The sequence below is a fragment of the Haliotis cracherodii genome, unplaced genomic scaffold, assembly GCF_022045235.1.
Source record: "Haliotis cracherodii isolate W230 unplaced genomic scaffold, xgHalCrac1.p SCAF_11, whole genome shotgun sequence".
Lineage (NCBI taxonomy): Eukaryota > Metazoa > Mollusca > Gastropoda > Lepetellida > Haliotidae > Haliotis > Haliotis cracherodii.
Genome location: NW_027266266.1, coordinates 16,684,542 through 16,745,648, shown reverse-complemented (window position 1 = coordinate 16,745,648; position 61,107 = coordinate 16,684,542). Strand labels below are relative to the sequence as shown.

Here is a 61,107-nt window from a genome sequence, read left to right as displayed (position 1 = left end):
AAATAACCATATATATTTTTTAGTTTGAATAATAGTGTTTTTGATTTTATGACAAATTCATCCTGTAAAATACAACAATTTAATATGGCTTTTAATTTTGGGTCAGAGATATTCTGTGCTACTTTGAAACTTTAAGTGAACACAGGATAATCTATATTCATGATTCCCAACTTTATGTATAACGTTTCAGTATATTAGGGTTACACAGTGGCAATGCCTAACACTGATGCCAGTGTGGATGACTACATCAGTATGCATGTGGCAAACATTCATAGATATGGTTATCATTATGCAGTGAACAAATTCTGTTGACTCAGTTTGCTACAATTTCAGTTATGAGCAATGTGTGTTTATTGAAAACTTTACAGAACTGATGCCAGCTTGCTGTTGATAGGTGCAACCTGTATGTGTTTGCAACCCATGTCTTTGTCCCATCAGTGAAGTAGAGATGAACAAACAGTTTGCCTGTGGGAAGATGTCCCTGAATGTGTATATATAACTGTTATTTACTGTGTACTGTACAAAATTGCTGTCAGGCCTGGCTTCAGGTCGGGTCATCTTTCAAACTGATACGACATTGTAGAGAAATAAAGTATAATATTGTTTTGTTATATGAATGTGTGATTTTTTATGTTACTCATCTTGTCAGTTGTAGCCGTGTGTCATTTGGGGATAAAACAAGGACGAGCCGGCTTGGGAGTCCATATAATGTTGGTCAGGCTCGCTGACTTGGTTGAAGCATGTCATCGATCCCAATTGCGTGGATCGATGCTTATGATATCAATCACTGGATTGTCTGGTCCAGACTCAAATATTTACAGACTGTGGTCATTTAGCTGGAATATTGCTGAGTGTGGCGTAAAACAACAAACCAACCAACCAGATAATGTGTGTCTATTAAACTCGAACATGGTATCTCGTTGGGCTAGCACCATGAAACTGGTACAAGAAGACAAACACATGTGCATGCACATTTCTATTGGAAGAACGTAATCTCTTCATGTGATTGCTCCTTTTGACCTCCCCAATAAACATGAGCTGATGCCATAGGTCCTGTTATTTATCCATTTCCATTAACTGTTACACCTCTTCAAAACTGCTGAGCATATCAATATCCGACATCTCTTCTTCAAAACTACTGAGCATATCAATATCCGACATCTCTTCTAAAAACTAACGAGCATATCAATATCCGACATCTTTTCTTCAAAACTACTGAGCATGACAATATCCGACATCTCTTCTTCAAAACTATTGATCATGACAATATTCTACATCTGTTCTTCAAAACTACCGAGCATGTCAATATCCGACATCTCTTCTTCAAAACTACTGAGCATATCAATATCCGACATCTCTTCTTCAAAACTACTGAGCATATCAATATCTGACATCTCTTCTTCAAAACTACTGAGCATGTCAGTATTCTACATCTCTTCAAAACTGCTGAGCATATCAATATCCTATATCTCTTCTTCAAAACTACCGAGCATACCAATATCCTACATCTCTTCTAAAAACTAACGAGCATATCAATATCCAACATCTTTCTTCAAAACTACTGAGCATATCAATATCCGACATCTCTTCTTCAAAACTACTGAGCACGACAATATTCTACATCTGTTCTTCAAAACTACCGAGCATGTCAATATTCTACATCTCTTCTTCAAAACTACTGAGCATATCAATATCCAACATCTCTTCTTCAAAACTACCGAGCATATCAATATCCGACATCTCTTCTAAAAACTACTGAGCATGACAATATTCTACATCTCTTCTTCAAAACTACTGAGCATGTCAATATCCGACATCTCTTCTTCAAAACTACTGAGCATATCAATATCCGACATCTCTTCTTCAAAACTACTGAGCATGTCAGTATTTTACATCTCTTCTTCTAAACTAATGAGCGTGTAAGTATTCTACATCTCTTCTTCAAAACTACTGAGCATGACAATATCCTACATCTCTTCTTCAAAACTACTGAGCATATTAATATCCGACATCTCTTCTTCAAAACTATTGCGCATATCAATATCCGACATCTCTTCTAAAAACTACTGAGCATATCAATATCCGACGTCTCTTCTTCAAAACTACTGAGCATATCAATATCCGACATCTCTTCTTCAAAACTACTGATCATGACAAGATTCTACCTATCTTCTTCAAAACTATTGTGCATGTCAATATCCGACATCTCTTCTTCAAAACTACTGAGCACATCAATATCCGACATCTCTTCTTCAAAACTACTGATCATATCAATATCCAACATCTCTTCTTCAAAACTACTGATCATGACAATATTCTACATCTCTTCTCTTCAAAACTACTGAGCATATCAATATCCGACATCTCATCTTCAAAACTACTGAGCAAATCAATATCCGACATCTCTTCTTCAAAACTACTGATCATGACAATATTCTACATCTCTTCTTCAAAACTACTGAGCATATCGGTATCCGACATTTCTTCTTCAAAACTACTGATCATGACAATATTCTACATCTCTTCTTCAAAACTACTGAGCATGTCAATATCCGACATCTCTTCTTCAAAACTACTGAGCATGTCAGTATTCTACATCTCTTCAAAACTGCTGAGCATATCAATATCCTATATCTCTTCTTCAAAACTACTGAGCATACCAATATCCTACATCTCTTCTAAAAACTAACGAGCATATCAATATCCAACATCTCTTCTTCAAAACTACTGAGCATGACAATATCCGACATCTCTTCTTCAAAACTACCGAGCATGACAATATTCTACATCTGTTCTTCAAAACTACCGAGCATGTCAATATTCTACATCTCTTCTTCAAAACTACTGAGCATATCAATATCCGACATCTCTTCTTCAAAACTACCGAGCATGTCAATATCCGACATCTCTTCTTCAAAACTACTGAGCATGTCAATATCCGACATCTCTTCTTCAAAACTACCGAGCATATCAATATCCGACATCTCTTCTTCAAAACTACTGAGCATGTCAATATCCGACATCTCTTCTAAAAACTAACGAGCATATCAATATCCAACATCTTTTCTTCAAAACTACTGAGCATGACAATATCCGACATCTATTCTTCAAAACTACTGAGCATGTCAATATCCGACATCTCTTCTAAAAACTAACGAGCATATCAATATCCGACATCTTTTTTTCAAAACTACTGAGCATATCAATACCCTACATCTCTTCTAAAAACTAACGAGCATATCAATATCCAACATCTCTTCTTCAAAACTACTGAGCATGACAATATCCGACATCTTTTCTTCAAAATTACTGAGCATGACAATATTCTACATCTGTTCTTCAAAACTACCGAGCATGTCAATATCCGACATCTCTTCTTCAAAACTACTAAGCATGTCAATATCCGACATCTCTTCTTCACAAATTCCGAGCATGTCAATATCCGACATCTCTTCTTCAAAACTACTGAGCATGTCAATATCCGACATCTCTTCTTCAAAACTACCGAGCATATCAATATCCGACATCTCTTCTTCAAAACTACTGAGCATATCAATATCCGACATCTCTTCTTCAAAACTACTGAGCATGTCAATATCCGACATCTCTTCTTCAAAACTAACGTGCATGACAATATCCGACATCTCTTCTTCAAAACTACCGACCATATCAATATCCTAGATCTCCTCTTCATAACTACTGAGCATGTCATCATACTACAACTTTTCTTCAAAACTACACAAAAAATCCGACATATAAATTGGATATATGTTATTGGAAAATGTTGGTGGCCTGATATTCGACAAACGGTGCGTCAAAACGAAGCTATTGACGATTTGAAAGTCTCAAACGGCATTGTGTTCACACTTGCTCCAAAATGTCATGGAGGAAAACAATAAAGCAAAATGCACGTGCAAGTTATGGCATATCCTTCACCACGGCATCTGACTTGGTTGCAGTTCAGGGACATTGGACAGCAAATCGCTACATGAATCAAATTCTTCAACCTCACCTTCTTCCAATCATTGCTGCAAGAGGGAACTCCAACGCAAAAACGGTAGAACAGGGCCGATAGCGCTGTCCTTTGAGATTTCCCTCTACCACTATCAAACGGGTCTCTGTCTTGCTGTAATCCCACCCCATACCATAACGCTGCCGCCCCCGAACCGATCTTCTTCCATGACACAATGATTGACGAAACGTTCACCTCGACGTCGGTACACTCGAATCCGCCCATCGCTGTGGCTGAGGTGAAATAGAACTTGTCCCCACTGCATGGCCGTCGAACGGAGACGCTGTCTGCACCACTACAGATGTGCTTGACGGTGGTTTCCTGTCAAAATGGGACGTCTGGCGGGTCTTCTGTTGACAATTCCTGCACATCTGAGGAGTCGACGTACGGTTTGTAATGATATTCGTCGAAGGCCAGGGATGCTTCTGGCAGTCACTGTTGCTGGCTGGAATCGATTTCGTAAGTGTGTTGTTCGAATCCAGTTGTCTTGTCGATTATTTGTTACGCGTGGCCTGTAACTCCGAGGATGGTCTCTGACTGCATTCGTCTGTTGCCAACGTTGACATAAACACCAACTGTCTGTGGACGTTAAATTGTCTTGCAATATAACGTTGACTCGATCCTGCTTCAAGTCGCGGCATGCGACTTCCAAAACACACACACACACACACACACACACACACACACACACACACACACACACGAAGATTTGGGTTAGAATAGGTCTTCAGCCACCCATGCTTTTTTATTAGAGGCGACTAAAGGGATCAGGTCAAGCTCGTTGACTTGGTTGATGAATGTCATCGCATTTCAATTGCGTGGATCGATGCTCATGATGTGATTCACTGGAGTGTCTGGTCCAGACTTGATTATTTACAGACCGCCGTCATATAGCTGGAATATTGCGGAGTGCGGCGTTAGTCAAGAAGCGAACAAAGCATAATATCAGACAGATTACAACTAAAAAAGCTTCCTTTCCAGTATAAAGGCAGTTACATCGATACTACTTATTAATCAAAAACAAATATGTCATAATTGTGTATTTTTATTTTCATTTTTTTTTAATTCTCGCGATAGTTAACCACGATTTACTTAACCATTCAAGAATTACTAGTCTTGCCGAATAAACAATAACAATTTGAGACACGTCTGAAGAGAGCTCGCATTTGATCTTTAACGCGCCAGTTTTGACCTTTCGGCCAACCTCGCCCCTTTCGTGTTCAGAGTACAGTTATGACCTGATAGCTGGTCAGCGAGCGGTGCACTTCATTCGATTTTGTGCTGCACGTGCGTTTCGTTAAGGTTCGTAGCTGTGTTTTTGTAGGATACTGTTAGCACGTTAAGCACACGTACAGGAATCTAGGACAAATGTTTGTAAACAACCATGGGCAAATGAGCCAATTTCTCTAGTGTTTTTCAACGAAGATGCTGTTCACAACAGAAGCTATACGACTGGCTGAGCAGTGAGCACTACAATCATCAAGTCGAAAAGAAAGGAGTGAGTGAGTATGTTTTTTTTCACCGCTTTTAGCAATATTCCAGCAATATCACGCCGGGGGACACCATAAATGGGCCTCACACAGTGTACCCATGCTGGGAGTCGAACCCGGGTCTTCGGCGTGACGAGCGAACACTTTGATCACAAGGCTACCCCACCGCCCCTAAAAGAAAAGAGGATGAAAGTCCGTCCATGTCGCGTCATCTATTTCCAAAGTGATAAATTATCTCCAAGGACCCACTCTCATCCGGACATATAGCCACTTAACAGCAAATAACTCGTATCACCACACGTTGATACTGCTGGGGATGGATACTTGTTAGTCGTTAGTCAATACTTCAAATAATACTAGCTCAAGATAGCAAATGATTTATTGAACTTAGCCGAGTCTATAGCAGATTTGTATGTATATGCCGTGCGGAGTGTCGTTTTCAAAAGTAAAAGATTATCCGGCAGGACTCTCTCTTATCCGGAAGTTTACTCACTTAGCAGGGGATAACTCTCATCAGCTGATGAAGAAATAGAGAATACTACACTCATTCTCGTTAGATACCATTTTTACGAAACGAGTGGACTTTCTATGGTATCTGACCGAGCGAAAGCGAGGTCAGATACCATAGAAAGTTCACGAGTTTCGTAAAAATGGTATCTAACGAGAATGAGTGTGGTATTTTATTTATTACCCACGTTAAATATATATTAAAGCGTAAATACATAACAACTTGCGTTCGTTGACAGACCAAACTGAAACCGGTTGCAAAATTTGGTTGCGCATGAATATTGGTATATGACCAAATATGGGCATTGTTGACATGTTTATGCATACGTATTAACAACATGCGCCTGCTGATCTGTTTGCAAACAAACCAGCACCGACGCTCAAGATCCTTTTGGAAGAAAGTCTTCAACTTATGGTAATTCAAGCGCCATGTTGTTAGTACGCAGGACACCGATAAGAAAATTTGAAATGTCACATTAGCGCCGCCCTTTGAATATCGGACCAACAGTCACACGCATCACACTGCCGGGGCCCCGTCTGTGCAATCAAAATGGTTCGGTTTCCTTGATCTATCAGCTGAATTTATATCATGTCCGTACCATTTTGGAAGAGGGAAATCAGACTGTTCGCCAAAGACATTCATGTTAACTGTACCACCCTTTACTGAAGACGTGGAAATCAACAAACTCAAATCTGCTTGCATGTCAGTGACAGCTTCGAACGATCGAAGGGCAAGGTCGCCACCGGAATAAGAAAAGACAACCGCGATCCACTCACAGCGTTTTACGCTAGAGATAGGGAATGTTACTGTTCACATTTGGGATGTTTGGGGCCACAAAATCAGAAGTCAGGCACACTTCCACGGAGTTTTCGAATGATTTGTATCGGAACTGTGAACTTTAAGTGATCTGGTCGTGCTGTCGTGTTCGTTCATTCATGAACAACACTTCCCGAAACAGCGCCACAACATACGCTTCAAAGGGGACACCGATGGCACAACCGGATCATCCCAAGTAAGTCTAGATATCTGTCCAGATAGTTTAAACAGACTTCATTTCACCACGCTTATCCTTTTACGTTAAATCAAATTGAAAGTTGCGAAAATGGTCGGGTGCGTCACGCTCAAGGGACGCGCTCGATCGGCAGTCGTACATTGTAAATCGATTTATAGATCTAGCTCAATTATATGTCTGTAGGAGCTCTATGCATAACTTATATAGAATGCAAACCGAATTTGATGCGTGTGACTATCTTGTTTGGTTTAATAAAGTGTTTGTAAATATCTCTCGTTCTCATGAATTTCTTCAGTTCTGCCTTGTAATCGCAAAATGAATGACGTCTCGCGATTTTTTATGAATGAAAAAAGTAGTCCCGGTGTGACAGAGGTCACGGTTATCCAATCAAAACGAATAAAACAAGGTCAACCTTGTACGACACACGTGTGACGTACGGATTTAGTATCTTACCACCTGTATCTTCTCCACGTGGGTAATAAAGTTACTGACGTGCCTGCCTCCTGCAGTCGGCTGCTACATATTGAGATAGACTGCATTTAGCCATCAATGTACAGGTAAATGGCTATATGTGGGTTGTGGAAATATAAGTATTTGTAAACATTCAAAAGTGTGTGAGTTTTTGGGCTGGGATGAGTCCAAATTTAATACCCGGGTATCCACCCCTCTTACCCGACCCAGGTACCCGCTGAAGGTCTCAAGAGATGGGTACAAAATTGTTTGTTAAAACGTATGAAGAAATGGTCACCGACCGGTTGTCGCCATTTTTTCATGTTACTTCTGACATATTCCGTGTACAAAGTCGACTGTACCAATAACTTTATTTTTTGTGAAACTATATGCAAACTATATAATTTCTTGATCATTATAAAAAGGCTTAAAAGTGTTTTCTCAGAGACTTTTCAAACGATGAACTTTTCTGATTAATGTTACTTTTTGTGTGCATGTTCCAGTTTAGTTTGTGAATTCAAACAGTTTGTTCATTTATGCATGCAGAATACATATGTGTTGTGGTAAACTGGAAAAAATTTAAGCATGACCTGCACTGCCATAATATTTGGAGGCTCCAGCAAATTGACAGTCCCTTCTCGGGGGTGGGGGGGGGGGGGGAGTTCAAATTTACTACCCGGGTACTTGACTCCCTATTACCTGACCCAACCTGGATACCTGCTGTAGGATCTGGGGTAGAATAGGTCTTCAGAAACCCATGCTTGCCGTAAAAGGTGACTATGCTTGTCATAAGAGGCGACTAATGAGATCGGGTGGTCAGGCTCACTGACTTGGCTGATGCATGTCTTCGATCCCAAATGCGTGGACCGATGCTCATGTTGTAAATCACTGGATGGTCTGGTCCAGATTTGATTACTTACAGACCGCAGTCATATAGCTGGAATATTGTTGAGTGCGGTGTTAGACAACAAACATTGTCCGATTGGGAAAAGTTTCACGGTAGCCCTTGCAAAATATATTTAGATATACTTTTAAAACGATCTGGTCATGCATACACAGAAGTTGACTGAAGTTTTGTCTTTATTCAAACCTATAAAGGTCAGAAGGAATGGGTGCATAGTCAGAAAGAAATGTGAACTTTAGTGATTTGTAGTGTAACCATAGAGTCTAAATAATTTTTGTCACAACAAAATATATCAGGTGACAAACCATGGGTCGGGGTAGTCCTGTAGGTTCCTGGGTCCTTCTCAGCACCCACCCGACCTGGGTACCCGTTCCAGTCCTAGTCCCTTCAGATTATATAATATTGAGTAGAGTGGCAGGGCATGATACACAGGTATTAGAGTGCATTTCTCCAGACCATGTGCGGATCCCAGGTAAGAACAAAACACAGTACATCATGCAGATGTAACCATTTGTTTCAGTCTGCCTGATTTACTCTGTTTGAGGGGGCACGGGTGGCCCAGTTGTCTGAGGCGCTGTGATTTGCTGTGCAGAGTTGCGTCCCTTGGGCACGCCGGAAACCTATGATTGTGGGTTCGAATCCCGGTTCGCCCCAATTATGTTTCTAGGTTTGTCAGCACCATACCCATGCTCGTGGGTTTCACCGAAGTGGTAAACGTTTGAGACCTGCATCACTTCGGGCTTTCCTCCCACATTAAGCTGACATGCCGTGATATAACTGGAATACTGTTAAAAGCGGCGTCAAACCCAACTCACTCACTCACTACTCTGTTTGGTACTAACTGTTTGATTTGCATTCTGGAAGGTGGCAAATAAGTAAGAAAAACTTACAACTTTATGGATGACAACTTCTGGTTTATTGCACAAATAGCAAGCAATGACAGAACTGAAAGTGCATCATCGTGTTGTTTAATTTATATTTTCGCATGAATTAGTCACGTGAGACCGCCCGCATGTCTCTTCAAAAGTTGTATTTGAGCATGGTGATTATATGGTTTGTTTTTTAATTTCCTCACAAGAGTCAGTTTTGTTCATCATTTTTGGATAAATATTTCTGTCTTCTAATGAAACTGAGTAAAAGTAAAACGAGATGCTATCATGTGTACGCTATAACAGGGAGTTCCCTTGGGCACGCCAGAAACCTATGACTGTGGGTTCGAATCCCGGTTCGCCCCAATTATGTTTCTAGGTTTGTCAGCACCATACCCGTGCTCGTGGGTTTCACCGAAGTGGTAAACATTTGAGACCTGCATCACTTCGGGCTTTCCTCCCACATTAAGCTGACACGCAGTGATATAACTGGAATACTGTTAAAAGCGATGTTAAACCCAACTCACTCACTATAACAGGGAGTCGGCGATAACTGATCACTTGCCAGTTCTGGTACATGAATAATTTATATACAACCACCGAACCGTAAATTGGTTTGATTAGATTGTAGGCACTTTCAGTTGTAGGAACATTGAGAAAATACATTATTACCAATTTTATTAAAAAAAATATTTGTACTTTGCACAAAAGGAAAAAAATATGTTAACTGTAATCTTGCTTGTACCTTAATGTTTGTACACAAAGGCCTGAGGCATAGTACTGAAAAATATTGATTGAGAACAATGATTTATTGACTGGGACTGAAAATCCATCAGAAGCATTGAATTCTTCATCATCTATTATGAGCAGTGCATGTTCATATAACCATGAAATGAATTTTTGGAACAAATAATAGGCATATGATTTATTCGCAACACATGGTTGAGCTTAGTGTGGCATACTAAAATAACAGTGTCATTGTTCTGCTCACCTGATCTGAAGGATAGCCCTGAAAACAAGTCACGAAGCCAATAAAACTGAAACTTCACATGCTTGTTCCCACCAGTGATGACCTCTTGTTATTGTGGCAGTTTACACTTATCAGAGGGGTACACAAAGTATGTGATCTTGACTACCAGTTTTCGGACTTCCATTTTTCTGGAAGCCTCGGTGGCTGAGTGGGTTAGATCGCTGACTTTGTGTGCTGGCGATCAGGTGCCTCACTCTGGCAGTGTGGGTTTGAATCCTCGGACGGGATTCAACCCCAAAAGTACTGGAATTTGTATTTTACTAAGAAAGTGTAATCCCAAATATAACATTTGTTACATTTGACCACTTTCTAAAAAGCTTGGTGTATTCACAAAATCTTAATTAGTTCAAGAGTTTTGAATCTGTTTTTTAATATGGCAACCGTATTGAAACACCTTTTTTTGCCACTGCCCGGCCTTTTTTGCTTAAAATGTACTGTAATGCTCCTCAAGTCTCTCAAAATTAAGGACCCTTGAAGATCCGGGGTAGAAAAGGTCTACCTAGCAACCCATGCTTGCTGTAAAAGGTGACTATGCTTGTCATAACAGGCGACTAATGAGATCGGGTGGTCGAGCTTGCTGACTTGGTTGATGCATGTCATCATATCCCAATTTCATGGATCGATGCTCATGATGTGGGTGCTGTTTGTTTGGTCCAGACTTGATTATTTACAGACCGCCATCATATAGCTGGAATATTGCTGAGTTCGGCGTTAAACAACAAACAAACAAATAAAACAGCAAACGAAAACTAGCAGACCTTAGACTTCAAATTCTATGATGATAGTAGTTGAGAGAATAATATCGTTTGATTTCTTCTTTGCTTTTGTAAATGAGCAGTGTTGTGTAATCACCATGACAGCTGTTAAAGTCCTGAACATTTTCTCGTCATGAGTCGGCAGTGTTTTGATTGTTTCTCAAGGTAACCAACAACAAAGACACTGCCAAACAGGTTTGGCAGATTTAATAATTGTTTGATGAACGTATGTAAATAAACACATACCACACTTGACACACACCGCGATATAGCTGGAATAATGTTAAAAGCGGCGTTAAACCCAAATCACCCACCCCACCCACACTTGACACAGTAGTATCCCAAAGTCAGACGACATGTACGAGGATTTAGGTGAGGCTGAATGCTCTGGTAATTGTTACCTGTTTACCTAAGTGGAACAGCCCTACAGAAATGACAGAGGACCAAACTATTATTGCTTCAGGTGCTATCCAACCTCATCCAAAAATTCCAGGAGTCTGCCCAGTGCACAACTTCTCCTTCAGACACAGCAGTCTCCCTCAGACTCTCTGTACACCTTCCTCCTGGGTCACAGGGAGAGCAGCACCGAACTCTATCTGGCTCAGCTTCAAGCTCCTTCTGACTTCTCAATCCCTTGTACCAGTTCTACAAATCTAAAAAGACTTAGATGCTGATGTGGGAGACTGCGGTTTACATGACAGTAAGCCCAAATCATTTCATTATTCGCAATTCATGCAAATATAGAGGCAGCTGTGGCATCTATGAACACTGTGAAAATTGTGCTCCATGAAATTATTTTTGAGTGGCTAGCAATAGACTTAACTGCATCTGGAAGGTTTTGTGGCACCCTTTGATAAGATTCGGTACCACAGATCAATGAGGTCACCCATGTGTGGCATATGGACCTGTGTACAACACACAGAGCACACATCAAGTTGAGAAACGTTGGTCCCGGGTGAACATGTTTGGCAGTTTGACTACTGAGTCAGTTTCTTGAATGAGGTGAGAGGTTGATTTATGCCTATATTGCAACAATATTACAAACATGTAATTAACTGTCACAATGCTATTGTGATGATTTATACCTATATTGCAACAGTATTACAAACATGTAAATAACTATCTTAATACTATTGTGATGATTTATTCCTTTATTGCAACAATATTACAATCATGTAAATAACTATCTTAATACTATTGTGATGATTTATTCCTTTATTGCAACAATATTACAAACATGTAAATAACTGTCACAATGCTTATTGTGATGATTTATATCTAAATTGCAACAATATTACAAACATGTGAATAACTCTTAATACTATTGTGATGATTTATTCCTTTATTGCAACAATATTACAAACATGTAAATAACTATCTTAATACTATTGTGATGATTTATTCCTTTATTGCAACAATATTACAAACATGTAAATAACTGTCACAATGCTTATTGTGATGATTTATACCTAAATTGCAACAGTATTACAAACATGTTAATAACCGTGACAATGCTATTGCAATGATTATACCTACATTGACAAAGTAGACACAATTTATGGATAATAACTTCCTTAATACTGTAAAGGTGACGTTTCGGTCTAGATCCTTATACCGTTGTCAAGCAAGTCTTCACCCACCTCAACAATTATCCACCAAATCTCGTCGACAAAGTCATCTCCTCTGTACTCCATCCCACACACAGATCTGCGACCCCAAAACCCGAATCAGCGCCTTTCCGCATCGCCCTCCCATTCATAGGAAAAGCCTTCTACATCATCAACCGCCTCCTCAAACAGCAAGCCAATACTGACACCCACTTTACCAGCTCCACCTCCCTCAATACACTCCTAAGGGCCAATGGCAATATTTTTCAGGCTTGCTTGACAACGGTATAAGGATCTATAGCGAAACTTCTCCTTTACAGTTGATCGATGCTCATGATGTCAATCACTGGATTGTCTGGTCCAGACTGGATTATTTTACAGACCACCATCTTATAGCTGGAATATTGCTGAGTTCGGCGTTAAACAACAAATAAGCAAACAAAAACTAACATAGGACTCTTGATTATGATGCTAGTAATGCTGTCTACCCTATCAGGCGAACATGTGTTGCATGTTGATGAAAACATTGTACAATACCTGTTGCCAGTAGGTGATTTATGTTCTTTGTCATGAATAACAAAATTTCCTATTTGCATCTGTTTCAGATAACTTCGACTTCAATCATAAAAGTGGCACGGACATGACACCACATTTGTACGTACTCTGACCCGAAGTCTGGATGGCGAAAGTACCTCCTCTCAACATTCTTGTCGTGGTATGGGGCTTCTTAGAAATCTTACTATTTGGAGGTATGGTCTTTTTGTTTTGTGTAAAAAGTCATCATGTATTGTGTGTGAGTCTGTGTTAGTGTCAGGGGGCACGGGTGGCCCAGTCGTCTAAGGCGCCGCGATTCGCTGTGCAGAGTTGCGTCCACTGGACACGCCAGAAACCTATGATTACAAGTTTGAATCCTGGTTCACCCCGATTATGTTTCTAGGTTTGTCAGCACCATACCCGTGCTCGTGGGTTTCACAGAAGTGGTAAACGTCTAAGACCTGCATCACTTCGGGCTTTCCTCCCACATTAAGCTGACACGCCGTGATAAAACTGGAATACTGTTAAAAGCGACGTTAAACCCAACTCACTCACTCACTCACTGTGTTAGTGTCAAATTTGTACTCGGTGAAGGAAATCATTAGTTATCTGAATCAAATGATGTTGGTATGTCATGTTTTTTTCCTTCCGCAACTGATTTGTTTCAGTGTGCTGGCTGACCCTTAATTTACTCTATTTACTTTACAGTAAGGGGAGGACAGTTGCTGAAATTGGCCGAAAGGTGGCATAAGTCAGATATTGTCCTGTGTGTTGGCCCCAAACAATTGTACAGCTGATATTGTCCTGGGCCTGTTGGTCCAGGCTGGTATACAGCTGATATTGTCCTGGGTCTGTTGGTCCAGGCTGGTATACAGCCGATATTGTCCTGGGTCTGTTGGTCCAGGCTGGTATACAGCCGATATTGTCCTGGGTCTGTTGGTCCAGGCTGGTATACAGCCGATATTGTCCTGGGTCTGTTGGTCCAGGCTGGTATACAGCCGATATTGTCCTGGGTCTGTTGGTCCAGGCTGGTATTTAGCTGTTATTGCCCTGGGTCTGTTGGTCCAGGCTGGTATTCTGCTGATGTTGTCCTGGGTCTGTTGGTCCAGGCTGGTATTCAGCTGTTATTGCTCTGGGTCTGTTGGCCCAGGATGGTATTCAGCTGTTATTGCTCTGGGTCTGTTGGCCCGGGCTGGTATTCAGCTGTTATTGCCCTGTGTATGTTGGTCCAGGCTGGTATTCAGCTGTTATTGCCATGGGTCTGTTGGTCCAGGCTAGTATTTAGCTGTTATGACCTGGGTCTGTTGGTCCAGGCTGGTATTTAGCTGTTATTGCCCTGTGTATGTTGGTCTAGGCTTGTATTCAGCTGTTATTGCCCAGGGTCTGTCAGCCCAGGCTGGTATTCAGCTGTCATTGCCCTGGGTCTGTTGGTCCAGTCTGTTATTTAGCTGTTACTGCCCTGTGTATTTTGGCCCAGGCTGGTATTCTGCTGATATTGTTCTGGGCCTGTCAGCCCAGGCTGGTATTCAGCTGTTATTGCCCTGGGTCTGTTGGTCCAGGCTGGTATTCTGCTGATATTGTCCTGGGCCTGTCAGACCAGGCTGGTATTTAGCTGTTATTGCACTGGGTCTGTTGGTCCAGGCTGGTATTTAGCTGTTATTGCCCTGGGTCTGTTGGTCCAGGCTGGTATTCAGCTGTTATTGCCCTGGGTCTGTTGGTCCAGGCTAGTATTTAGCTGTTATGACCTGGGTCTGTTGGTCCAGGCTGGTATTTAGCTGTTATTGCCCTGTGTATGTTGGTCTAGGCTTGTATTCAGCTGTTATTGCCCAGGGTCTGTCAGCCCAGGCTGGTATTCAGCTGTCATTGCCCTGGGTCTGTTGGTCCAGACTGGTATTTAGCTGTTATTGCCCTATGTATTTTGGCCCAGGCTGGTATTCTGCTGATATTGTTCTGGGCCTGTCAGCCCAGGCTGGTGTTCAGCTGTTATTGCCCTATGTATTTTGGCCCAGGCTGGTATTCTGCTGATATTGTCCTGGGCCTGTCAGACCAGGCTGGTATTTAGCTGTTATTGCACTGGGTCTGTTGGTCCAGGCTGGTATTTAGCTGTTATTGCCCTGGGTCTGTTGGTCCAGGCTGGTATTCAGCTGTTATTGCCCTGGGTCTGTTGGTCCAGGCTAGTATTTAGCTGTTATGACCTGGGTCTGTTGGTCCAGGCTGGTATTTAGCTGTTATTGCCCTGTGTATGTTGGTCTAGGCTTGTATTCAGCTGTTATTGCCCAGGGTCTGTCAGCCCAGGCTGGTATTCAGCTGTCATTGCCCTGGGTCTGTTGGTCCAGACTGGTATTTAGCTGTTATTGCCCTATGTATTTTGGCCCAGGCTGGTATTCTGCTGATATTGTTCTGGGCCTGTCAGCCCAGGCTGGTGTTCAGCTGTTATTGCCCTATGTATTTTGGCCCAGGCTGGTATTCTGCTGATATTGTCCTGGGCCTGTCAGACCAGGCTGGTATTTAGCTGTTATTGCACTGGGTCTGTTGGTCCAGGCTGGTATTTAGCTGTTATTGCCCTGGGTCTGTTGGTCCAGGCTGGTATTCAGCTGTTATTGCCCTGGGTCTGTTGGTCCAGGCTAGTATTTAGCTGTTATGACCTGGGTCTGTTGGTCCAGGCTGGTATTTAGCTGTTATTGCCCTGTGTATGTTGGTCTAGGCTTGTATTCAGCTGTTATTGCCCAGGGTCTGTCAGCCCAGGCTGGTATTCAGCTGTCATTGCCCTGGGTCTGTTGGTCCAGACTGGTATTTAGCTGTTATTGCCCTATGTATTTTGGCCCAGGCTGGTATTCTGCTGATATTGTTCTGGGCCTGTCAGCCCAAGCTGGTGTTCAGCTGTTATTGCCCTATGTATTTTGGCCCAGGCTGGTATTCTGCTGATATTGTCCTGGGCCTGTCAGACCAGGCTGGTATTTAGCTGTTATTGCACTGGGTCTGTTGGTCCAGGCTGGTATTTAGCTGTTATTGCCCTGGGTCTGTTGGTCCAGGCTGGTATTCAGCTGTTATTGCCCTGGGTCTGTTGGTCCAGGCTGGTATTCAGCTGTTATTGCCCTGGGTCTGTTGGCCCAGACTGGTATTCAGCTGATATTGCCCTGGGTCTGTTGGCCCAGACTGGTAGATAGCTGATATTGCCCTGGTTCTGTTGGCCTAGACTGGTAGACAGCTGATATTGTCCGGGGTCTGTTGGCCCAGACTGGGTAGACATCTGATATTGTCCTGGGTCTGTTGGCCCTTGGCAGGCGTACCTTTGATGGCCCAGGCTCATATGCAGCTGATATTGTTCTGGGCCTGTCAGCCCAGGCTGGTATTCAGCTGTTATTGCCCTGGGTCTGTTGGTCCAGGCTGGTTTTCAGCTGTTATTGCCCTGTGATGTTGGCCCAGGCTGGTATTCAGCTGATATAGTTCTGGGCCTGTCAGCCCAGGCTGGTATTCAACTGTTATTGCCCTGTGATGTTGGCCCAGGCTGGTATTTAGCTGTTATTGCCCTGGGTCTGTTGGCCCAGACTGGTATTCAGCTGATATTGCCCTGGGTCTGTTGGCCTAGACTGGTAGACAGCTGATATAGTTCTGGGCCTGTCAGCCCAGGCTGGTATTCAACTGTTATTGCCCTGTGATGTTGGTCCAGACTGGTATGCAGCTGATATTGTCCTGGGTCTGTTGGCCCTTGGCAGGCGTACCGTTGATGGCCCAGGCTGGTATGCAGCTGATATTGTCCTGGGTCTGTTGGCCCAGGGTGGTGTCCAGCTGATATTGTCCTGGGTCTGTTGGCCCTTGGCAGGCGTACCGTTGATGGCCCAGGCTGGTATGCAGCTGATATTGTCCTGGGTCTGTTGGCCCAGGGTGGTGTCCAGCTGATATTGTCCTGGGTCTGTTGGCCCAGGGTGGTGTCCAGCTGATATTGTCAGGGGTCTGTTGGCCCTTGGCAGGCGTACTGTTGATGGCCCAGGCTGGTATACAGCTGATATTGTCCTGGGTCTGTTGGCCCTTGGCAGGCGTACCGTTGATGGCCCAGGCTCATATGCAGCTGACTGGCATACAGCTGATATTGGTCTGATCAGGTAACCATTATGTAACGTTTGGTACATCTCTGATATTGTCCTGTGTGTGGTGACCCCAGGCCTGGTAATGATGTCTGTCATATTGTCATGAATGTGGTGACCCCATGGCTGGTATAAAGCTGAAAATGTCTTGAAAGTGGTGCCCCCTAAGGTGGTATGTCTCTGACATTGTCCTGTGTTGACCCCAGAGCTGGTACACCTCATAATAATCATCCTGAAAGTGGTGACCCCTGGGCCAGTACATATACCCCGTATGTCACTCATTTTGTCAGTGGATGACCCTAGATTGTGCATTGTACAGTTGACCAATGTTGTCCCATAAAGATTGACCTCACAGACTTAGGATATTTCAAGGTAGGGATTTATCTAGGATTCTTAATGAAGTGTCCATGGCAGGAAAATTGTGAAAAAAATTATTTTGTTCAAAATTGGGTTTTCGCTCTTCACACTGAAGACTCGGGTTTGATTCCCGACATGGGTACAATGTGTGGAGCCCTTTTCTGGTGTCCCCCGCTGTGATATTGCTAGAATATTGTTAAAACTGGCGTAAAACCATACTCACTCACTCACTCAGTAACTAGACCTGGTCACAGTGGTGATTCAAACATCTTTGTCTCAGTGTCCTACGTCATGTGCATGTGTGCACACATGTATGTCTCTCTATTTGTATTTATGCCCTGCTCCAACTCTGGATAGAGCACGGGGCGTAGGGGTAGCCTAGTGGTTAAAGCTTTGGCTCGTCACGTCAAAGGCCTGGGTTCGATTCCCCATATGGGTACAATGTGTGAAGCCCATTTTCTGGTGTCCCCCCGCCGTGATATTGCTGGATATTATTGTCCCCACGGTCAGTCAGTCAGTCACTCACTCACTCACTGGATAGATCAAATGTCTAAAGACAATTTGTTTAAGAGAAAATAATCCCATGATTGATAATGATTTAAGAATAGAATAGGTACTAGTTTATTATGTCAGACTGTGTGCTCTTGAAAAAGCAGCAAATAGTTTTTACATCTTTCTTTTCAGAAATAGATGGGACAATGTCGGCTCTTTGTCGAGCTCCACATAACTGTATATTTATGTAATATAACACACCTACACGATAAAGCGCAAAGAACAATGAAGAACGAAGCATGGTTTATTTCATGATAAAACATTGTTCTGCCATGACGTCATTTCTGGAGATATGAATATGTCCTCGCAACTTGATGACGTCATATATTGGACGAAGATATTTTAGAGAGGGAAGTGTCCAGTGAGTTGTTCCCCATAGCTGGGGTACGGAGACAAACGCAGTGGCCGAACGATCGCATCCAAATATGGGAGAGATATGACAATCGGTATTAAGAGAAAGGATACAGATTATCAGTGTGAAGATTGTGAGATTTTGCAGGAAATACCAAACTTAACCCACCTGTTTGTAAAATGGACTTGTCCGACATTGTGGTTGGATTCAATTCAGGCAGTCATCATTATTATAATTGGGGTAAACATTTTTAAAGCTTGTACATTTTTTCAACATCCCTACAGGGAATCGCGCCCCTCATGGTTTATTCTCCCTGAATTCTTTTATTGTACTATAAACAACAACCACTCATCATTTATTTGTTAAATATATCACAATGATAAATGACTGTTCATCTGCTTGCATACCAATAGGCAGGAAAGGTTCAAAACCGATCAGTGTAACATGTTGTGCATAATTAATAATGTAACCTTTTCATCATGTGTGTGAGTGTGTGACAAATTTCTATAAATCTACTGACTGAAAGGAGACATCACAAATACATAAACTAATGGATGTTAATAATGAACAAAGGCAATATGTGATTCCTATTATAACTTCCTATGTGGTATTTTGGTGAGCTTCTGTGACATGTGAAGCTATTCAATGGGGCAAAACAGGGATAGAGGCAAATTAGAAGTCTCCTGAAACAGCAGTTTACGCAGAATTCATTTTTAAAAAGGATGACTGAGGAGAGGTATTTAGAAGTGAGGCATTTACTAAGTAAGGATAAAATATATGGATGAACAACTTTTTTATTACAATTAGGAGCGACGTTTTGGTGTAGGTTGCAACACCATTACAGAGTATGGTTGACAAGTCTATGTACAGGATAGGAGGCAGTGTTTAAACAGTTGAGTAGGTTTAAGATACAGTTACCCTGCTGGAGTGAAGAAGCGTGTTATGTACACAGAAGGATAAAACATATTGCAGCCTTGTCAACCCCTCATCATGACAAAGTGGGCGATTTGGCTTCAAAATGGGGTAGATTTGCCTCCAAAGGGGGAGATTTTTGAAATAGTGAAGATAAGATAATTTCCAACTTTCATTTTCATTAATGTTCTTAAGAAAACCAAATATTTTAAAACAAAAAATAATTAATAAGTTTCTTATACGTACAGCCTGCTTAATTTCCGTTTACATTTTCCACCTCCAAGAATAAACCTAGCACATTCTACCCATATCACTTTCGTTCAAAGATCATCTCAGGTAAACGCAAACAGATATTGAAATTTAATGATCGGTAGCTTGACAAGGTGACGCTGTGTTCAATCCGACCAAGTGTCAGGCTTCGTTCTTTGTTTTTACTCATGGGAGGGGCAGTTGGGTAGCCTAGTGGTTAAAGCATTCGCTCGTCATTCCGAAGACCCGGGTTCTGTTCCCGACATGGGTACAATGTGAAGTCCATTTCTGGTGTCCCCTGCTGTGATATTGCTGGAATATTGCTATAAAGTGGTGTAAAACCATACTCACTCACTCACTTACTCACGGGACAATGGAGGCGAATTTTTGAAATAATGAAGAATTCTGTTTGGCTGGTGAAATAGTCCATCATGCGGGAGACTGGGCGATTGCTTGAGTCTCCCGCAAAATGAGGAAGGGTTGACAGGTTTGATATTGGCCGGTGAAGCCTGTAATATATACAAACTGTGAAGCCAGTAATATAAGCAGCAAAAGGATTATGACTGATTGGGGTCTTTGATGAGTAAGTGGTATTCTGGTGGTATGTAGCACCCTTGGTTGATTGATGGTTGTCATGGATATGGTCTGATAGAGCTGATTTACGTCATTTTTGGTGACTGAACTTTGATGTTCCTTAATTCGGGTTTTGAGGGTCCTAGATGTTTCGCCAATATAAGCTTGTCCACAATTGCACAGAATGTTGTACACTGCTCCTGATGTTTTCAGCTTGTGGCTGGATGGTGGTTTTCCTGTGGCTTTAATTGTATTCTGAATGCTGTGACTTCTCTTGAAATCTACATCAATGTTGGGACCAGTGAAGATTCCGGAGTAGAATAGGTCTTCAGCGAGCCATACTTGCCGTAAAAGGCGACTTTGCTTGTTGTAAAAGGTGACTAACGGGATCGGGTGGTCAGGCTCGCTGACCTAGTTGATACATGTCATCGATCCCAATTACGTGGATTGATGCTCATGATGTCAATCACGGGATTGTCTGGTCCAGACTCGATTATTTTACAGACTGCCGTCATATAGCTGGAATATTGCTGAGTGCGGCGTTAAACAACAAACAAACAAACAAAACAAAAACATCAATGTTGGCCTGTTTCTTTAAGAGTATCTGGATTTTGTGGCTAACTGTTGCCGAAGGAGTGGAGGCTGATCACAAAGGTTGCAGATGTTGACGGCGAGATTTCTGAGTTCTCTTGGTGATGTTCTGTATTGTCTGTTGTACTAGCTGTTCAGGGTAGTGGTTGTACTGTGTGAACACTTGTTTGAGGTGGCTAAGTTCAGTGGTAAGATGTTGTTTCGTAGAACAGATGTGGTGAGCTCGTCTTGTAAGGGTTGAGATGATTCCTTTCTTGACTTGAGGTGGATGGTTGGAGGCATAGTGATGATACTGATCTGTGTGAGTTGGTTTCTGGTACACAGTGGTCAGGAGTTTGTTTTTGTGGTCGTTCTGTACAAGTACATCAAGGAAGGGTAGTTGACGATTGGATTCTTCCTCCATGGTGAACTGCATTTGTGGGTTTTGGGAGTTCAGGTAGTCCAGTAGAGTTCTGGGGTCATTGTTGGGATATAGGATAACAAAGGTGTCATCTACTTTGTGGAACAAGCAGAGGGGCGTTATGGGGGATGTTTCTAGGGCTTTTACTTCTAGGTGGGTCATAAATATCTCGGTGATCAAGGGTGATAGTTGGGATCCCAGAGGGAGGCCATGGGTTTGCTGCTATCTCTCCAGTGAAGTATGTTGAGCTGATACAGGAGTGTATGAGCCGGATGATGCTGTCAGTTGTTTATGGTTGGGTAGATTTCATAGATGCGGGTCCTGATGATGTCAGTGGCCTCGTCCGGGGGTACATTAGTGAACAGGTCGACAACGTCATAGCTGATTAAGGTGCCTGGTTGGGGGATGTCGTGGATCTTCTTGCAGAATTCAGACGAATCTGCCACAAACGACTTGGCAGTCATCCCAAGAGGTGCGAGGAGGCGGGCTAAGTACTGGTCCGTACTGTAGTGGACAGTGTCTCTAGAGCAGACTAGGTCTAGGGGTCTTTATGAGTTTTTATGTTTGCCCGGACATAAGGTGGCTTGGGGTGATGGGTGATGATTTTTCTATGGAGGCTGGGGCCGATTTCAAAATCGGCATTAGTCTGGACTAGGACAAACAGCCACACGCTGAGACTCAGACATGCACGCAACTACGCTCGCACTCAACCACGAACACACGCAACCACTCACGCACACAACCATGCAACCTTGCACGAAACCATGCATGCAACCACACATTCACGCATGCATGTTGCTATTTAAATGCAATAACCTAACTTGACTTGTCTTCACTTTACGTCACAGACCAAGTTTGATCAAACCAGCCTTAGATTCTACAGTGACTTCCAACAAAACATTATGATGCTGAACGAAATCTTGAGTTAGTTTGACAGTTCCAATGTGATGACAAACTACACATGTCAAATCATGTCTTTCTTGTCTTACTCAGGTGTGATATTTGGCTGGCACTCAGTGGTGTATGTGTACAAGGATGAAGGCTACTTCGCGGACCGATGCGACGTCAACAACATCACTGGTACACAACACATCAGCAACATCTCCAGTACATATTTTACCAGCAACACCAGTGGTATACATTATGTCAGCAGTGCTGCTACACCCCGCACAGCCTTGGCCAATTCCACCAGTACGCCACACAGTCTCTGGAGCAATGCTACAGGTAACAGAGGCCTCATCCTCTTCAGTCAGGGGCAGTTTTTATTATGTATTTAGTGAAGAAAATTGTGTTTATCCCAAAATATTAAATCGAGTGAGATATTGCTTTATGCTGGACTACTTTCAGTCTATTTCAATGACACTATGATCTTCAGATTATGATCATAAAAATCATGCAAAGAAAATAAATTGATCATAAAAAGAATACATATTTTTTTAACATGTGTATGTCATCTTGTGACCTTCAGAGTTGACATTTTTGCTCATGGCTTCATGGCTTATGAAAATATTAGGTCACTCAATAAGATAAAAATGTTTGATGAGAAAAGACCAATTTTCTCTTCTCTTGTCATTTAAAACCTCACATGCATTTATTTCCCAGGGGGATTATTAATTTGTGGCTTTGTCTGGTAAAAAATATCTTGTGAATATTAGTTCTATGAATGTTAGTCTTGTCAGATTTTAAAGTAAGAGTTATCTTTCCTTGACTTAAGGCTGACCAAGTCGGATTCCCTGATGATTTCAAAAATGTTTTGTACACCACGGATATAAGCTGGAAAAATATACTACTCAAAACAAGTAAAAGAACACCCACAGTTAGAAGGCTGTGTCTTCCAAAACCCAGCAGCCATGGCAGATTAACTCTAGTCATATGAAACAAATGGGTGCTCTTGAATGTTTTTTGAGTAGTAAACATTTTTTGGGGGGTTGTTTAACGCAGCACTCAGCAATATTCCAGCTATATGATGGCAGTGTATACATATAAAGTAATGAAGTCAACACTATCACTGAAACAGAAAAAAAATAAAAATAAATAAAAATAAAAATAATAATTATAATAATAATAGGCCATTTATATTGCGCATATTTCCACCCCACACAGGGGCATGATCAAAGTGCTTTTATTACCCTGGTCACTGGATCAGTGTGCACTCAACAATCATTCTCAGCTCCGTGGGGAGTATACAACCCAAGCACATTTCGAACAAAGTCACTTGCCCAAGGAGACACCACATGTGTTACATGTGCTTTAGTGTGGGGCAGGACCGAAGCCCTAGAAACTCTCTGGAGCCAAGCTGCCGAAACACGGTCATCCATCCAAAAACTCTCCGTGACCGACATTGCTTAACTTCACCTGATTTGTGACCTGTGCGCTGTGCATAGGACCACATACCAACAACAAAATAATTTCCATGTTTTCATATTATTTTTTATTCTTGCTCAGATGTTTGCTTCCTCTTCTGTGTGACTTGGCTGTTGATGTATTGATGTATTTACAGCATCCTCCACTAAGGCCCCGGCCACCGAGTTGTCATGTGACGATCAGCTGAAGCTGTCGGCTTCAGGCAAGGGCAAGACCTGCGCCCCCCAGGATGAACAGTTCAGCCTCATCTTCTCCCTGTCCACGCTCATTACCGGACTCATGTGTGTTGTCAATGGATACCTGTATGACCGCTTTGGAACCAAATTCTGCAGATACATTTGCATGTAAGCTGATTTAGACACAGAAAGATGGTGTTCCTTTACTAACTACACTAGTAGCTTAACCTTTAGCCTGCTGAACTGCTTTCACACTTCTTACCCCGGCTGGGGCGGTCGGGTAGCCTAGTGGTTTAAGCGTTTGCTCGTCACGCCGAAGACCCGGGTTCGATTCCAGACATGGGTAAAATGTGTGAAGCCCATTTCTGGTGTCCCCCACCGTGATATTGCTGGAATATTGCTAAAAGCGGCATAAAACCCTACTCACTCACTCTCACTCTTACCCCTGCTTGCTGGATTTATTTTAGCATAAGGTGCTCTGAAGAGGGTGGGTGATTTCAAACAGTTGGTGCTTCATAAGCCAAGGGCCAATTGAAGAAATATTTTGCACATTTGTTCCTGATAAAAAACAACAGATTACTATATAAAAATATCCTGATGTTTTCAATCATACCAAGGTTAAGAACAAAGTGAACACAAAATTTGATTATTTTTTTTTACTTACCTGAATTGCGTTATTGAAGGTTGTTTGCATTTCATGAAAGGAACCTTTTTATATCGTAACATTTGTGCAAATTTTGCCTTCTTGGTAAATGGATATGGCAAGTTTTATTTTGGGGTGTCGTTATGCTGTTCGAATGGGTTTGACATCAGATGCGCGGGAAGTGACACCTTTGTCGCATGGGTTCGACGTTAGCTTTGAGAGCTTTAACAGAGCAGATTCGGGAGGCTTATTCCTTGAAAAAGGGTGTGCATATCACTAAGGCTAGGTCGTGTAACTCGGGTACTTTGGTCGCATGGGTCCTGAGAAGGACCTAGGTACCCACTGGACTACCCGGACCCGTGGTTAGTCACGTGATGTATTGTATATAACAATAACAATAAAAGGCCAAGGTTTAAGTACTAGGTGATAATGGTCATTTTCTATCTGACTATGTATACGTTCCTTCTGATTTTCATATGTTTGAGTAAAGATAAAGCTTCAGTCAACTTCATAGTACCGGTATGTATGTTCACAACTTTTTATTCTTGTGTTATGGGTTTTCCAGGCCCTGAGAATTATTTCTCATTACGTGTCTGATAACGATCCAAATACCGTATTTGACGTAATAAGCGCCCTGCTCTAATAAGCGCCCACGGGGATATTTGCTAATATATTGGCTATCCTTAGCACCCTTCCGATTGATCAGTGTACACAAGACTTATTTCTTCGTGTATAATATGTGTGTTATATGAATCCTATGGGAAATTAAATTCTGGAAAAATATATCACTAAAACAATGTATCTGTCAGTGGTTAATCTAGAGACCTTATTTGACCTTTCTTGTCAACATGTTTCACTCATCAAATTTATCAAAGTTGATATTTTTTTATTGATGCAGCCACGAGTGAAAATTTCAACTTAGCAAATAATGAAATGACATGGTTAACATTTGAAAATAAAAAGACAAATGTTCTATTTATCATGTATTTTCTTGCATATTTTCATAATTTTCCTCTTACAACCACTGAGGCCGTTCGGGTGACCTGGTGGTGTAAGCGTTCACTCGTCCCACCACAGACCTGGGTTTAATTCCCCACATGGGTACAATGCGTGAAGACATTTCTCATATCCCCTGCTGTGATATTGCTGGAATATTGTTAAAAGCGCCGTAAAACAATACACACTCTAAAAAATACTGTTATGTAAGCATTCCCATGACTGAAAAGAAATATCTATGTTGTTTTCTTTCAACAATCACTTCTACACATTTCCTCAATGTCAATCAGTGGTAGTATTCACAAACATGTCAAACATGGAGTAGAGTGATGTGACTTGAGTCATTTGTATACCAACACATGTCATTGCTGACTAAAACAGCAATAAGCACGACCCCAGATATTGGTCGTATACATTTAATGGTGAAATGCTGTGTATACAACAAAACTGTGATGTACTGACGATGTTGGGAGATAAACATTGACAGTGTCATGACCTTTCTTTTCTAAAGTATAAACATAACGGTTAGTCATAACGAAGGAATCACTTATTTACATTTTAATGAGTGAGAGTTATTATTCCTTAACATTGCAGGGATAGCAGTTATCTATAGTCCTGTTATTGTTTGACAGGCATTACGTAGAAGTTGACGGGTGAAAAAGTAAAGATAATTTATGAACACACACACACACACACACACACACACACACACACACACACACACACACACACACACACACACACACACAAACACAAACTCACTCTCTCTCTATCTCTCTCTCTCTCTCTCTCTCATATACTTCATCTTACAAATACATTAAGAGTTTCCTATATTCCTCAACACATTGGTATACTTCATCTTGCAAATATAACGATGATAATCCTATATTCCTCAACACATTCATATACTTCATCTTACACATACATAAAAGAATTTCTTATATTCCTCAACAAATTGATATACTTCATCTCACAAATATATAGACGATTTTCCTGTATTAGTCAACACATTGATATACTTCATCTTACAAATACATAAAGATTTTCCTTATTCCCCCTTAACATAACCATATAATCTCTCTCTCTCTCTCTCTCTATGCAAAATTTTGGACACATTAAACCCAATTTCACCTCAACTGCAAGGCAGTACAACACTGTGGCAAACTTTGCAGCATATCTAGATCATTAAAAAAATACACAATAAATACAACATTTGTTTTTTCTTGTAAAAACATTTTTTTATCCCATCGTGTGACTTGTGTCACTCAGGACAATATCAATTTTGTCACTCCACCCAAAGTGTTCATTATGGAGGAATGTAGTGTGTGCACAAGCTTCTTCAGTATTGACGATGACCTTGCTACTCAGTGAGACAGGTGACATGGTTTCCAACCACATTAAATATTCATTATGTATTTCAAGGTTAGATCATATTGAATGAAACATCGTTTTTGTCTTAAGTTTGTTCAGTATTCGGTTTGTTTCAACCAATACTTTTTACTTTTCCAGTTCATGCTACATCATAGGGTTTGTGTGCCAGGTTCTAGCATCTCCAGGTGAGTTGAACTAAAAATGATGATGATGTTAATGATGATGAGTTGAACTAAAAATGATGATGATGATGATGATGAGGACGACGACTTATTCAGTATTAGCTACATGGATGGATCTCACTCTCACCTTAGTCTAACCTCCAAGTATTCAATATGGAGACATGATAATTTTCCTTGGATTCACGGAATTCCAGGATTTTTTACTCTCAGAATGATGTAAATAGCTCTTATTTTAATCCTTATTTTTAAAATGTTCTTATCCCCCCCCTACATTGACAAGTTCCTCTTCCAAAAACAAGTTTTGCTTTTCTCATGTCTGGATAGTTGTCCCACCCCACCCCAACCACCCACTTATGCTTTGTATCCCAAAGAAGTCCTAAAGTGCTGTCGGGAATGCTGGAAAAATGCTACTTGCTTCAATAAATGCAAGATCATAAGGCTATGAAAATAGCATATATCAAAATAACGCAAATGTACCTAATCTATCCTGTCCTAACTGACACTGTGATATGCCTAAGAGGTACTTTTACAAGTACAATGATGACAAACTAAATATTTGTGTGTTGCCATGCATATATGAAACAACCTGTAGTCAGAGCTAATTACCTAAAACCTGTCCCGAGGTGATGATGTCAAACCGTCCCGTGCATTCTAACAGGTGCACATGAGTTGGGGTGGTCTAAAAATATTGCTGTTATTGTACTTTAATGAGATATGCATTGATGGGGGCAGCAATCTACACACACCTGTCTCTCCAGGCCCATCAGAACACGTTCGTTTACACAAAATATTGAAAATTTATTTATCGCCATTTTTGGTACCTCTGACACCAGACCTACTTCATGCTCCACATGTCAATAATATAGGGAAATAGCAAAGCCCATTCCATGTATGGAGTGGTGTTATGCTCATGCTTCTTGTTTTGTTATTGGTAGTATTTAGCCAATTACCAAATGTTATGCATAATATAAAAATTGGGTTTTTGTCAAGTTACGATCATGCTGCACAACATTAATATTGAGAAATTATTTGGAATAGTTCTAGACGATATTGTATACGAAAAGAGTCGTATTTTGGTTCCACTCGAGAACTTTTGAGAAATGATTTTAATTGCATGTGTGACGGTCAGCACTCATCTTCCCGAGGCAAGAGAGTTAACTGACTATAAAAGTCCAGTTTCCATACTTGCCGAACCAGGCTGGTATTATGGAGTTACATTTTGGCTGGACTAACGAGTCTATGCATAGTCCAATCAAAATCGCGCACCGAACTCGAAATCCGGTTTGTTAACTGTCGTTCAGATTTCGGTCGATTGCAGGATTTGCAAAGCATGTGTACCGCCAACTTGTTGTCAGCAAATATTTTCCAAATTTTTTCATGTTTATAAACAAGGTGCTCACGTGATTTGATGCAGTTCAAGATGTAAGACACGTTTTATCACAATATAGATATTGATTATCAATCAGTTCGTCCTGACCAGGCGCCACCATTTTGTGTGAAGCAAACGCAAGTGATACGAGAGGTGGAATCTGATTGGTCCATAGGAGAGGCTTAGAAGGGACATAGCTGGTAATAGCCACTGGTGGTGCTACGACCGAGCCCAGTAATTCCAGCCTAGTTCGGGAAGGGTGGAAACTGGACTTTTAAAGTCAGTTAACTCTCTTGCCTCGGGAAGATGGTCACCACTGTGACCACAGTGTTACTAAACATGTATACTAAATCGTCATGAAAATTATTCATATGCATATTCCACCTATTTGGTTACTAAAAGGTAGGGCTGAGGATACATGCTGTACCCGGGGTACATCCTCCAGTGCTATGCTGGGTATTTCATCCTGACTCTCTCCTACAGAAAACCCCATCATGCTGTACCCAGGGTACATCCTCCAGTGCTATGCTGGGTATTTCATCCTGACTCTCTCCTACAGAGAACCCCATCATGCTGTACCCAGGGTACATCCTCCAGTGCTATGCTGGGTATTTCATCCTGACTCTCTCTCCCTCAGAGAACCCCATCATGCTGTACCCAGGGTACATCCTCCAGTGCTATGCTGGGTATTTCATCCTGACTCTCTCCTACAGAGAACCCCATCATGCTGTACCCAGGGTACATCCTCCAGTGCTATGCTGGGTATTTCATCCTGACTCTCTCTCCCTCAGAGAACCCCATCATGCTGTACCCAAGGTACATCCTCCAGTGCTATGCTGAGTATTTCATCCCGACTCTCTCCCACAGAGAACCCCATCATGCTGTACCCAGGGTACATCCTCCAGTGCTATGCAGGGTATTTCATCCAGACTCTCTCTCCCACAGAGAACCCCATCATACTGTACCCAGGGTACATCCTCCAGTGCTATGCAGGGTATTTCATCCAGACTCTCTCTCCCTCAGAGAACCCCATCATGCTGTACCCAGAGTACATCCTCCAGTGCTATGCAGGGTATTTCATCCCGACTCTCTCTCCCACAGAGAACCCCATCATACTGTACCCAGGGTACATCCTCCAGTTGTATGCAGGGTATTTCATCCCGAATCTCTCCCTCAGAGAACCCCATCATGCTGTACCCAGAGTACACCCTCCAGTGCTATGCTGGGTATTTCATCCTGACTCTCTCTCCCACAGAGAACCCCATCATGCTGTACCCAGGGTACATCCTCCAGTGCTATGCTGGGTATTTCATCCCGACTCTCTCCCACAGAGAACCCCATCATGCTGTACCCAGGGTACATCCTCCAGTGCTATGCAGGGTATTTCATCCAGACTCTCTCTCCCACGGAGAACCCCATCATGCTGTACCCAGAGTACACCCTCCAGTGCTATGCTGGGTATTTCATCCTGACTCTCTCTCCACAGAGAACCCCATCATGCTGACTCAGGGTACATCCTTCAGTGCTATGCTGGGTATTTCATCCTGACTCTCTCTCCACAGAGAACCCCATCATGCTGTACCCAGGGTACATCCTCCAGTGCTATGCTGGGTATTTCATCCTGACTTTCTCCCACAGAGAACCCCATCATGCTGTACCCAGGGTACATCCTCCAGTGCTATGCTGGGTATTTCATCCTCGTGACCAACATGCAGCTGGGTGGACTAGTTCCGCATCTCCGCTCAACTCTCATCAGCATGTGTTCGGGATCCTTCGACAGCAGCGCTGCAATTTTCCTCCTGTTCAAGGTAACTTTGTCACCAAGTAATTCATCTACTCTTTGCACTGTGCCTTCTTGCCGTAGCTGTGATTAATTAGAGAATAACTTACAAGCTACAAGGAATTGCAGATTATGGGACATACAATCCATAATTTCTTGTAGCTCGAGTGGGTTATTTTTATCATTTCCCAAGTACGTTCTATGTGGTCATCACTTTTGAGGTGTCAGTTTTCATCAGCGATAAGAGAGATGACCCCACACCCTTGTATCCATCCACATGTGAAAAGTCAACTTTTATGAACAATATCCCACTGGCTGATTATTTTGTATAAGGCTGATGAGAAAATAGTCCTCAAAATAATGTAATCAAACATACACAAAATACAGAACTTATGTCTAAGCTCTGTGTCAACACAAAGAAATTGATTATCAGAGTAATGGACTTGAATAAATACAATTTTATTCTTCATCTGAAAGTGACCTAACGCGACCTTATTTGGACATCTGATCAGTGACAGCGGGCATGTTTGCATTGGAACATTGCCAGGTAGATATCGTGGAAATATTATTTTAAGAATGTTGTTATATTTTGAATTGATGCAATACTGTTTTGACAACATGAAATGTTTTGTCCAAAGTGAAAAGTCACAAAAACAGTGTATTGGTTGTAGCAGCTGGAATTTCTTTGCCAAGGTGATGAATTCAAGTTACCGTGGAATATTTAATGTTGAGAATTCTCACTGATATAACTTAATGATATTTAAGTGTTTTTGTTTTGATCGTTCCATAGCCTTTGGTGAAACCAACGAGCACAAATTTGGTGCTGACAAACCTAGAAACAGAATCAGGGCGAACCGGGATTCAAACCCATAGTCATAGGTTTGTGGTGTGCCAAAGGGACATAACTCTGCACAGCGAATCACGGTGGCTTAGACGACTGGGCCACCCGTGCCCCCTCAAGTGACCTGTAGCACACTTGAAATATAAAACATACATGTATTCTATCCTTTATTTCTATTTCAGGTGGCGCATGAACATGGAATAAAGATCAACTACTGTTTCATTTTTCAAGTCTGTCTATTCGTCATGGTCCTCATCAGCACTGCTGTAGTCCACAGGAAGAGCCACTTCCCTTGGCCGCTACCTCCAAATTATAAATTCCGCTTTACTCTGAGCAAGTACTTGAGGAATAAGAAAGACAGTCACCATGACAACGATGCCAACGTAATTTGGAGGTCAAATGACAATGGAAGCATGATGATTGTTAAAAACCCTGAAATGAATTCCACAAGTGAAAACAAAGAGTTTTTGAACGATGAGAAGCTTATAGACAGTGAGAACAACATAAATGGTTTAACTGCCTCTGTGGCAGAAAGAACAAGAACTCCGACTATGTTGGAGGTGATGAAAACCCCACTGTTTATGTGTAACTTGATGTGGATGTGTTTCCAGAGGCTGCGAAGCTGGTTCTTCGTGGGCATGTTCAATGTCTGGATAACGAGACTGGCATGTGGAGATAAGGCTGTCGGTAGGTGGGGGTTCCTACTTCTTGGAGGAGTCACAGATTGGGGACCCAGGGTAGAGTGTTTAATGTCTGGATGACGAGACTGGCATGTGGAGATAAGGCTGTCAGTAGGTGGGGGTTCCTACTTCTTGGAGGAGTCACAGATTGGGGACCCAGGGTAGAGTGTTCAATGTCTGGATGACGAGACTGGCATGTGGAGATAAGGCTGTCGGTAGGTGGGGGTTCTTACTTCTTGGAGGAGTCACAGATTGGGGACCCAGGGTAGAGTGTTCAATGTCTGGATAACGAGACTGGCATGTGGAGATAAGGCTGTCGGTAGGTGGGGGTTCCTACTTCTTGGAGGAGTCACAGATTGGGGACCCAGGGTAGAATGTTTAATGTCTGGATGACGAGACTGGCATGTGGAGATAAGGCTGTCAGTAGGTGGGGGTTCCTACCTCTTGGAGGAGTCACAGATTGGGGACCCAGGGTAGAGTGTTTAATATCTGGATGACAAGACTGTCATGTGGAGATAAGGCTGTCGGTAGGTGGGGGTTCCTACTTCTTGGAGGAGGTCACAGATTGGGGACCCAGGGTAGAGTGTTTAATATCTGGATGACGAGACTGGCATGTGGAGATAAGGCTGTCAGTAGGTGGGGGTTCCTACTTGTTGAAGGAGATCACACCTTGGGGACCCAGGGTAGTGTGTTTAATATCTGGATGACAAGACTGTCATGTGGAGATAAGGCTGTCGGTAGGTGGGGGTTCCTACTTCATGGAGGAGGTCACACCTTGGGGACCCAGGGTAGTGTGTTTAATGTCTGGATGACAAGACTGGCATGTGGAGATAAGGCTGTCGGTAGATGGGGGTTCCTACTTCTTGGAAGAGTCACAGATTGGGGACCCAGGGTAGAGTGTTCAATGTCTGGATGACGAGACTGTCATGTGGAGATAAGGCTGTCGGTAGGTGGGGGTACCTTCTTCTTGGAGGAGTCACAGATTGGGGACCCAGGGTAGAGTGTTTAATGTCTGGATGACGAGACTGGCATGTGGAGATAAGGCTGTCGGTAGGTGGGGGTACCTACTTCTTGGAGGAGTCACAGATTGGGGACCCAGGGTAGAGTGTTTAATGTCTGGATGACGAGACTGGCATGTGGAGATAAGGCTGTCGGTAGGTGGGGGTTCCTACTTCTTGGAGGAGTCACAGATTGGGGACCCAGGGTAGAGTGTTTAATGTCTGGATGACGAGACTGGCATGTGGAGATAAGGCTGTCTGTAGGTGGGGGTTCCTACTTCATGGAGGAGGTCACACCTTGGGGACCCAGGGTAGAGTGTTCTTGGTGGCATGTTCAATGTCTGGATGATGAAACTGGCATGTAGAGAAAGGCTGTGGAAGGCTGTCATTTTGGTAGGAGGTCACTCTTCGGGGCCCGGGGGTAGAATAGGTGACAAACTAGATTTGTTTATTTGTTTGTTGTTAAACGCCACACTCAGCAATATTCCAGCTATATAATCGAGGCTTGTAAATAATCGAGTCTGGACCAGACAATCCAGTGACTGACATCAATAGCATCAGGGGTGTTAGTGAGCCCACCTCACATTTTGCCTTGTCATTTGAATGTTTCTTGTTTATGATGAAGAAATATATTTACCGTCAAATGTCTCATGTAGCATTGAGTGTAACATTTTGACTGTAATTTCAGTGAGCCATTACACATCATTTTTTGCCATGGTGCAATTCATCGGCATCTTTACCAGCCCAATGAGCGGTCGGCTGATGGACAGACGGATCCCAGCAGCCAAGGTCTACCACAACATCAGACTGGGTAAGTACTTGGTAAGATAGTCCAAGCCAGGGCCCATTCCACAGAGCAATATGTTTGTTTGTTTGTTTAACCCGGCACTCAGCAATATTACAGCTATATGACAGCGGTCTGTAAATAATCGAGTTTGGACCAGACAATCCATATCATGAGCATCGATCCATGCATTTGGGATCGATGACATGTTTCAACCAAGTCAGCAAGCTTGATCACCCGATCCCGTTAGTCGCCTTTTATGACAAGCATTGTCGCCTTTTACGACAAGCATGGGTTGCTGAAGACCCGGATCTTCACGGGTCAGATCAATATGTCTCCTATCACTGATGCAACTCATTCATATAACTTCCAATAGTTGTAGGGGTGGTTGGGTAGCCTTGTGATTAAAGTGTTCACTTGTCACGTCGAGGATCTGAGTTCGATTCCCGATCACACCTTAGGAACCCCTGCTTGTCGTAAGAGGTGACTAACGGGATCGGATGGTCAGGCTTGCAGACTTGGTTGAAGCATGTCATCGATCCCAAATGCGTGGATCGATGCTCATGAGTTGCATCAGTGGTAGGAGACATATTGCAATATGGGTACAATATGTGAAGCCCATTTTTGGTGTCCACCGCCATAATATTGCTGGAATATGGCAAAAAGTGGTCCGAAACAATACTCACTCACTACAATAGTTGTAGCGCTAAGTTTAATCTATGACCTGGGTGCCCTTGTACAAAACAACCATAGCACTACGACTTAGTGCTACAATCGCTGTTTACAACAGCCACCAGATTTTCTGCCACTTCACCTGGGTTCTGTTCCACAAAGAGAGGCTAAGAGTGTCATAAATCTGTATTAGTGACCGAGAGTTATGATCATGGTTGTGTTAGATCTCTTTGTGAAACCGGCCCTACGTTCGTTCCTCTGCCACTCAATCTGGGACCCCCATACCCACTGCAGAAATATTTATTGCTATATTTTCTAGTGGTCTGTATGTTATATGGTCACTGAGTTATCCCCCATTGCATTCCACATGCTATTACTTCAGGTTTCGTTCGAAGTGCAGGGTTTGTGATTTCTTCACCACAAAGAAATCTGGACATAAAGATAAAAAAAGGTTATTATTGGTCCTGACGAGTCCTTGGGGGCTCCTGAAGAGTTGTTAGATCTCTTTGTGAAACTGGCCCTTCTCAATTTGGGACCCCCATACCCAGTGCATGGTCACTGAGATATCCTGCATTGCATTCCACATGCTATTATTTCAGGTTTCATTTGAAGCGCAAGGTTTGTGTGTATACTTGAATTCCATAATTCTGTATTGTGTGTATAAACTGTATTCCGACCCAGGAAGATCCAGGATAGAATAGGTCTTCAGCAACCCATGCTTGTCGTAAAAAGTGACTATGCTTGTCGTAAGTGGCAAAGAACAGGATTGGGTGTTCAGTCTCACTGACTTGGTTGATGTATGTCATTGTATCCTAATCGCGTGAGTTGATGCTCATGATATCAATCACTGGATTGTCTGGTCCAGATTTAATTATTTACAGACTGCTGTCATATAGCTGGTATATTGTTGAGTACAGTGTTAAACAATTTAGAAACAAACAAACAAATATGTATATTCTTATTTTATTGTGATGTAATTGTGTGACATAGGGGTTAGATAGTTTGGGGATAACGTTTGCGAGAGGAAATACGTTCTTGAGGTCAGAGTCCATTGTGATTGTAACTAGAAGCAGAAGAAATCTACAGACATGTATACTGTATTCAAGGGGTAATTTCTTCACCACAAAGTAATCTCGACATTAAAGATGAAAAAGGTTATTATTGGTCCTGATGAATCTTTGGGGGCTCCTGAAGAAAGTAATGATGTTGTATATGAAGAGGCAAATAATGCAGCCATGTATATCAAAATGCTTGCATTTCAATGACAAGGATGCATAAGAGACAGACACAGGAAAAATATTTTTAACAGTTGTTCACTCTTCTGTTTGTCCCCCCAGAGCGTCTGCACGCCTCGGTGGCCTCAATTCTGATGTGTTCCGGTCTGTCTCTGGTGTTCTCCATCATGGTGGCCATCCCAGTCCTCCCCCTCCAGTATGTGTCCTGCATCCTCCACAGCATCTGTCGCTCCTTCATCTACGGACCAAACTTCGCCTTTGCAGCTAATGCGTAAGTATACCATGGTATACAAGAAGACAACTGTAAATTGTTTCATGTTTTGAAAAGGGATAGACCATTTGATGGTGAAATACAGCCAATACTGATGTAAGGCTCTGACCTTTGGGGAACCTTATATCACCACAGTATTGAGAAAATTTATACAAAGTTTTGTAAATTTGTTCTTGGCATTTGCTACTGGTCACCAAATAAGGCAATTTTAGCAGAATAGAGAAGGCACCCGATATATGTAAACTATCAATGTTGAGTTATCCCATACTGGATACGTTTGCTCAGACAACCAGATACACAATACTCTAGACGATGCTATTACATGCTTAAGCGGACCTGTGAAGATTCCGGGGTTGAATAGGTCTTCAGCAACCCATGCTTGCCGTAAAAGGTGACTATGCTTGTCGTAAAAGGCGCCTAACTGGATCGGGTGGTCAGGCCCGCTGACTTGGTTGATGCATGTCATCGATCCCAATTGCTTGGATCGATGTACATGATATTAATCACTGGATTGTCTGGTCCAGACTCGATTATTTACAGACCGCCGTCATATAGCTGGAATTTTGCTGAGTGCGGCATTACACAACAAACCAACCAACATGCTTAAGCGCCTTGATGACTCTGGGGATATAAACTGGGCCTCAGCTGGTAGAGAAAGTCTGTTCTCACATGGATTTGCATACGCATGGATATCCCAGGATATAAAATAAAAAATAAAATTATGCTCTTAACAATGTTTAAACAACGATGAAAAGATATGTATTGTCAAGGCTCGCCAGCTGATATCAAATGTTTAAGATCGTTACATACCTATTCCATGTTTAAGATGGAAATAATACCAGAAATGTATTTAACAACTATTCAATCTTTATCTTTACGCAGGTGTTTAACGAAGTTCAGGTGTGGTATACATACCCTCAATATACAATTATACAGACATTCCAAATATAATGATGTTTTAACATTGATGTGTCCTTACTGCAAATATTACCAACAAGATGAATACCAGTATATGAGGATATAAGAATCAAATACCTGCCTAACTATTATTATGCGTATCCATCACAAAGAAAATTTGTACAGTTAATGAACAGCAAAAATAGCCACATTCTTCTGAGACTTGCAGTTTATGTTTATAAGATATTTGAAAGAAGGACGATACATTGAATAAATAAAACTGTGTTCATCTATTCAGCTACAATATACAAGTTGTGCCCCAGACAGATTTTCCTACAACAAAATGTCATTGCACTATTGGCCTCATGGCCACATATATGAAATAAATCTGTCTGTCTGTCTGTTCTTCAGGGAGGCATGGGATAACTATAAAACAAATTAAAAAATCATCTGTGTCAGAACATACTGTGGCTTGAAAAGAATATTAAAAAATTATAATTGATCAGCGACGTGTGTGTGTGTGCGTGGTTGTGTGTGGCTGTGTGCGTGTGTGGCTGTGGCTGTGTGTGTGTGTGTGTGTGTGTGTGTGTGTGTGTGTGTGTGTGTGTGTGTGTGTGTGGCTGTGTGTGTCTGCTTGTACTAGTCCGGACTGATGCCAATTTATAGTGCTAGCACACTGAGATACCATGCCGCAGTTTAACATGAATACCCCACTCAGACACAATATACTGACTACGAGCTAACTAGTACCTACTTTAGCCCCTTAATGCCGAGCGCTAGACAGGGTAACAACAAGAACCATCTTTGAACGTCTTTTGGTATGACGCGGTCAGGGATCGCACCCCGGACCTTCCGCTCTCCGGGCAAAAGCTCTACCACTAGTCCACGAACGCGGTCCCGTCCCATGTAGAACAAATCCAAAGGAACAAATTGTAGCTGAGTAAGTGTGTTAGTCAGTTAACCTGTAGCAGCTACAAATGCCACACCCATATACAATCTCATCAAAATCAGATCTTAGTTTTCTCTAACGCTAAACGAAGATCTGAGGACATCCCATTACGGGTCACATCAGAACGACCTTCCGCGAATTTTGACCGACCAATGAAATGACTGACAAGAAATCAACATTAGCCAATCAGAAGGCAGCTTTCTCGAGCTTTACGACACTAGTTTCAAACTGGCAACTACGCTTCAAAACATATTTTGACGTATTCTCGATTAAAAAAATTAAAACTGATAAGAAGAATATTCTGGAATGACTTATAGATGGCCTAGATTGTATGGATATAATCATAAAACCTGTAACTGTTAAGGCTGTAACTGTCGTTCGGAATACCCCGTGTTAAATGTTTTGTCGTTGCATGATCAGAAAACACATTCCGACAGTCGCTTTCATGATCTGGTAAGCGACGCTCTGATTGGTTGGATCAAAGGTTGTTCTGACGTGACCCCTAATGGGATGTCCTCAGATCTTTATTTAGCGATAGCGAGAACTAAGATCTGATTTTAATGAGATTGCACCCATATACTGTTTCAGTCTTAATTGTTCCTGAATATGTGAAAAATGTTTTTAGTCATGATGCATATGTTTCAGTTTCTCTCTGTCCAAACTGCCTTTTCATTGAATTGCCATTTCTCCTTTTGTGTGCTCCAGGTATCCTATAGAGCACTTTGGTAAGGTGACAGGGGTGATACTGACTGTGTCGGCTGTATTCGGGATGCTCCAGTACCCACTGTTTCTCCTCATACAGGGTCCATTAGAGAACAACCCACTGGTGGTAAGTCCCTATGTGAACATCAGGGTTAGATTTGGCCTTCAGCTACCCATGCTTCTTCTCCGTGAAGATCCTGGTTAGAATTGGTCTTCACCAACCCATGCTTGCGCCCTGTGTATATACAGGTTAGATTTGGTCTTCAGCAACCCATGTTTGTCCCCCGTGAAGATTCGGGTTAGAATTGGTCTTCACCAACCCATGCTTGTCCCCTGTGAAGATCCGGGTTAGATTTGGTCTTCAGCAACCTATGCTTGTCTCCCGTGAAGATTCGGGTTAGAATTGGTCTTCAGCAACCCATGCTTGACCCTGTGAAGATACGGGTTAGATTTGGTCTTCAGCAACCCATGCTTGCGCCCTGTGTAGATACAGGTTAGATTTGGTCTTCAGCAACCCATGTTTGTCCCCCGTGAAGATTCGGGTTAGAATTGGTCTTCACCAACCCATGCTTGTCCCCTGTGAAGATCCGGGTTAGATTTGGTCTTCAGCAACCTATGCTTGTCTCCCGTGAAGATTCGGGTTAGAATTGGTCTTCAGCAACCCATGCTTGACCCTGTGAAGATACGGGTTAGATCTGGTCTTCAGCAACCAATGTTTGTCCCCCGTGAAGATTCGGGTTAGAATTGGTCTTCAGCAACCCATGTTTGTCCCCCGTGAAGATTCGGGTTAGAATTGGTCTTCACCAACCCATGCTTGTCCCCCGTGAAGATTCGGGTTAGAATTGGTCTTCACCAACCCATGCTTGTCCCCTGTGAAGATCCGGGTTAGAATTGGTCTTCAGCAACCCATGCTTGTCGACTAATGGGATCATGTGGTCAGCCTCCCCGACTGGGTTGATGCATGTCATTGCAGCCTGATTGCATAGATTGTTGCTCAACATGTCAATCACTTGATTGTCTGGTTCTGCTTCAAATATTTACAAACCGACATCATATAGCTGGAATAATGTTGAGTGCGGCCTTGAACAAAAGTCAAACAAAAAAACTTATGGTGAATGCATCTATAGTGAATGACTTAGAGATGCATCTTTTCTACAGTTACAGGGGCGGTCAGGTAGCCTAGTGGTTAAAGCGTTCGATTGTCATGCTGAAGACCCAGGTTTGATTCCTGACATGGGTACAATGTGTGAAGCTTCTGGTGTCCCCCGCCGTGATATTGCTGGAATATTGTTAAAAGCAGCGTAAAACCAAACTCACTCACTCTACAGTTACTGTAGGACATGGTATAGAAAGGCTTAAAACATCATTCAGCTGGGGGGGAAACAGGTGGCCCAGTCGTCTAAGGCACCGCTCACTCACTCACTCATTCATCTGGATACATATTGTCTTGCCATCTCCCCTTGATGATCATCTGTACCAAAATGACCGATGAACTCAATGATTGTACTATCGTTATCTCTTCGAGTATACTAGGAAGAAGTTGAAGAATGAACTTGGTCATGAAGCATTAATTTTACGAATCAAAATCATAAATGTGTTACTGCAACAGCAGGCCTTCTCATTGATGACCTCTACTGCAGGTTGACGTCCTGTTCATCACAATGATGGTGGCAACGTTCGGTCACCCCATGTACATCTGGAACTACCTCAGGAAGCAGAGAAAGAAGATTGAGAAGGAGACCCAATGAAGAGCACAAGCTTCAGCTGTCTGCTAGACTCGTTCTAGCCCAACTAGATATCCCACATGACATCAAGACTCAAATTATGACAATCTGCTAGACTTGTTCTGGTCCCACTGGACTGCCCACATGACATCAAGACTCAAAATATGACTGTCTGCTAGACTTGTTCTAGCCCCACTAGATATCCCACGTGACATCAAGATGCAAATTATGACAATCTGTTGTATTCATTTTGATCCCACTAGATATCCCACATGACATCAAGACTCAAATAATGACAATCTGCTATATTCGTTCTAGCCCAACTAGATATCCCACATGACATCAAGACTCAAATTATGACTGTCTGCTATATTTGTTCTGGCCCCGATTTCTCGAAACAAAAAGTCCAAAAACTGACTTAAGTCTGAGTTTTTACTCAAATCTGTGAAAACTCAGCAAAATGCGTTTCTCAAACCAAACTGAGTTCAATTTTCGACTCAAACTGAGTTCAAAACCACATAAAACTTAAGTAAGCCTACATGGTAACTTAAGTTTTTATTCGGACAAAATGGCGATTGCTAATAGACGTAAGCGGAGATCGAGAAGGAGACAGGTTATTTCCAGGCGGCTTACCAATCGTGAAAACCCACTGGAATACTTGTCGGACGATGATTGTTCCTTAGATTTAGGTTTCGGGCGGAAACGATTCTTTACATTGTGTCACTCGTGTCCAACAGACTGCAAAGACCCACTCAACGTAACAGCCCCTTCCACCCCTAACACAGGTACTTGTTACGCTGAGATTCCTTTCTACGGGAGGCTTTTATTCCCTCATTTCTGACTCCTTCTCGGCAATATGTGCACCATTAATTTATAGTGGATCGTAACGGCGAATGCTTACTAACACAGAAACTATGTAATACGAAAAAATGTTTCTTATTCATTATTAAACTATGACACATCCATTGGTATTGATCGATGCTGATTTCTTTATCCAATATTCGGTAAACAAAGCTTCCCGTCATTGGCGACTCAAGGGCGGGCCACTCTAAATCATCTCGCTATGGCTATTTTGGTGTGATACGTGTGTTTTTTTCATCACTTCTTGCTTTGGATTATGCATATTCAGTATGCATACGACCTCGGCTGCATGGGTCATGCGACTTTGCCTAAAAAAATTGATTGGAGGTAGGGACTTTTCCACTTCAAAAACATTCCAGAAAATATCATCAAAAGAGTTAACGTGTGTATACCTGCAAGTAGTCGTTACATACCGCAATCGTACTTAGATTTGCATAAGTAAACAGTCGACCGGTGTGTGGATTACGAGATTTGCCGACACCGCGATAATAGAGTCATACTATAACAACTGCAACTATGTGACTTACGCATTTAGGGCATTCACCACCTCCTCCCAGGCTTGTTCTTTGATTTTTCCTCCCTTCTGCGTGCCGCATCCTTTAAATTTTCCGAACAATCGATCTTGAATTTTGTTCACATTGTCAATTAGTAAAATTCGCTCTTCTTCAGTCCAATTCGGCCTCCGTTTGCTTTCAGCCATCGGGGATAAGTTAGCAGACGACAAAACGTAACATCACTCGCATCGGTGTTTACATTGGAAACGGAAGTCAAATCTCGCGCCAAGGCCTCGTACAACAAACTGAGATCGAACTTAAGTCCTGAGTTAAAAACTCAGCTGAGTTTTTGCTGAGTTTGATTCGAGAAATGCAGTTGAGTAAAAAACTCAGCTGAGTTTTTTTTGCAAACTAAGTTTGAGATTTGAGTAAAAACTTAAGTTTGTTTCGAGAAATCGGGGCCTGGTTCCACTAGATATCCCACATGACATCAAGACTCAAATTATGACTGTCTGCTATATTTGTTCTGGTCCCACTAGATATCCCACATGACATCAAGACTCAAATTATGACTGTCTGCTAGATTTGTTCTAGTCCCACTAGATATCCCACATGACATCAAGACTTAAAATATGACTGTCTGCTAGACTTGTTCTAGCCCCACTAGATATCCCACATGACATCAAGATGCAAATTATGACAATCTGTTGTATTCATTTTGATTCCACTAGATATCCCACATGACATCAAGACTCAAATAATGACAATCTGCTATATTCGTTCTAGCCCAACTAGATATCCCACATGACATCAAGACTCAAATTATGACTGTCTGCTATATTTGTTTTAGCCCCACTAGATATCCCACATGACATCAAGACACAAATTATGACTGTCTGCTAGACTTTTTCTGGTCCCACTAGATATCCCACATGACATCAAGACTCAAATTATGACTGTCTGCTTGACTTTTTCTGGTCCCACATGACATCAAGACACAAATTATGACTGTCTGCTAGACTTGTTCTGGTCTCATTAGATATCCCACATGACATCAAGACTCAAATTATGACTGTCTGCTAGACTTGTTCTGGTCCCACTAGATATCCCACATGACATCAAGACTCAAATTATGACTGTATGCTATATTTGTTCTGGTCCCACTAGATATCCCACATGACATCAAGACTCAAATTATGACTGTCTGCTAGCCTTTTTCTGGTCCCACATGACATCAAGACACAAATTATGACTGTCTGCTAGACTTGTTCTGGTCCCACTAGATATCCCACATGACATCAAGACACAAATTATGACTGTCTGCTAGACTTGTTTTAGACCCAATAGATATCCCACATTAAATTTAGTCCCTACGTATAACTGTCCGCTAGTCCCATGCTTGTCCCAGTAGATATTCCATGTGACATGTAGTCTCAAATAATTACTGTCTGCTGGACCCATGCTTGTCCTAGTAGATATTCTGTATGACATTTAGTCTCAAATAATTACTGTCTGCTAGTCCCATGCTTGTCCCAGTAGATATTCCGTGTGACATTTAGTTTCAAATAATTACTGTCTGCTAGTCCCATGCTTGTCCCAGTAGATATTCCGTGTGACATCGAGTCCAAATAGTGACTAGTTGTTTGTTAAATAGTCCCAAGGTATGACAAACTGCTTGACAAACAGTACACCCAGGTATATTTTTGTAACATTTTGAGATTTTAAGAAGGTATATGATTAAATATTACTTTCAAATTGAAAAGGGTGGTTATTGGGCAATGTATTGTATTGGACACATCAACTACCTAGCCAAATTCCCACTTTACAATGGAGGTATATTGGGAAATCAGTCACAAACATAATTAATACAGAGAGAGAGTATGTTAAGGGGGAATTAGGAAAATCTTTATGTATTTGTAAGATGAAGTATATCAATGTATTGAGGAATATTGGAAATTCTTCTTAAATTTGTATATTAATGTGTTCAATATAGGAATTTCTTCAACATATTTGTAAGATGAAGTATATCAATGTATTGAGGAATATAGGAAATTCTTCTATATATTTGTAGATCAATGTGTTGAGTAATATAGGAATTTCTTCTACATATTTGTAAGATGAAGTATATCAATGTATTGAGGAATATTGGAAATTCTTTTATACATTTGTATATCAATGTGTTGAATAATATAGGAAAATCGTCTATATATTTGTAAGATGAAGTATATCAATGTATTGAGGAATATTGGAAATTCTTCTTAAATTTGTATATTAATGTGTTCAATATAGGAATTTCTTCTACATATTTTTAAGATGAAGTATATCAATGTATTGAGGAATATTGGAAATTCTTCTATACATTTGTATATCAATGTGTTGAATAATATAGGAAAATCGTCTATATATTTGTAAGATGAAGTATATCAATGTGTTGTGGAATATTGGGAATTCCTCTATACATTTGTATATCAATGTGTTGAGGAATATATAGAGGTTATCACGCGAGTGTGTTTGGGGATGTAAATATCCTGCATTAGGAATAAACATTGTATTTAGCGAGCCTTGGCAAGCTAAATACATAGTGTTTATTCCTAATAAAGGATATTTACCATCCCCAAACACACAAGCGTGATAACCTCTTTAACATATAATGTCATTCTTAATTCTGTCCTTCAAAATCGCTTTCCCTCTCTCACAAACATTACCGAAACATTGCGAGTTTTCCTGGAATGCGCGCATTAATATTCATTACGTCACAGGGTAAGTGATGTGTCAGTCGGACAGTGACAGTAGCCAATATAGTTCCAACTGAAATCTGTTTCTTATACAGTGTCGAAGCAACATATACGCAAAACAACAATTGTTTTTAATTGCCTTTCGCGGCAATCCATCGGTCTGTCCGCTAGAGTAACTGTCCTTTTTCAAAGGGAAGCTACTCTAACCCTAGTCTATGAGACGTCACAACCACGATCAGACGTTGCTGACAGTCGGTCTGTCCTGTCATAACGTTAAGAAGTGTAGTCAGATGTACACACAACGCCAAAACAAAACAAGGTAACAATTCAAACATATTTCGGCCAAATCCAACTATTTTAATTTGTGGAGAAGGTTTCAAGCCGCAGAGGTCTACAAGCACAGATATGGCTACTGATCCCGCTTGGCTAGGCCTCGTGCCCTCGTAAAATTGTTTCGAAATTTATATCGCCAAAGTTGCCAAAACTTATAAAATGCCTTAGCTACGTCACATTTAGACTATGATTTTTAGTATATTAGACTGTTCTTTTGATGATGATAGCATTTGTCCCTGTAGTTTATCCAGATTCCCGATGGTTAATTCTGACTCGATCGCTGAATGACGAGGGCGACGCCATGTTTGTTTATAAACAGTGAAAGTAGTCCCTACTTGACCTTTGATATTTGCATCTCTATCCGCATATGACCCCAACGGATATCGTTTTTATCCGTTGGCTTTATCCTGCCGAGAAACCTACCCATTATATGATAAAGGAATTTCTTCTACATATTTGTAAGATGAAGTATATCAATGTATTGAGGAATATTGGAAATTCTTTTATACATTTGTATATCAATGTGTTGAATAATATAGGAAAATCGTCTATATATTTGTAAGATGAAGTATATCAATGTGTTGAGGTATATAGTAAATTCTTCTATGTATTTGTAAGATGAAGTATATCAATGTATTGAGGAATATTGGAAATTCTTCTATATATTTTTAAGATGAAGTATATCAATGTATTGAGGAATATTGGAAATTCTTCTTAAATTTGTATATTAATGTGTTCAATATAGGAATTTCTTCTACATATTTTTAAGATGAAGTATATCAATGTATTGAGGAATATTGGAAATTCTTCTATACATTTGTATATCAATGTGTTGAATAATATAGGAAAATCGTCTATATATTTGTAAGATGAAGTATATCAATGTGTTGTGGAATATTGGGAATTCCTCTATACATTTGTATATCAATGTGTTGAGGAATATGTAGAGGTTATCACGCGAGTGTGTTTGGGGATGGTAAATATCCTGCATTAGGAATAAACATTGTATTTAGCGAGCCTTGGCAAGCTAAATACATAGTGTTTATTCCTAATAAAGGATATTTACCATCCCCAAACACACAAGCGTGATAACCTCTTTATCATATAATGTCATTCTTAATTCTGTCCTTCAAAATCGCTTTCCCTCTCTCACAAACATTACCGAAACATTGCGAGTTTTCCTGGAATGCGCGCATTAATATTCATTACGTCACAGGGAAAGTGATGTGTCAGTCGGACAGTGACAGTAGCCAATATAGTTCCAACTGAAATCTGTTTCTTATACAGTGTCGAAGCAACATATACGCAAAACAACAATTGTTTTTAATTGCCTTTCGCGGCAATCCATCGGTCTGTCCGCTAGAGTAACTGTCCTTTTTCAAAGGGAAGCTACTCTAACCCTAGTCTATGAGACGTCACAACCACGATCAGACGTTGCTGACAGTCGGTCTGTCCTTTCATAACGTTAAGAAGTGTTGTCAGATGTACACACAACGCCAAAACAAAACAAGGTAACAATTCAAACATATTTCGGCCAAATCCAACTATTTTAATTTGTGGAGAAGGTTTCAAGCCGCAGAGGTCTACAAGCACAGATATGGCTACTGATCCCGCTTGGCTAGGCCTCGTGCCCTCGTAAAATTGTTTCGAAATTTATATCGCCAAAGTTGCCAAAACTTATAAAATGCCTTAGCTACGTCACATTTAGACTATGATTTTTAGTATATTAGACTGTTCTTTTGATGATGATAGCATTTGTCCCTGTAGTTTATCCAGATTCCCGATGGTTAATTCTAACTCGATCGCTGAATGACGAGGGCGACGCCATGTTTGTTTATAAACAGTGAAAGTAGTCCCTACTTGACCGTTGATATTTGCATCTCTATCCGCATATGACCCCAACGGATATCGTTTTTATCCGTTGGCTTTATCCTGCCGAGAAACCTACCCATTATATGATAAAGGAATTTCTTCTACATATTTGTAAGATGAAGTATATCAATGTATTGAGGAATATTGGAAATTCTTTTATACATTTGTATATCAATGTGTTGAATAATATAGGAAAATCGTCTATATATTTGTAAGATGAAGTATATCAATGTGTTGAGGTATATTGGAAATTCTTCTATATATTTTTAAGATGAAGTATATCAATGTATTGAGGAATATTGGAAATTCTTCTTAAATTTGTATATTAATGTGTTCAATATAGGAATTTCTTCTACATATTTTTAAGATGAAGTATATCAATGTATTGAGGAATATTGGAAATTCTTCTATACATTTGTAGATCAATGTGTTGAGTAATATAGGAAAATCGTCTATATATTTGTAAGATGAAGTATATCAATGTGTTGTGGAATATTGGGAATTCCTCTATACATTTGTATATCAATATGTTGAGGAATATAGGAATTTCTTCTACATATTTGTAAGATGAAGAATATCAATGCGTTGAGGAGTATAGGAAACTCTTTATGTATTTGTAAGATGAAGTATATCAATGTGTTCAATATAGGAAATTCTTCTACATATTTGTAAGATGAAGTATATCAATGTGTTGAGGAATACAGGAAATTCTTCTATACATTTGTATATCAATGTGTTGAGTTATATAGGAAAATCCTCTGTACGTTTGTAAGATGAAGTATATCAATGTGTTGAGGAATAGATTTATATATTTGTAAGATGAAGCATATCAATGTTTTCAGTTAATTCTTGTGGTATTTTTTATGTGAATTTCAGGTGAGTGTTTGCATTAGTGTGTATGTCGGTCATGTGTTCGCCCATTCGTGACCAACTCGTGTTTTCGGGACATAGCGACTCGTACGTATTTCGTGGCCATTTTTGTGACTGGGTCCCGTCTAAGCACAACGGGCATAGCTAAAAGAATTGTCAACTCGTTGCATAATGATTCACATATATTTTCCCCATAAACATATATAATACAAGAGCTATTTATAACACATCAGGACTTTAATTATTATACAGAAAGACTGAAAACATTCACCTGTATCATGGATATTTTATTAGATGCAAGACATGTGTAAAATCAAAAATTATTCCTGAGGGATTCTTTGACTGAAGTACTTAAAGTCATATGAGCATTCTGATTGGTTTGTCGTATTTTCACACATAACATTCATTGATAGGGGGACGAGTCTTCTTGCAGGTTACGGAAAGAGGCGAGTGGTGACGAATGGTGTTGACCTAGAGGTATTCATCTAAAAATCAAAATTTTCTCCACAATTTATTGCATTTATAGTTTACTTTTCCTCATTGTTTAAGGCTGTGATCACATCAGGAATCAGATTCCACTTCACAATTATTGGATTTGGTCAAGTCAAATAATATTTCCTAACCCCTCATTCTATATTTTCGCCTTAGTCTCACCTTACCACATGAAGCATCATATAATCTCCTTCTGAGAGGGATGAACTGCCTCCATTGTGTCGTGGATAGAGCTTATCAGAGCGTGGATGCTCGGTTTCATCCCCAGCTCTGTCATACCAAAATGCATCAATAGATGGTACTTCTTGTTACCTGACTGGTGCTTGGATTTGAGGAGATTTAATGATGATTATCTGGAATAATGTGTTGTGGACCAAATCGAATTGTCCACATAATTACTTTCACATTTTGTGTTTCCTTAAGTATTCGGTCACAAATTATAAATAAATCCTCCTTAATCTGAACCTTGTTAATTCGGAAAACCATGTCTTCTGGACAGTAACCTCAGGGAACCATCATAAATACTACCGTATTTGACAAATAAGCGCCCAGGGCGCTCTCTAAATTAGAAATAGGGGGCTCTTATTAGAATATTATTTTCGTGAAATGTTTATATACAACAGATATAATTCAATTTCCCATAATTAAGGATGCATATAACACATGTATAATACATGTATTAATACGTCTTGTGTACATTAATCAATGGGAAGGAGTGCTAATTGGGATCGTTCACTAGCCAATATATTAGCAAATATTGCTGTGGGCGCTTATTAGAGCGGGACGCATATTACGGTAATCTCTTTTTGATATTTTCATCTTTATATGATATACAAAACTGAATCCCATATGTCATGTATAATAAGATAGAATGACATTTGATTGTCCCTATCAAAAGCTGAGTAGTTACTGAGGGTGACTGGGAAATGGAACCGTTTTGATAACAGGGTTTCACTTCATACGCAACAGCAGCCAACCAAGACTGATAATCAACCTTTCATCAAATTTATCAAGGAGAACTATTTCCTGCTTGCTTCATGCTCATGGGTTTCATGGGGGCACAGGTGGCCCATTCGTCTAAGGCACTGCGATTCGCTGTGCAGAGTTGCGTCCCTTTGGCACGCCAGAAACCTATGATTGTGGGTTTGAATCCCGGTTCGCCCTGATTATGTTTCTAGGTTTGTGAACACCATACCCGTGCTCGTGGGTTTCACCGAAGTGGTAAACGTCTGAGACCTGCATCACTTCAGGCTTTCCTCCCACATTAAGCTGACACGCCGCAATATAACTGGAATACTGTTAAAAGCGGCAATCCAACTCACTCACTCACTCATGGGTTTCACCTAGTGGTAAACGTCAATCACTTAGGAGATAACACACTTTTTTAAATGTAGAGTTCGGTTATCTGTAGATATAACCACAGTAAATGGAATTGAAGACCAAACATGCAGCTGTTTCAATCAGAGGGTGTTTATTGTGATTTGATACCCTCTGATTGAACAGTCAGAATCTAGTAATTTCAAAATTCATGGTAGAACACATTGACAGATTCTTAGGGTTTGGTTGTAAAAAAATGATGAAAAAGCGGCGAGTCTGAGGAATCATAACTGCTTGCCATTGAAATGTGTTTACAAATTGCTTGATATTGTTGTTATAATTGGAGCTTCTTTGTTGAATTTCAATCTGTATATTTTTACATGTTTACATGTGTGAGAAAATTAAATGTTGGTTTTGTTCTCTGTATATCTATTATGAATATTGCATATAGACACAAGGATTAGTTGGATGTCAAGAAATGTATGTTATGTTCAGTCACTTTTTAATTGTGGTCAGAAGGGTCATGGAGTCAGGGTAGTCCATATGCTGCAAAATCATACTGAAATAATGGTGACGAGTTGGTATGGACAAATAAATATGTTTCATGCCATTTAAGACGAATGGTTGCTTTCAGATTTATATCGGTTTTGCTTTTCATCAGTACCATATTGCAACAAATGGATTATAGTATTGCTGTATGAATATTGGTGTTGTATAAGTTTTAGGAAATAGGGTACACGAAGACCACTGTGATATGAACTGCTCATTTACTTTAATGCCTTAATGGGTCAGGCACTTGATATATTAAAGGCTGAGATCTGGGTTTCAAATTAATACATATATGTCATATGCTTTAGTCATGTTTTTTATAAAAAAATATTTTTTAGTTATGACACCAATTTTTAGTTATGGGGCACAAGTGGTCCAGTCGTGTATTTGCCGCAACTCACTGTGCAGAGTGGCGTCCCTTGGGCAAGCCAGAAACCTATGATTGTGTGTTTGAATCCTGGTTCCCCCCGATTATGTTTCTAGGTTTGTGCTAATTGGGATTGTCCACTAGCCAATAACTTAGCAAATGTTGCCATGGGTGCTTATTAGAGCGGGGTGCTTATAACATCGAATACGGTATGTGTTGTTTTTATTTCATTTGGCAAGACGTTTGGGTTTGTCAGTTCTGTGCCAAAATGTATGAGTGAGTGAGTGAGTTGGGTTTAAGCCACTTTTAACGGTATTCCAGTTATATCGTGGCGTGTCAGCTTAATGTGGGAGGAAAGCCTGAAGTGATGCAGGTCTCAGACGTTTACCACTTCGGTGAAACCCACGAGCACGGGTATGGTGCTGACAAACCTAGAAACATAATCGGGGCGAACCGGGATTCGAACCCACAATCATAGGTTTGTGGCGTGCCCAAGGGACACAACTCTGCACAGCGAATCGCGGCGCCTTAGACGACTGGGCCCCCCGTGCCCCCCAAAATGTATGAAGAGCAGGATGTTTCGTATTCTTTCAGAAACTTGTACTGTATATCTGCCCTTAATAAAAAATGAAAATGTATCTGAGAGAATCTGTATTTTCTTGTGTATTTTATAAGGCTGTTACGATTCACTCGCGTATTCAGGTTATCGAACCGTATCCATTCAAGAATTGAATTCATTATTCGTGGTCACTAGAATCGAATATATACTAATATGCAGTCATGTGCATTTACATATCCTGTACCTTAAAATATCCATAAGAATATATTATATGCAGAGATTTCTTTAAAGAGAACACTCTTATATTTAATTTGACAGTATTCTGGTCACTGGTCATTGTCATGTTTGAGCCGATACTAGTACCTGATTAAGTGCAGTATATGAATGTATAATATATATTAATAATAAACCAACCATGTCAAATACTTCATGTTGTTATTTTTCAGTGAAGAATATAATAAACAATACAACAACTGCTGACCTATTATTGTATTCGTGAATAAATATTCATATTAGTTACCCTTTATTTGTGATACAAATCGTATTCGCCTCATAGTGTATTCGTTGCAGCCCTAGTATTTTTCACATTTATCTATTTGCTCTTATCAAAAAAGTTTTAGTTTCACTGATGTTTGAACTGTTTGTCAACAACCGCTTGATCTCTGACATCAACTTAACTTGTTTATGGTTTACAATGCAGTCAGATTTTTCTTGTGGTTACTTCATTGCTTTGAAGAGACCGCCTCTGTGGTCTAGTGGTAGTGTCTGCCTGGAGAACGGAAGGTTCGGGGGTTTGATCTCCAGACGTGTCCTTCCAAAAGATGTAATGTTGGTACTTGTTGTTACCCTGTCTGCCGCTCGACATTGAGGGCCTTAAACAAGGACTGATCGGCTCGGAATCGGTATACTGTGTCTGAGTGGGGTATTCATGTTAAAACTGCGGCATGGTATTGTAGTGGGCTAGCACTATAAATCGGCATCAGTCCGGACTAGTACAAGCAGGCAGGCAGGCACCCCCCCACCCTACCCTACCCCCCCCTTCCCCCCCAACCCCGCCACACACACACAGGTGCATGCAATAATCTTGGATGCGGTGTTTCACCTCACCTCACCTCACCGCATTGGTTTGAAATAGAATTTAAATAATAAAGCGTAAGATGCCATTGTGAAATGCAGATACATGTACTTGAACTCAAAGTATTATATCTAGGAATATTATGTGCTATAAATCATTTATTATTTTTAAACATACATAATTCTGGAAACTTAACATTGAAAAAATAAAATTGAAACAATTATCTCCAACAATTGATAAAATTAAACTGACCACTGTTATTTAATGCTTATTTCCAACTATCAACAGAATCCCACAAACTGTCTGACAATCTGATATCTTTAAAATTAGTCATCCAGAAAGTACTATCCATTTCTGGACAGCGGACAATCTCTGCATCATCAATCAGCTTGATGGTACATCTCCACAGTACCCTCAACAACTCGGACATGGACGTACTGGTTTCCTTGTTGCCCTTAACAACCATCTCTTCATCATTAGCAACTGAGCTCTTATTTGTTTGGGTCACAGGGAGTGGAACTGGCAAGGTGATACCAGTTTGCCTGTTTGCTGCTGGGGAAGTCTTAGGGTGTGTGGTTCCTGTTCTCTTGGCAAGAGACTTCGTAGATGAGTGAGTGAGTGGCCTGGTTCGAACCTTGTTGGCTGCAATGGTTGTGGACGAAACCCCAGAGGACTGTCTGGGTAGACTTGTTGATTTGTCTGTTGTCATCGGGGATCTGAAATTGAGTGAGTGAGTGAGTGAGTGAGTGAGTGAGTGAGTAGTTAAACACTGCTTTTGTTTGTTTATTGTTTAACTCCATTTTAAATTAACAAGCGTATAGTCGAAGAAGTCATCTATATCCCCACCTAAAGGTCCAGTTTCCATCCTTGATGAACTAGTCTGCAATTATGGAGTTATATTTTGGCTGGACTAACGAGCCTATATGCACAGTCCAATCAAAATCATATGTAATGAAATCGACATCATGGATTTCAACGTGCAGATTTTGGTCGACTGCAGGATTTGCAATTGTTGATGTGTACCGTCAACGGGGCGATGACATATATTTTCCAAATCTTTTCATGTTTTTAATCAAGGTGTTCACGTGATTTGATGCACTATGCAAGGTAAGACTCGTTTTATTACGACATATATCTTGATCATCGATGTGATCGTCTTGACTGGCTGCCGCCATTTTGTTTGAAGCAAATGCAAATGATATGAGAGGTGGAATCTAATTGGTCAAAATGGGCATAGAAGGGACACAATTCGTAACAGCCACTGGTCTACAGTCGAGTCCAGAACAGCAAGCCTAGTTCGGCAAGGGTGGAAACTGGACTTTCAGAGTCCCTTAACTCCCTTGCCTTGGGAAGATGTACTTCTGGAGAATCAAATGATGGGTCATTTAGTAGTAAGACAGAAGAACAGGCTGAACATTGCATTTGGTATCCTCTCAAAAAAGAATTTGAATCATTTTTGAGTGTTTCCCAAATGTGTAGAAATTCTTAATACCTGGTAATTGATGACACAACAGGTTTGCCATAACAGTCTGTCTGGCTTCTTATTTCTTTGTGTCCTGTAACAAAAATAGTACAATATTTATTATTGAGAAAACAACAAATTCCACAAACCTGGATTAAATTACCAGTAGACTTTTTATGCTTTATACTGTATATGGGTTATTCATAAATTATCTGACATAGTTGTTCAGAATGTGAGCTGTTCAACTGATACACTGGATGTATTCTGCTATTTGGGGCAGGCCTTGATGGAAGAGACGTGCGAGAATTACCTGAAGATTCTGTGCCTTCTACCACAAATGATGACAATGGATGCCCCTTGTAAAGTACCTGCAAATATTTGACAAAGATTGTATTTGAAGTTTATGAAAGGTGTGTCTACCATGTTTTTGATTCAGAGGTTTCAAATCACTGTAACAACCTGTGATATAGGCAGTCCGATTTCATGGCTGCATCACTGCAAAAGCAAAAATGTTCTTAATCCTAACGCCAATCTTGGTTTACAGTTTCTATTGATACAAGCAAATGTAGGTTACAAATCATAGGGTAGAAAACATAACCATCTTCAAATTAATTCAAATAATAGGGGGACCAGATGGCTCATGTCACTGGTTTGCTGTCAAATCTACTTGTTACATAGCTAGTGAATCACCCTACTGTAAGACTGCCGCCTAGTGACTCACCCTGCTGTAAGACTGCAGCCTAGTGACTCACCCTGCTGTAAAACTGCAGCCTAGTGACTCACCCTGCTGCAAGACTGCAGTCTAGTGAATCACCCTGCTGTAAGACTGCAGCCTAGTGCCTCACCCTGCTGTAAGACTGCAGCCTAGTGACTCACAATGCTGTAAGACTGCAGCCTAATGACTCACCATGCTGTAAGACTGCAGCCTAGTGACTAGCCCTGCTGTAAGACTGCAGCTAGTGACTCGCCCCACTGTAAGACTGCAGCCTAGTGACTCACTCTGCGGTAAAACTGCAGCCTAGTGACTCACCCTGCTGCAAGACTGCAGTCTAGAGAATCACCCTGCTGTAAGACTGCAGCCTAGTGCCTCACCCTGCTGTAAGACTGCAGCCTAGTGACTCACCCTGCTGTAAGACTGCAGCCTAGTGACTAGCCCTGCTGTAAGACTGCAGCCTAGTGACTAGCCCTGCTGTAAGACTGCAGCCTAGTGACTCACCCCGCTGTAAGACTGCAGCCAAGTGACTCACCATGTTGTAAGACTGCAGCTTCTTGACTGTCACAGCTCCAGTGACTGCCTGACACCAGGATTTGGGTGTGCGGAACACCTCCCCTCCAGAACCAATGATGTGACCCGTACTGCTCAAGCTGGCCTGAAACACTTTGCCCTGAGGAGAATGGCACCATATATGACTGTTCATAGAGTGTATTCACAATACAGTGTCTACAAACTCACCTACACCTTACTGCTCAACCTGCCCCAAAAAACTTCGCCCTGAGGAGAATGGCATCATATATGACTGTTCATAGAGTGTATTCACAATACAGTGTCTACAAATTCTCCTACACCTTACTGCTCAAGCTGGCCTGAAACACTTTGCTCTGAGGAGAACAGCATCATATATGACTGTTCATAGAGTGTATTCACAATACAGTGTCTACAAATTCTCCTACACCTTACTGCTCAAGCTGCCCCGAAAAACTTCGCCCTGAGGAGAATAGCATCATATATGACTGTTCATAGAGTGTATTCACAATACAGTGTCTACAAACTCTCCTACACCTTACGGCTCAAGCTGGCCTGAAACACTTTGCTCTGAGGAGAACAGCATCATATATGACTGTTCATAGAGTGTATTCACAATACAGTGTCTACAGACTCTCCTACACCTTACTGCTCAAGCTAGCCTGAAACTCTTTGCCCTTAGGAGAACAGCATCATATATGACTGTTCATAGAGTGTATTCACAATACAGTGTCTACAGACTCTCCTACACCTTACTATTCAAGCTGCCCCAAAAAACTTCGCCCTGAGGAGAATAGCATCATATATGACTGTTCATAGAGTGTATTCACAATACAGTGTCTACAGACTCTCCTACACCTTACTGCTCAAGCTGCCCCGAAAAACTTCGCCCTGAGGAGAATGGCATCATATATGACTGTTCATAGAGTGTATTCACAATACAGTGTCTACAAACTCTCCCACACCTTACTGCTCAAGCTAGCCTGAAACACTTTGCTCTGAGGAAAATAGCATCATATATGACTGTTCATACAGTGTATTCACAATACAGTGTCTACAAACTCTCCTACACCTTACTGCTCAAGCTGTCCTAAAACACTTTGCTCTGAGGAAAATAGCATCATATATGACTGTTCATAGAGTGTATTCACAATACAGTGTCTACAAACTCTCCTACACCTTAGGGCGCCTTGGGAGATCCAAGTAGTCTGGGTGACAGAAATCTGCTGACTGAACTTTATTCAAAATTCACTGCAATTATGATGCTGAATCAAGTAAGTGAGTGAGTGAGTGAGTGAGTGAGTGTCTGGTTTAATGCCGCTTTTAACAGTATTCCAGTCATATCACGGCGTGTCAGCTTAATGTGGGAGGAAAGCCTGAAGTGATGCAGGTCTCAGACGTTTACCACTTCGGTGAAACCCACGAGCATGGGTATGTGTTGCCTCAATGTCTATTGACACTGTTATTATAGACTGTTGTCCAGTCTCTATGTCTCTATGATCTATGATCAGTTGCATCAGCCAGCACTCATAGCAGACAGCGGGGTAGAAGCCAGAGCTTATTGCTCCTTTTCATGATATGACTGAAATTCTGTTCAAAGAGACGTGTGAAGATCCAGGGTAGAACAGGTCTTCAGCTACCCATGCTTGGTGACTATACTTGTTGTAAAAGGCGACTAACAGGATCGGGTGTTCAGGCTCGGTGACATGGTTGATGCAAGTCATCGATCCCAATTGTGTGGATCGATGTTCATGCTGTCAATCACTGGATTGTGTGGTCCAGACTCGATAATATACAGACCGTCGTCATATAGCTGGAATATTGCTGAGTGCAGCGTAAAACAACAAACCAAACCAAACCAATTGATGGATCGATGCTCATGTCAATCACTGGATTGTCTGATCCTGATTGATTATATATATAGACTGTCAGCATTTAGCTGGAACATTGCTGGTTGGTGTTAAACAACAAACAAATATATACACTGAACACAGCATTATCAGCTAACACAGCCTTACCTTTGCTCTGACTGACAAAACACCCTTGCCAGGAGTCAGCACCCCGTTCTCAACCAGGGTAGGTAGGTCAGCCATCTTGGATGTGGCAACAGGTCTTGGAGCTCGGGGAACTTGTGGCTGAAGTAAATGTTTACATATCTGATGCAAGGAGATAAGTACACGAGTATGTCATTTGAACTGAAATGAAGGGAAATAAACAAAACATAGCAATAGCTGAAAAATACTGTTGTGGCATTGACCAACATACAATGTACTTGGTTAGTATTATTCATAAAGTTAATAATTACTTTTATTTTGTATGAGTTTTTCTACACCATGAGAGATTAATTGGCCATCAAATATAAATAAATTTCAATATTTTTATTTCCTAAATTGTGGCTTTTGGTCCTGGGCCCACTTGCACAAAGTGATCTTAGCGCTACAACTATTGTAAGCCTATGTTAAAGTATGGGAGCTACGATCATCTTAGCGCTAAGATCGCTTTGTGCAAGTGGGCCGCGGTCAGCCGAATCCATAAAACCAATATATAAATTAAGTGTCACCTTAGCTTTGGCTTAATACATGCAAAGTACCTGCACAAATGTTGGAGTCTGGGTGTTAACCGCTCTGTTGGTTTTCTCTTCCACATCCTTGAGTTGAAGATTTTCACTGAAGTCTTCTATCCTTCCAACTGGTACAGCAATGTAATCACTGGGAGCCTCTTTCTGGAGCAAGCCATTGTCCTTCCTCGACTGCTTCTCCCTGGCATCTCTCTCCACCATCCTCCGGACCAGTTCCCGACAGGACACTGGGAACACGTCGCTACTGGCAACAGTTGACCCTGGCGACAGGACAGCGGAAGCTGGCAAGTTATCAGCCTGCAGTTTCTGGGGAGGAGTTGTAATAGTCTTCATTGGATGAGTATGAGGAGGTGATATCAGAGACATGTCTTTTTCCTTTTCTGTGCCTTGTTCTTGAGGTGACAGACCCATGACTTCTTTCGGACCAGGAGCAACAGTGCTGGCCTTTAAAGAGGCTACTACACTGGGCAGACTTCCCACATCTCCTACAGTTGCTGACATTATGCCTTTATCGCAATGGTTACCCAAAGGCAGGCCATATGTTGTCTCTGCTGTATTGTTACTGTTGCAGTTTCTATTCTCTTTAACGATTTTGTGGTGTGTTTTATTCAAATGTCTGTCCCTGCTTTTCACACTCATGGGAATTAGTGACCCCTTGACTTGATTGCAAAGAGTCTGTTTCCCAGGTAGCACAAACCCTGTCTTCCTGTCTGATGCAACCTTCGATTCATCAGTTTCTCCCTCTGAGTCTCTACTGCCTAAAGACTGTACTTCCAGATGAGGAATACTCACCCCCATCCCCTGGGTGTTTGATACATCAGATCTTGACTGACAGACAGTCCCAACTGACCCTACCATCTCTCCTGTAGTACACCTTCCCATCTTGATTTTCTTTGCTTCACCCTCACTTGGACCTACATAACCGAGTGTGATAGACTCTTCACTCTTCCTCTTCATTGTCTTCCTTCCCAGACCATCGCCTGAGTTGTCTAACTCTGCTTGATCACCAGAAACACATACTGGCTTCTCTGTACTGTCTTTCTCAACTTCAACAGAAACATTTGCCTTCTCTCCAGTCTCACTCCCTACACTGTTAATTATTTTGCTATCCATGTGTTGGTTAATAGGACCAGAGGAAGTTGCACTACTGTTCATTTCACCAACGTCAACACCTGTATTCCTGTCCAAGTTGACATCATTCTGTCTATCACCTTGCACACCACCTTGCCCACCAGTGTTCCTGTCCATTGGTCTGTCCTGCTTTCCAGCAACCTGTGTGTTTATTCTTCCAGCAACTCCTCTGTCCATACATCCATCAGCTTGTCCATCCATTCTTTCATCAACTGGACTGTCCATCTTTCCATCGACCTGTGTGTCTCTTCTTTCATCAACTCCTCTGTTCATCAATCCATCAGCTTGTCCATCCATTCTTTCAACTGGACTGTCCATCTTTCCAGCAACCTGTGTGTCTATTCTTCCAGCAACCCCTCTGTCCATCCATCCATCCGCTTGTCCATCCATTCTTTCATCAACTTGACTGTTCAGCTTTCCGTCCTGTGTGTCTATTCTTCCAGCAACTCCTCTGTCCATCCTTCCATCAGCTTGTCCATCTATCCTTTCATCAACTTGTCTGTCAATCTTTCCATCAACCTGTGTGTCTATTCTTCCAGCAACCCCTCTGTCCATCCTTCCATCAGCTTGTCCATCTATCCTTTCATCAACTTGTCTGTCCATCTTTCCATCAACCTGTGTGTCTATTCTTCCAGCAACCCCTCTGTCCATCCTTCCATCAGCTTGTCCATCTATCCTTTCATCAACTTGTCTGTTCATCTTGCCACTGACTTGTGAGTCCATTCTTCCATCAACCTCCCTGTCCATCCTTCCCTTAACCAATCTGTCTGTCACATCCTCTTCCATCTTTCCCTTATTCAGTCCCCTCTGGTCAGCTCCCTCCCTCCCCGACACCTCGCCATGTTTTCCCAGGCTCACCCCACCACCTACATGTCTGATGTCACCTAATACAGGGCAGTCCGACTCCTGGCTCAGTGTCTGTGTGGCAATAATCTCTTCAACCATCCTCCTATCCATGTCCTGGTCTGAGGAGCCCTGGCTGAACAGGTCTTGTTGGCTGTCTTCTATCCCACTGATCTGTGAAGCTTCTCCAGCCCCAGCACTGTTCCTGTGATCGCTTCTCACACAAGCCTCTGTCTCCTTGACTTGTGAACATGGAGCACGACGTACATCTCCTTTAACCGGCAACTGATTACCTGTGGCTGTGATAACACTGTCATCTTCAACACCAGTTGGAATTGATTTTGAAATATGTATGTGTTCCATGCTATTATCACAATTATTATCGTCTCTGTATTTCTGATTTGCAACATACAGGTTATAACCCGAAGATTCCTTCTTTCTTTCAACATTGTCAGTAACATTGCTTGTTTGGGCTGCTATGGCATCGTATGTTCTGGTACCTGTGTGCCCAATCCACGCATTTTGATCTCTCAGCAACTCTTTTGGTGTATAATCCTTTTGAAAACTTGACTCAGAAACAATACCATTTTCAGCTGAAGTGTAGTCAAGAGATGTCCGGACATTGTCACATTTGCCTCCCTCCATCCTAGAGACCCCGGTAGGTTCTCCTACGATTTGACTTCTCCCTGGGCTATCATGCACTCCCCCTTGCATGTTTGACCCAACAGCTGCCAGTTTTGATACAGCAATGCTGCCCATGTCCCCCTGTGTCTCTTCACTGGACTCCCTGCCAGCACAGGTTGTTCTGGTTGTGTTGAAGCCAGCAAGCACCTGCTTCAGCCTGGAGTTGACCTCCTTATGTCTGCGCACCGCCTGTAGCAGGTGCTTCTGTCTGTCTCCCAGCCCCTGCAGCTCCTTCTTCAGCTGCTTCTTGCTGGCCTTGGACAGACCCTTCAGACCCACCCTCACCGACAGCCGTCCTCGCTCAGTCTTGTGCTGCTCATTCAGCTGTGCTACTGTTCCTTGTATTTCTGTCAGTTCTGTTGACATGTCCACTGTGAACATTGGAATGTTTGGTTTTGGTTTTTAATGCCACACGCAGCAATATTCCAGCTATATAACAGCCACACGCAGCAATATTCCAGCTATATAACAGCCACACTCAGCAATATTCCAGCTATATAACAGCCACACTCAGCAATACCCCAGCTATATAACAGGCACACTCAGCATTTATGCCAGCTATATAACAGCCACACTCAGCAATACCCCAGCTATATAACAGGCACACTCAGCAATATTCCAGCTATATAACAGGCATGTTTCTAGATTTGTCAGCACCATACCTGTGCCTCGAACGCCTAAGACTTGGGGCTTTCCTCCCACATCAAGCTGACATGTCATGGCATACCTATATAACATTTAAAGCGGCGTCTGCCTGGAAAGCGGAAGGTCAGGGGTTCGATTCCTGGCCGCGTCATACCAAAGACGTTAAAAGATGGTACTTGTTGTTACCCTGTCTGGCGCTTGGCATTAAGGGGCTAAAACAAGGACTGGTCGGCTCGGAATCAGTATACTGTGTCTGATTTTTGTTGTTTATTGTTTAACGCCACACTCAACAATATTCCAGCTATATGACGGCAGTCTGTAAATAATCGAGTCTGGACCAGACAATCCAGTGATTAATATCATGAGCATCAACCCACGCAATTGGGATTGATGACATGCATCAACCAAGTCAGCGAGCCTGACCACCCGATCACGTTAGTGGCCTTTTACGACAAGCATAGTCACCAATTACGGCAAGCATGGGTTGCTGAAGACCTATTCTACCCCGGAATCTTCACGAGTCATACTGTGTCTGAGAGGGCATGGTATGTCAGGGGGCTAGCACTATAAAATCGGCATCACTCCAGACTAATACAAGCAGCCACACACACACACGCACACGTGCATGCACGTCGCTATATAAGTGCTAATTTCTTAGACCTCAGCAAAGTCGGGTCACAATGCTTCACATCAGCCAGGTCACACAGACACAGTCCAACACCTGATCCCAATGTTCAGGTCTTACGACGGCTGGTTATAAACACACACTTACAGACACGAGATCTACCAGGTATGTTTTGAAGAGCTCTTTCCATAGCTTGATATCTGGCCATCAAGTTAAGCATGATATCCCTCTCATTGGCTGCCCCTGTCCACTGAAATAAGGGCAAAGCATGTCAAGCTGAGCATCCTTTAGGTCAAGATAATTTGTACAATGTCACATCAAAAAAATGAGATAATAATAGTGAAAGTGTTTGATAAAAAGTATCATTCTGAAAAAAAACCCAGAAAAAATAATTTTGCCTTAGGTTATTAAAAAAGACTGATATAACCTGAAAAAAAAATGCTGTTTGTCTAAAAGACATTGTTTAGGTGTTGCAGAGAAATAAACAATGTCTGGA

General features: G+C 41.6%; 2 protein-coding genes across 2 annotated transcripts; one reads left to right on the top strand and one right to left on the bottom strand.

Moving 5' to 3' along the window:
• Window positions 1-7,508: 7,508 nt before the first annotated feature.
• LOC139455464 (equilibrative nucleobase transporter 1-like) lies at window positions 7,509-41,613 on the top strand. The gene is made up of 11 exons (XM_071237015.1): window positions 7,509-7,579; window positions 13,243-13,386; window positions 22,236-22,466; window positions 23,743-23,950; window positions 26,931-26,977; window positions 29,982-30,151; window positions 31,147-31,651; window positions 33,331-33,453; window positions 35,436-35,604; window positions 38,156-38,279; window positions 39,793-41,613. Exons 2-11 carry the CDS (start codon window positions 13,317-13,319, stop codon window positions 39,898-39,900), a joined length of 1,755 nt encoding a protein of 584 aa, XP_071093116.1. The 5' UTR covers window positions 7,509-7,579; window positions 13,243-13,316; the 3' UTR covers window positions 39,901-41,613.
• Window positions 41,614-51,668: 10,055 nt separating this feature from the next.
• On the bottom strand, window positions 51,669-58,600 carry LOC139455463 (G protein-regulated inducer of neurite outgrowth 1-like). The gene is made up of 8 exons (XM_071237014.1): window positions 58,145-58,600; window positions 57,916-58,051; window positions 56,696-57,855; window positions 56,124-56,240; window positions 54,110-54,247; window positions 53,173-53,230; window positions 52,893-52,956; window positions 51,669-52,116 (listed from the first exon to the last, which is right to left on the bottom strand). Exons 1-8 carry the CDS (start codon window positions 58,598-58,600, stop codon window positions 51,669-51,671), a joined length of 2,577 nt encoding a protein of 858 aa, XP_071093115.1.
• Window positions 58,601-61,107: the final 2,507 nt, after the last annotated feature.

Coding starts and splice junctions, on each gene's coding strand:
- LOC139455463 (XM_071237014.1), bottom strand. CDS start 58,600: ATGGAAGAGGATGTGACAGACAGATTGGTTAAGGGAAGGATGGACAGG. Junction 54,248..56,123: donor TTTTGTCAGTCAGAGCAAAG/GTAAGGCTGTGT, acceptor CATTCTCCTCAG/GGCAAAGTGTTTCAGGCCAG. Junction 52,957..53,172: donor AGAAGGCACAGAATCTTCAG/GTAATTCTCGCA, acceptor TTTTTGTTACAG/GACACAAAGAAATAAGAAGC.
- LOC139455464 (XM_071237015.1), top strand. CDS start 13,317: ATGGCGAAAGTACCTCCTCTCAACATTCTTGTCGTGGTATGGGGCTTC. Junction 13,387..22,235: donor AGAAATCTTACTATTTGGAG/GTATGGTCTTTT, acceptor TGTCTTACTCAG/GTGTGATATTTGGCTGGCAC. Junction 26,978..29,981: donor CCAGGTTCTAGCATCTCCAG/GTGAGTTGAACT, acceptor TTTCTCCCACAG/AGAACCCCATCATGCTGTAC.